This window comes from Grus americana, chromosome 12 (assembly GCF_028858705.1).
Source record: "Grus americana isolate bGruAme1 chromosome 12, bGruAme1.mat, whole genome shotgun sequence".
Lineage (NCBI taxonomy): Eukaryota > Metazoa > Chordata > Aves > Gruiformes > Gruidae > Grus > Grus americana.
The window spans coordinates 14,338,524-14,410,612 of NC_072863.1; the positions used below are offsets into that span (position 1 = coordinate 14,338,524).

General features: G+C 41.7%; 1 protein-coding gene and 1 long non-coding RNA gene across 2 annotated transcripts; both read left to right on the forward strand.

Moving 5' to 3' along the window:
* Positions 1 to 24,076: 24,076 nt before the first annotated feature.
* LOC129211787 (uncharacterized) lies at positions 24,077 to 35,221 on the forward strand. Its single transcript, XR_008578979.1, has 3 exons — positions 24,077 to 24,483; positions 29,818 to 29,896; positions 33,972 to 35,221. It is a non-coding gene; the product is annotated as an uncharacterized LOC129211787 (long non-coding RNA).
* A 32,765-nt stretch (positions 35,222 to 67,986) lies between these two features.
* On the forward strand, positions 67,987 to 69,928 carry LOC129211904 (heat shock transcription factor, Y-linked-like). The gene is made up of 2 exons (XM_054839688.1): positions 67,987 to 68,648; positions 69,317 to 69,928. The coding sequence occupies exons 1-2, from the start codon at positions 68,145 to 68,147 to the stop codon at positions 69,926 to 69,928; spliced, it is 1,116 nt and encodes a 371-aa protein (XP_054695663.1). The 5' UTR covers positions 67,987 to 68,144.
* The last annotated feature ends 2,161 nt before the right edge of the window (positions 69,929 to 72,089 follow it).

The window sequence follows — 72,089 nt, forward strand, 5'->3', positions numbered from 1 at the left end:
AAGCCTCTACCAAAATTAAGCAATTCATCTTTATGTTCTGAATACTGAATATTTGCAATGAACTGTTATGAACAACTGTTACTTACTAGTGCAGTTAGCAGGTCATTTCCACTGATTCACATTCAAGTGTACGCTACATGACTTGCGTACAATTTGCAAACAGAAGAGTATAAATTTGTGCAGTAAGCTTGATTCAGCTTGACCCGACCATGTTACATTTTAGGATCTAACTTAATTGTTCTCCCTTACCACTCTGTGAGAATTGCACATAAGAGGTTAAAGACACTGGTGTCCACTTATCTCTTATACAAACATTGTGGATGGAGATCCGCAAAGTTGGCACGAGAAACAGCTGAAGGAGGGAGTCTTATGGCAGCAAGACGGTCTTGTTTTGGCTAAAGAATGAAGAATAAACAGATAAATAGTTTCTATGCAGAATGTTGAAGGCCACAGTGCCCAGAGTGAAACCTTTTGCTTGATTATCTGTGAAATGAATATAAAAGTTGACACCCCTAAGTATGATAATAAGCTAAAAGAAGTACATGCTAAACATATATGGCTATAGTACTCTACTCTCCACCCAAATCATGTTAAATGTCACCTCAGGGAGGGGAACAGCTAAGGTTAGGGCATAAAGGATACTGAGGAAAATACCCCCGGGGGGGGAGAAGAGATTGAAGACCCGGAAGAGGTAGTCGATGGGCTGCGCTCCTTCTCCTCTACCCAAGACAGGGATGCCTTCTTGGTAAGCATTGCTCCTTCACCTTTTGGTGAAGAATACTGGGATAGCATTTTGCTGGTATTATAATGATATATTAGCACTACTACAGTTAAGCGTATTTATCAAGGGCAATTCTGAACTCTTTACATCTGTCACTTTAATAAGTTACCTATCTGTTTCAGCTTTGCAAAACTGCCTCAAAGTCCTTTAGGGGGCTCTGACAGGCAAGCATTGACTCTGATATGTGGCTACACACATAATCCTGTAGACAAAAACCATTGACCAAGTCTGTGACTAAGACGACCTAGCCACACCTAGGCTCCTGTCTGAGAAGGAGTTTAGAAAGCAAGGGGGTCCTTTCTGAACCTCATGACTCAATGGGAGGGCCTCCCTCAGCCATCAGACCCATACCCTTTTATGCGACACACTCCTTTTCCAATTCTATTCTGGAATACAAATAGAACAAAATAATCATTCAAACTTCTTCGGTCCATCATAAAGTGTCCACATGAAGAAGTTCAAAAACACTAACATTCATATATGGTGTATATCCCATATGCGCACCGTTGTCATAATTGCACCAAACCAATTTGTTGCCACTTTTAGATATACCTGTCTTGGTACTGAAACAACCAAACTTTAGTCTGGGATTTGGCTACTCATAACCTGATGCATATCAATCCCAAACTACCCCGAAGCAATTTTAGCATTTAGGTTTCTCCTGTATGAACATTCACCAGCACATACCACACTACAGGAGATCCAGGCCAAACTGCTCAGAAGATCAAATGTTTCAACATAATAGTTCACATGTTGTCTAATTTGACCTTAAATAAGTGCATTTGGTTTTTCATCACCAAGGAAAACATCAAATGTGGCACAGCTTCCTTCCATACAGTAGGCAATCCAGATTGTCCTGTTTGTAGACCATTGAGATTGTCTGGCTGCACAAGTCCTTCTTGACTACATACATACTGATCACCATCCACACAGCAGTACTCCAATCAAAACGTATTTTATAACACATTTGCACTATGAAAGTAACCAGAGTACCAACAAAGTTTCGATGGAAGCATCTGTAAGATTCAGCTGTAAATCTGATAATTCTTCTGCCAGATAGGCCATTCTTATCATGCAATAAATTGTCACAAAATAAAGTTTTCTTTCAGCAAATGTTGAGATGTTCACAAAAGCTGCCTAGTACAGTTCAAAGTAGGGAAGTTTGACTTTGTGCTTTGTTTTGCCTCTGCTTAAACAAAAGCAATCAAAACTCAGCATAATATATTTGAAAAAGTATTTTCATGCCACAAAAACAAATATGTCCTCTCATCTGATGATAAACTTTGTTACCTTCTGTGTCTTTTTTTTTTTAAGAGCTGAATGACCTAGATTTATTTAAAATTAGAAATTACAACATAAGTTATTCAGGGCTGATATGTGTTGCTCTTGGACAGTTAACAGGAAGGTAGACTTGTTAATAAGGGACCTCTTTTAAGAAGTCAAGCAGAACCATCCCAATTTTCAACTGTTTGACAGCTTATATAACAGTGACTCAAATTAGTCCCAGACTAATAATTACTTGATTCTTTCTATAACAAATTATTTGTAAAAGAATCTTTCATTAAAATGGGAAAAGGTGTGTGTTGGGTTTGCATGGCAAGGTTTTGGTAGCGGGGGAGCTACAGGGGTGGCTTCCGTGAGAAGCTGCTAGAAGCTTCCCCTCTGTCTGACAGAGCCAATGCCAGCTGGCTCCAAGATGGACCCGCCGCTGGCTAAGGCCAAGCCAATCAGCGCCTCTGTGATAACATATTTAAGAAGGAAAAAAAACACTTAGAGAGAGAGAGCTTTTGCAGCCGGAGAGAGGAGTGAGAAGATGTAAGAAACTCTGCAGACACCAAGGTCAGTGCAGATGGAGGGGGAGGAGGTGCTCCAGGCGCCGGAGCAGAGATCCCCCTGCAGCCCGTGGTGAAGACCATGGTGAAGCAGGCTGTCCCCCTGCAACCCATGGAGGAAGGGTGAGGGGGTGTAGAGATTCCACCTGTAGTCCGTGGAGGACCCCACGCCAGAGCAGGTGGAGGCACCTGAAGGAGGCTGTGACCCTGTGGGAAGCCCACACTGGAGCAAGCTCCTGGCAGGACCTGTGGAGGACCCACGCTGGAGCAGTCTGTTCCTGAAGTCTGCACCCTGTGAAAGAGACCCATGCTGGAGCAGTTCATGAAGAACTGTAGCCCATGGGAAGGACTCACGTTGGAGAAGTTTGTGAAGGACTGTCTCTCGTGAGAGGCACCCCATGCTGGAGTAGGGGAAGAGTGTGAGGAGTCCTCCCCCTGAGGATGAAGAAGCGGCAGAAACACCGTGTGATGAACTGACCGTAACCCCCATTCCCCGTCCCCCTGTGCTGCTGGGGGGGGGGAAGGTTGAAGCCGGGAGTGAAGTTGAGCCCGGGAAGATGGGAGGGGTGGGGGGAGGTGTTTTAAGATTTGGTTTTATTTCTCATTCCTCTACTCTGTTTTGCTTAGTGATAAATTAGATTAATTTCCTCTTTAAGTTCAGTCTGGTTTGCTTGTGACAATCATTAGTGAGTCATCTCTCCCTGTCCTTATCTCAACCGACAAGCTTTTCGTTATACTTCTTCTCCCCTGTCTAGTGAACGAGGGGAGTGAGAGAGCGGCTCTGGTGGGCACCTGGCCCCCAGCCAGGGTCAACCCACCACAGGAGGAAAGAAAAATAATTCAACCACCACAAATGATAGGGCTTATAGAAACCCCTATTGTTGTGTTTCTCACCTTCTCAAGTTCTCCAAACACCATTTGCTGTTTCCTCTAGGAAATGATGGACCAGCTGTCCAGTCTTATTTACAAATGCATTGATCACTTCCTCTTCTTTCAGTAATATACCTATTTGAGGTGCAACTGCTAAAGTGTTCAAACTGTTGAGCATCCCAGAATTTCTACTGGACTTTTGCTTGTTTTGACAAGTTTCATCAACCAACGACAGGCTGACCAAATGAAGCGTGCCCCATTTCTTTTTAAGTCTCATATCCCTTTGCACATAATATTTTTTACCCTAGTTTTTCAAATTTAGCATTTAATGTCTCCTTGTAATTTTTACAATTCATAATGGTACTCACCTTCACCAATAGCCTGCAGGGTTAATTGCATAGAAAAATACAAGCTGGAAGATTGATCTGGCCATATTTTCAATAGTGGCAACATTTTTTGTTCAATGGAACAGGTTTAATATTATAAATTTTATTTTACTATGGGCAAATTTTAAGAAAGGCAGCACTGACAAATCTGAGCTTGGCATGGTAGGAAATAGCCGGTATTACAGCTTCTCCCTGTGTCACCTAGGTAGTAATATAGAAGTAGAGTAAGTCTTAGTAAGGATTAAAGTTGGTCTTAGAAACTTAACTGCTGAGGGCTTTGCCACTCACTAGTTCTTCCTAGCTAAGAAAAGCAGTAGTACAAACTAAGCATTCCAAAAAGTGAAATCACTAGTCAAATCCCTCACTTCTCTTCCAAATTAAAAAGCAGCTCAAGACCCTAAAAAACTCACAAGTGTCAGGTGTTATTGCATTTTTTCCTATTCTTGCACTAGCAAGATTTAAAAAAACCAAGAAAACCCAGCACTCAGAAAAAGCAAAAACACGTTAAGAACAAAAAACCCACACATGCACTTCAGTCCTTATATTCTGCTATCATCTAAAATCCTCAGTCATTAGGAATAAATAAAAAAAAAAAATCTCCCTTATAGGTAGGAGACATTTTAAATCTGTAGTAGAAATAGAAGAGAAGACACAGGGATGCAGTTATTGGGTTATATATAAGGAAGACAGGCAGCCCTCCAAAGCTGCACTGTAGTACCTGAGCTGCAAAGCCATCTCCCTCCGACACTGCAAGGGACTCAAGACCTTCATGGCAGCACATAACTCAGCTGTGGCTTGCAACCTACCACTGGCCACAAGAGCTTATACGTTAAAGCAGTATACTGAGAAAGCAGGAAGCAGCGAGCAGAGCCATAGTCTTTTAACACAACCAAAATAGAGATTATTCAGCACATTTGCCACTCTGTACCTAAAGTGAAAAAAAAAATACTATTTCTATCACAGGGGTACACTGATGAGCATCTTTAATAGGATAAAATTCACCAAGCTTCTGCATGCCTGCAGGTGAAGTGTATCCTATACTTATGTGGAGAACTGCCCCTTGAAAATACCTGCAGTCCTCCCAAACCAAGACAATCAGCTGGATTTCCCCCCCTCTGCAGCAGGAGTGGCTGGAGATGGCAAGCTGCATTACACAAACTCATGCCATGTTCCTATGTAACTGAGCTGACTGTGGTGCAGGAGGTAACCCCCGAATATTATTTCTACCAAATTTGAAAAAAAACTTTCCTCCCACTTCCTATTAGTGAAAATAAACTCATTCATTCATGAATGAGTCTTTTCACTTGTGTTGCCCTTACAATTCAATGAATCCAGCTAAAACTAATTCATTTTTAAATGTAAGCTAATACTTGCCCTGTCTCTTCCTAATACTCACCAAATTCTATTAAATATATAAAACCATAATATAACTTTTGTCCTTATCCAATACTGAAACTTACTATATTTACTGACCTAATCTAAAGTTTACTGAAATGAGTAAAAACATACATTACTTTGGCTGAGGTTGTTACTTCAAAATTGCAGAGTAAAGTGCTGTCAGCAATTATACCTACTCAACTCTAAGGAAAAAAGGGAGAATATGGCCCTTGTACTACATTTAAAATATTTATATTGGCCATTTAAATATTTATATATTTGTCACTTTAAAATATTTATATAACTATCTATTCAAGCACTTCATATATTGGAGAGTGAACTTATATAATGTAAATAAATTATGTATTAAATATTTACCATAGGTTAATATTTTATGAAATTTACTGTACACACAGTAGGAACAAAACTGGCAAGGGATGAGGAACTGAAAGAGACTACTTTTGCCCTTTCAGCACAAAACAACAAGCATCACTTACCTCTGCAATGCTTTTAACAGATTTTATAGGCTTGCTAAGAGAGCACCTCTGTTTAGAAATTATGTAATTAAACATCTAGGGATAATTTATCCTTGGGCAGAATTCCACCAAAATTTGTGGAATTAGTCACAAATAAAGTTGATCCTGCAATTTATATGCTAGCAGATCAAAGAAGGAATTGAAAAAAGTTGAGTATTTTGAAATATTAATGATCAAACTTCTAAAACTGCTTTTGACTCCTGTGCCCTCAATATGGGCTTCTAACAGCCTACTCAAAGAGCAAAGCAAAGCTAAATATTCCCTTTGTCCTGCAGATTTTGACACGAACAGAACATCTCAGCACAACAAAAACCCGTACTCCATGTAGCAGACTTGAAAAACAAGGTGTCTTCCCCTATAGCTCTGAAAGGTTTATCATTTTCTCAGCCCATAACTGAACTCCCTGTGTCAAATTCAAAACAGCTACAGTCTATCTGAATCTTTAAAAAAATATGCTGTGAATTAAGAAACAAAATGAAACAAAGCAACAACCCCAAGGGTCTTCTGGTCACTGTTCTCTATGCTCTGAGACACACAGGGATGAGTTCAGGATCTCAGAAGCAACCTCAGATAACTATGAAGGCATCCTATTGCTGGCATAGTCACTGTCCAAATGAGAGTCTTCTAGCAACAACCTATAAGAAATTAATACCAGAAGGATACTGCAGTACCAATACAGTCCTCATTTACATTTTTATGACAAGTTGATATATCGGCAGTATGTTTAAACCAAAGGGCTATATGAGTAGGGGAGTCCTTATGGCATTGAAATTTCCTCAGAGCTTTTTAATTCCTTCATAACTTTTTAATTCTGATTAACAGTCATAATAAACTCTAAATTTACTTACAACCTCCAAGCGTTAGACTTTATTAATCTACATAACATGCCAATTAAGTTAATATGTTTTGATTCTGTCTGGGTCTGAAAGATGTTTTAATCTCATTGGCAAATACGAAAGCAAACCAGCAAGCAAGTCTCCTTGCTCAGTTTTTGAACAACTGACCTTATTTTCCTGCATTCTAATAAATTAACTTCCCAGTAGGAAGCACGTACTTCAAGAACTAGGGATTGTTCTGCCTGCTAGTAAACAGAGCAAGGTTCCTGTCCTTGCACTGATCACATAAGAGAGGCACGGGAGTCAGATTTGCTCCAGAGGCAGAATTTGTCCTCTAGTCCAAGTGAAGTCCCTGTCAGCATCCCAGGCTGTCTCCTCTGCCCCCTCTTCATCCTCCATGCTGCTCTGTCAGTCCCACCTCCTCTGCCTGCCTGATTCCACCTTCTGGGGCAGGAGCCTATACTTTCCTGTCCACTGCAGCACAGCGTTGCCTCATGTCGCTCTTGTGGGTCACTACAATCCATAACCTCCTTCAGCTCCATCACAGTCCTTGTAGCCTCCCAGCAGCAGGTTAGCAATCTTCATTACAGATACAGCCATGGCGCACACAGCCTGACTTTGACCACTAAAAATTAAACGTCATGGCCGGCGGGGTGATATGCATTATATTACAAGCAGTTCACTGACATCTTACTAAGAAATATTCAAAGAGTAGTCTCTGCCTTGAGAGAATTCTTCAATGGCCCTTGTTTAATTCAAGTAGGGGACTAACAGGACACTCAGAGCTCTCAAGCTTACAGAGCCATTAGTTTTGATAGATGGCTGTTATTATACCTGTCCATGTTTAATTGTTTTCTACTCCAGTTACCTATAAGCCAATTAGAAAATGCCTGCTGCTTCTTACTTTCACATAAATGGCACCATCCCGATTACAGGGCTGCCAACAAGGAAGAAAAAAGCTTCTTCCAAAAATATGTATATTCAAGTCAATTGTCCCTCCTGCTGCGACTGCCTCTATGTGAAGAATTGCTAAATATTAAAAAATATGCACTGCTCTCTTCTTAGGCGAGGTGACATGTTGATTCACAGGTGAGTATTTGCTTCACATTTTATTTCTCTCTGAATGTGCCAGACTCATATCTTCAAACACTTTAGGAAGTACTGCTCTGGCCAGGAGCAGCTGGCGTGTGATGGCCAAGGCACTTTGGAAGCAGCTCTTTCAGAACTGACACTTTGCTGAAGGCAAGCTACCACCTACCTGCCACACAGAGAGCATACCATCAGCAGACACTCCAAGAAGGTGACCTGCCATTGATGCACATCCAACTTTGCTCAGACCAGCTTATTGCCTATTCCCCAAGTAATAACAAGGAACTCTATCAGGGTATTCATAGTACACTCCATTGCTCTTTTTATACTGACCTTTCAATAGAAAACAAAGCTTGAAAGAAGAGAGGGAGGGCACTGGTGAAGAGCATATTAACGTAATGCTTCTGGGGACTAGCGTGCATTGTAATTAATAGTACAAAAATACAAAAAAACCCCCCATAAATTTACTATGGAGAAAAAAGGGAACAGAAGTATGATGACCACAGGAAATTCAGCACAAAAAGTCATGAGAATGCTAGCTAACTGACCTTCCTTAATGAAATTATGACTGCAGATGAAATAACATTTCACAAAAATGCTCACCGATTAATTTATCAAGCAAGTCTTTCACTGCAAAATCAATCATGTTTTGAATACATTCTTTTTGCACCAAGTACATTATTCATGAATCAACAGATTACAGAGAGGGCTTGATAGAGAAGTGAAGTCTTAGTTTCACACATTCATTTGAACTTCTGTGTATTTTGTTCAGCCACACATGCAGAAAAGTAGTGGGAATTGGTTTAGCTATATCCTTAATTATGATAAGTGAAAGCAATGGTAGTGCCATATTTCTGATCCCCCACTCGCCAGGTGAAAATTTTCAGGTGATAAGATACTAGTCTAAGGCTCGCACCGAACAGCAGATTACAACGCATTTTTAAAGTTCATCTAAAACTCTCATTTCAGAATAGCTTAGAAAGGTTAAATTGCAGTGAAGCAAACTGATAGTCACTTACCATTTGTGTCAGAGTTGAAGATTTTAATCCGAAATAGCCCTGCTTAATAAAACTGATTGTCCTTCTCCCCATCCCCAAAATAAAACAGAATCTCAATGCTGAACATCAGTTACCAATAAAATGTCATGTTGCTATATGAGCAATGAATGCAAAATGAGATCTGTATAACAGCAACAAAAGTCAGAAGCTTCTTAACCTAGGTACTTCATGAATGATGTTAAAATGCTGTTTTACAAACATAAACAAATAAAAACTAATACTAATAATTGTGACCTCTGCATTGAGAGAATTAATGTACACAAGTACTATGGATAAATTGACACTCAAAAGTTCCTACAGTTATCTCCTTAGACATTGGTTTGGGAAGAAATGTTGAGACTTGAACAAAAGACATCTTCATCTCCACAGAGACAGAAAAAAACCACAAAACATTGCAGAGGTGTGGTGAGAGTTATACTTGCTGACATCCCTCATTTTAAACTCTTTTCTCAACTTCCCTTTTGTTCTTGGCAGAATCATTAAACAGCATTTTGCAGCGAATCATTCACACGGAGTTTTCAGCAAAGCCTGTGAAAGAACACCACCTTGTACGAGACTCAGGACTTAAGCAGGGCAGCTACAGCCATGGTCCATGCAGAAGTCCTGAAAAGCTGGCCAGACTTTATGTTCAAGATGGCAGTCAGTAGAAATATCTTCTAATCATAAAGGCCCTTTCTTTGACAATTTAGAACACGAAACAGAGGAATAGCTCAAGAGGTAGGCAAGGCCAGCAGACTACCAGAAGCAGCAGCTCAGCCTTGTTCCCACTGCCTATTTCACCGGCGCCCTGCCTCCAGGAAGCCAGGCTGGCTGCCAAGGCAGCTGAGGACACTGCTGCCATCACAGCTGGCATGCTTTCACACGCTTGTCTCTCCTACCACTTGTGGCAGCAACAGCAGCAAGCCCAACTCCTCTCCTTTCCCTCTTCCCTTTTTCCGTGCCAGAAGGGTTGACATCCCAACCCCCATTTTTTACTAACAATATTTAATTTTTCACAAAAACCTGGGTAGCTCTGGGACAAGACCAATATAAATTTAAATTTTAAATCTTTGAACAATGCTCACATTTCATCTTCCGTGTCTGTTTACACAAGCATCATACAGTATCAGCTAGTTCACAGTAAAGTCACAAGCTTTGAAATTTTTAGAACTGGTAGGCTTTGCTCTCAGTATGTTTGTTTGGTGAATATTCAGGTGAGCTTGTTTCTCCTTGTATGACTAGTTCCCCAAATGTAAAGTTCACATACTGAATAATTCAATTTCAAGAAAACAATGAATTGACACAGAAAGACACTCTCTCCAGAGACCGATGTAGACATCACCAAGAAAATACAGGGGGAGGGAACCACAGCTAGACCTGCTCATGCTGCTCAATGGGAATCATACACATATGACTCCATGTCAATATGAAATACCACTAAACTTCTTATTCAAAGCAACCTGTGGACCCTTCCCAACATCATCCACATGTCAGTCATTGCATATGCCTCCACCACATTCTTTTTAAGTACTGCACTGATATAACCCCATCATCTGACTCTCTTCTGTGAAATGGGGATAATACAGTGTCCTGGTTTGGGCTAGAATAGTTAATTTTCTTCCTAGTAGCTAGTAGAGTGCTGTGTTTTGGATTTGGGATGAGAACAGTGTTGATAACACACTGTTATTTTGTTTTTTCTAGGCAATGTTTACCAAGTCAAGGACTTTTCAGCTTCTCATACTGCCCTGCCAGCAAGGAGGGAGGGGGTGCACAAGAAGCTGAGAGGGAAAACAGCCAGGACAGGTGACCCAAACTGGCCAAAGGGATATCCCATACCATATGACATCGTGTTCAGTATATAACTGGGGGGAAGCTGTCTAGGGGTCTGATCGCTACTCAGGGACGGGCTGGCATCGGTCAGTGGGTGGTGAGGAATTTCATTGTGTATCACTCATTTTGTGTATTCTTTTGTCATTATAATTATTTTCTCTTCCTTTGCTGTCCTGTTAAATTGGCTCTATCTCAACCCGTGAGTTTTACTTCTTGATTCTCTTTTCCATCCCACTGTGGGGTGGGGGGAAGGAGTGAGCAAGCAGCTGCATGGTACTTGATTGCCAGCTGGGGTCCAACCACAACATAGAGTAACTCTGTGCACAGAAATAATCATAGAATCATAGAATCATTTTGGTTAGAAAAGACCTTTAAGATCATCAAGTCCAACCATTAACTTAGCACTGCCAAGTCCACTATTGAACCATGTCCCAAAGCACCACATCTACGCATCTTTTAAATACCTCCAGGGATGGTGACTCAACCACTTCCCTGGGCAGCCTGTTCCAATGATTGACAACCCTTTCGGTGAAGAATTTTTTCCTAATATCCAAACTAAACCTCCTCTAGAGCAACCTGAGGCCATTTGCTCTTGTCCTATCGCTTGTTACATGGGAGAAGAGACCAACACCCACCTGGCTACAACCTCCTTTCAGGTAGTTGTAAGGAGAGATAAGGTCTCCCCTCAGCCTCCTTTTCTCTAGGCTAAAAAACCCCAGCTCCCCCAGATGCTCATCAGACTTGTTCCCTAGACCCTTCACCAGCTTCATTGCCCCTCTTTGGACATGTTCCAGCACCTCAATGTCTTTCTTGTAGTGAGAGGCCCAAAACTGAACACAGAACTCGAGGTGCAGCCTCACCAGAACCAAGTACAGGGGGATGATCACTTCCCTTGTCCTGCTGGCCACACTATTCCCGATACAAGCCAGGATGATGTTAGCCTTCTTAGCCACCCGGGCACACTGATGGCTCATACTCAGCTGTTGACCAACACCCCCAGGTCCTTTTCCACCAGGCAGCTTTCCAGCCACTCTTCCCCAAGCCTGTAGTGTTGCCTGGGGTCGTTGTGACCCAAGTGCCTGACCCAGCACTGAGCCTTGTTGAACCTCATACAATTGGCCTCGTCCCATTGATCCAGCCTCTCCAGATGACTCTGTAGAATGAAGCATACTACACAAGTCCTGCACTAGGGTCCCCACTCAACAACATACTGTTTCCTCCTATACACTCTTAACACAGTCAGTGAACATATCTGGAGCTTGTCTTGGAAAGCCATTTCTCGGGGCAAGGTTTGCTTGGTCTGGGAAAGGGTTTTAAACTCTAAAATAAATCTCCTTATTTTCTACAAAAGATTAAGTACCTGCCTTTGCACCACAAGTACTTGCCTGCTTATATTCATCCATGTGAACTGCACAATTAGTCACAACCAACTCAAAAATCAGAAATGTCATTTGGTTTTATCCATGGAATAACACTGATATATACAAGGCCAATGCTTTCTACTTGTATTACTAACTTCTTTGAAGTGGAAAGACTAGTACTAAAAAGAATATCACACCTTTGCTCTTTACTGATTGCCACTTAAAAAAACAAACAAAAAAACCCCCCACACCCACCCCAGAAAACCCAGAAAAAGCCACTTATTTATAGAAATGCCTTCAGTATTTTTCTTACTATCTCCTCAACTCTTAAAAACTCATAAATAGAGTCCTCCCAAACCTAGACAGCTTAGTATTCCACACAGTTTCTAGGCACAATCAATCTTTGACTGATACACTAAACTCAAGCTGCTTATGAAGTGATTCAGTTCTGGTTAATGGAAAGGAAGATTATATGATATAAACCAAAATATTTTACAGGGTAGGTGCATGAAATCAATGAGTCACTTAGCTTTTACAGTCAACCTGGTCACAATAGCAGATGCCCTTGTCCTTTTCACATCCCAAGGATCAAAAGTGTGCATTTCTTTACATTTTTCTTCTTTAATCTCCTAACTCACAGTCCTGCCATCCTAGGTTTTTATACTTTCATTTGCCAGTTACAGCAGGGAGATTACGAGTGATGTACGTGTTCAAGATCAATATGCCTGTAAGGAGATGGAATTCATATTGATCTTCAGTCATGCAGCACATATGCCTTACTTGTTATAATCCTTTCGCTATAAACAGACGTACTGCTCCTGCATGCTGGATTTTTTCCTTATTACTGCTTCAGTAGTGCTCTTTCCTACTCCTACATCCTGCTCTCAGATGGCTCCTAGAGCACTATGTAACCTTTGCTCTCAGGCTTTAAAAAATAAAAACTAATGGCAGCAACAACTGGGCCTAGTGTTTCATGGCAGCAAAACAGAATTTTATTGATATCCAAAAGATCTAATCTGATTAATTAGTCCTTCCTAAATTAGAGCAAGGACAACAGCTATTAGTGTAACTTAAGTTCCAGTATCCCCGTACAGGCTGTATTTCACAGCTACATTGAGGAGGCACAAGGCATGGTGGTAAGCATATTCTGACCGTAGTCTGATGCAAAGAGCATAAGAACTATTTGCACACAGAACCATCACAATATTTCCAATAAAATGTTTTATTTTCTGACTATTTGCATTTATTCAGATTGTAATCACATCTTGTATGCATGTTCTCCTCTTCCCAAGAAGTTTATACTTTTTTCACATTTGATCAAACTTTCCAGAGCAGAAGGGACATTTTTTGACAACCTCTACAACCTGCACTCTTCCCAGGAGTTGCTTAGAAGTTAAAGCCACACCGTTGCTATTCTCTGCCCTCCTTTCTCACACCATAGCTGCAAAGCTTCCCAAGCCTTGCTGGGCACATAGTGAGCCACTGGAGAAACACATCAAAATGACAGGCTGAGCTTTGTGCATCATGCAACTGCAGGCATTCATTATGGATGAACACGCATAGTGCTTAAAGAAGCACATAACCCACAAATATGGTCTGTTTGTCTCACAAACAGCAGTATCCAGAGAGACAATAAGGATTTAAAAAAAAAAAAATAATCACACTTTGAAGCTAACCTTTACAATCTAGCAGTCAGACTGCCATTCTGAATACCTAACACACTCCAAAATTCAGAGTAGGAACTTAAAATCTGAATGCCCAACATCCCAACTCCATGAGCCCCAACTGCTGGCTATTTTTGGTGCTGTTTCTGCACTCCTTATCAGTAATGCATTTTAAAATAAACAAAAACCAAAGTAAACACACTCTGACTTTGAAAGGCTCCAGTTTCATTCTGTTGTTGAACAGGAAAATTTTCAGAGCTCATACTCCGTGGGATGGAAAAGTTATTTCCCCACCCATATAATCTAATGCTCTGTTGTATTATAATACTGCCTTAAACCACTATTTTTAGCTGAGCCAAATGTGATGAATACCGAAACAAGTGTATTACCTTACTTGTTTCATCATGTTTGCAGAAAGGTTTATAAAAATTCATGTCAGGGTAAGGATTTAGCATTCTTCGTATGAACATCTGCAAACACATCCCCTACAAGAGCTGACACATCTACTTACACTGATAGCTTTACTTGCAGTCATTCCAATTTTCACAGACTTTCAGTAGCCTGTAAAACTGACCCATAATGAGATTTTTTTGCTACACATCAGATGGGGGCTTTCAGCCTGTGTTAATGAATGTCTACCCATTCATTTATGGTACAAAGACAATTTCAGAGTTTTCTCTTCTTATAAAAATATTAACTCTTTGCCATCTTTGGAATATCCACACACATACACCCTCCCAAACTACGCAGCTTAAAAGCAAAGTAATCCTATGTATGGAAACAACTGACAACACAATACTATATATCTCAAAACAAACATATAGATGGAAAACAAAAGATCCTTAAAGATTATAAACTGAGTTAAATCGTGCAGATTCTGCCACCTGTCTGGGCATAGCTCAAAGGTCAGCCCAGCGCTACTCGGACTTAGCAAGGCAAGTCTGAAACCAAAAAAAGAATGGTTCAATGAAGGAAATAAAACTAAAATTATACTTCCAGTCTTGAACAGCCCAGAAGTCATACCTTTTAAATTCAGTGCCTCCTGCTGTGTTGTATTTATTCTGTAAACATTAAAGAACTTGAAGAATACAAAAGTTCTCTTCCACAGTTTACACCAGTTTTTTTTTTAAAAAAAAAGAATACAAACTCATTATCCACAGAGAGCTATTTAATCATGCCAAGTTTTTTTTCTCTCTTTAAACCTAGTGCATTACTCTCTTAAGCAGAGCTCTCCATTGCCATGGGGCCTGCAGCATTGAACCCACAATGCAGAGATATCTTCACACATTGAAACACACGACAGAAGCTCACCTCTCACCAAGTTACATGGAAAAAGCATGTCTAGTCATGCAACAAAACAAAGACAACTGGCAGAGACTGCAGCCACAGGCCTGACAGCACCGCTGGCCACACGGCAATGCCAACAAGACAAAAACTGTGAGCTATTAATTCCTTATTTGAAAATGTCTAATTTTGACAATCCAAAGCTAGCACTGCATTTCAGTATTTAATCAATTTTCAGCCAGTACATAGTGGGGAACAAAGTATTGCTCTCTTCTCAGAGTAAAAATCTATATATAAAGAAATCTGTTGTATAGTATAATAGGGGCTGAGCTACTTCCTCAGCAGAACTTCAACCACTTCAAAAATATGGAACATTTGCATATGAATATCTTCAATGGCAATTAAGCACCTTTTGAATTTCTATATATAATAGCAGTATTAATGAATTTATACCACTGTAAATGTGAACTGGTAAAAATGAGAAAGATTTAACAGAATAGCTGTGATTTAACAGACTGTGAAAAAGTAGTCCAGGAACTCTCCTGCAGAAATTAAGATAATGAATTACACAAAAAAAAAATTGATCCTATCCCCCTCCCCACTTGATTAACCTGGGATTTCATGTACAGAGGGTACTTACATACACAACAGGAGCAACATCACATCTGTTATATTCAGAAAGCACAGGGTGCAGTAAAGTGGAAGTACATCAGAAAGTAGTTGCCTTGCAACAGCCTGGACAGGCAGAATTTTCAGCATCTACAGCATTTCTCTGAGCAATCTAAGTAATGACATTCAGAATTTCATCCGCCACACAGCTGGATGAGCTATTCTACTAACTGCAAGAGAGTTTAGCACAGGAAACCTACCCAGGATAGGGTCTGTGGACAGTCTCTCATTTCTTTGTATAACGTAGCCAGTAGTTTCTCCATATAGGACTTGACCTTTCATTAAGACTTCTTGCATCACATCATCAGACATCTCAATTTGTAGACATCAAGCACTAAGACTAAAGAAATCTGCTGTACATGCAGCAGAAAAGGCATGCAAGCAAAAACACCGAGCACAGATAGCTTAGCACCTCAATTCTTACAGCAGCCAAGGACTCTAAGTTTTAAAGGAGAAGTGTATCTTAGTCATTATGCTGTTAAAAAATAAGAGTTTAGTATGAAAAAAATACTACAGTAAAAAATTATTGCCCTTTATTTTTAAAATGGATTTCTATTGATTTTCCTAACTCCAATTCAGAACTGTCTTCCATCTTAAAAAGAAAAAGGTAGCAGTTACAAGCTCTCCTAATTTCCGGGTTTCTTGGTTTACTTTTTAGCATGGATGCCAAAAAAAAACCCCAAGACTAAGCAACGTGCTTCCATTTTTAAAGGCAATAATAAAGATGAGTGGCATAAATTAAGATTCTCCCCTTTATAAGAAATGCAAAAAAATGTATTCCCTTCCCAATTTCAGTGCACACATCAGCTCCCTCCACTGACAAAAGCAAGAAGAGGTGGCACTGATGACCTCAAACTTCAGTCACAGTACATCTTTATTGCACTACAGCAGCTAAAGAAAGCACGCACTGCTAAAATAGCCTTTGGAAAAACATCTTAGCATATGGAGTTTGTCTGGCATAGGCTTGACTGAACATCCACTGCAGAAGGTGCGTATAGCAGGAGTACAGTGTGTTCTAGATAACCTTTTGAATAGCAGCTCTAACCCTCATGTAAGCAGCCCAGTGAGAAAGTCACCAACTGTCCCAAAGATATGTGAAGAAGTGGCCTTTTCTTCCCTGTTTCATTTCCTGAATCAAAAGAAGAAAAGGGATAAAAGGAAAATCCAGGTCTTTGTGCTTCATATGTGAAATACAGTTAACCAGCAGATGTGCAGCTCTCACAACCCCTTTGATCTGCTTTCCCTCTTCTCTTCATTGATGATCTCTGAACTGTCCCCATCTGTGATAATAGACAGGTGAGGAAGGCACGCTGGCGCTGAGGGGGGAGAGCCATCAAGCAAAAACGCTGCCAGAGGAAGAGAACAAAAAGAGGTAAGAGATTGTTTGATTTAGATACGTACTTGAAGAGGACCCAAGAGGGTGCTGAAAATAGTTGCAGAATCAGGGAGTGTTTAGAAGTGGGTAGTAAGCTTCAATTTCATCTCAATGAGCTAGCTCAGGAGAAACACGAAAAACATTACTTCCCTCACATAGCACAGCAAATCCACACGATGCATCCACACCTGAGGACCAATTTGTTGCTACTTTTTCAAATGGCATACCATGTCCCCCAACATGTTGGGCCACAGTCCCAGTGTCAGAGATACGGGTGTACACACGGCAAGGTCAGTCAGGCTGCTTTGCTCACCTCATCTTGTGATGAATTACAGAGGATTTGTTCATTGTCTGTAAAATAAATAATCAGCTAAGGAGATAAGGTTTCGCAATTTACGGCCTTGTCGTGGAGGGAGGATTAAGCAAGTAGATAGTGGGGAAGGGGGGTGTCGGGTAAACATCCTTGTTAAAACAAAAGACCCTGTGAAATACCCCACCACAAGACATCCTGTTTCGCGCTTCACTCCCCCCCACCTGAACACGAGCACAACGCATGATCGCCAGAGGAAGTAACGACCCCCTCCTCAGCAATGGACTGCGCAGCCTCAGACGACTTAACAAGTCCCAACAAGCCGGAATTTGAATGCTATAAAACAGAGACTCTGGAAAGGGGAGTTGCGGGCTGTGGCGGAGCGGAGACTCCCCAGCCGCCCAGCGCTGTTTTGCTTGTGCCTGCTTACTTGATTAATAGAATATTTTGCTAGACCAAGATATTTGTATGGTCTCGCTTATAACAAATTTGGTGCCGTGACTCGGATGAAGGCGGACTGACTGGGAATCCCTTCCAGGGGAGGCGCCCCGCCGATTTCGGCGGCCACGGAACGGGAAATCCCGCTCAAGCCCTTCACCGACGAACCCAAAATTAGGCACAAGCAAATAAAGCCAGCAAAACCCCAAGAAATCTTTGTGCACGAAGACCGAATGAAGACTCAGGATTGAGTAAGTATAGGCCGGTGATCCATTCGGTTGGGGTTGGTGATCCTGGAGCACAACGAACGAGACGTCCAATCGCGGACGAAGCGAGTGCGGACCCCTCTGTAGTGCGGTTCCCACATCCCGCGAGGGACTGGGCCACGAAAAGGGGGAGTGCGTGAGTGTGTGTGTGTGGTGCTTCGGAAGATGGGGCAGAAGAAAAGTAAGCCTTCTGACTCCATGGGAGGGGGACGTAGCGGTGCAGCAATACCCTCTATTCCCCCCGATAGTCCGTTAGGTTTAATGATTAAGCATTGGGATAAATCCCCTTCTAGGCGGGGAAAGAGTAAAGTTAAAATGATTCATTACTGTATTGAAGTATAGGGTAATAAGCCCATAAAAGGGGACAGTGTTTTCTGGCCCCCACTTGGTTCCTTTGAGGATTGGGTATGTCAGGCTCTTAACACCTATGTAAATTCTAAAGAACCTTTTAGTTTGGAGGAAAGCGAGTATGCGCATCTCTGGATAAATTCAGATATAAGGATGCATTTATATCCACTAAAAGAAAAAGGAGGGCGGGATAAGAAGAAGAGAGACTTAGAAGTCCTAACATCGCCCCCGCCCTATGTACCACCGCCCGCGCCAATGGCCCCTGTCCTTAATGGACTTTCCGAACCAACAATGTCAGGAGAATCAGAGTCAGATCATGAGGTACAAGGGCCAATAACTAGAAGTAGGGCAAGAAATCAAAAATCTGACCTAGGAGAAGGATTGTATCCGTTGCGAGAAATAGCAATGGGAGGACCCCAGCCAGGGATGGGATATGTAGCTGTCCCCCTTAATTCGGGGGATGTTAGAGATTTTAAGAAAGAAATGGGAAACTTGTTGGAAGACCCACTGGGAGTAGCAGAACGGGTAGATCAATTCCTGGGTCCAAATATATATACCTGGGAGGAATTACAGTCCATCCTGGGAATCCTCTTTACATCAGAAGAAAGAGGAATGATTCGGCGCGCTGGTATGCGAATTTGGGACCAGCAGCACCAGCAAGGTCCGGCTGCAGATATTAAATGGCCAATGCAGTCGCCAAATTGGAATAATCAGGATCCCGTACACTGGGGTCACATGCAAGATCTGAGAATTATTATAACTCAAGGGATACGGGAATCAGTCCCCAGAGGACAAAATATAAACAAAGCCTTTAACGAACAGCAAAAGAAAGATGAAACCCCAACGGAATGGTTAGAGAGGCTAAGGAAAAGTTTGCAACTATATAGCGGTTTGGATCCAGGAACCCCGGCAGGGGAAGCGTTACTTAAAACTCAATTTGTGGTAATTACCCAAGTCTTACAGGCTGTAAGGGAACCAAAAGACATTGCTGTGGTACAAGCCCTCAAATTAGGGGAAACAATTTGGCAGAGCAGGAAGCGAAACGGGCAGCACTCGTGTGAATATGAGGTGACAAAAAGGGCTGATTGCCCGAACTGTGGAAAGGGGGAGGATTTAAACAAATTTCCGTGCTATGATTGCTGGAGTGAATGGGGAGTTGATGGGATTGAATGCAATTGTTCTGAGGAAGAGAGCCCGCCTTATAAAAACTGCTACAAGTGCGGGCCGGCTAACTCCCTGTGGTCAAGTGAACCCATTCCCCCCCCCTGCTCTGTTTCACTACCGCAGAAAAGGACAAGATGATACAAATGGGGATTCGAGAACATGATAAAGGAAAGTGGGTACTGCCTGATGGACGGGAAATATTACCAAAATCAGTAGCTATGAGGGTGCTACGGAGATTTCATGAACAGACGCACTGGGGAACTCAGGCGTTGGTGGATCAGTTCGCCATAAATTATATGTGTGTAGGAATTTATAATATAACAAAAAGGATTATAAATGATTGCATAACTTGTCGAAGGGTAAATGCTCAACACATGAGAAAAAGGGTCCCGGGAGGACGAGAATTGGCTCATCGGCCTTTTGCAAAGATTCAATTGGACTTTACCGAACTCCCAAAAACAGGACGACATAAATACTTATTGGTCATTGTAGACCACCTCACAAATTTTGTTGAAGCATTCCCTACGGCAAGGGCTACAGCTCAAACCGTAGTAAAGATATTACTAGAAAACATCATACCCAGATACGGGGTAATAGAAACAATTGATTCCGATCGAGGCCCACATTTTGTGTCAAGAGTGTCCTGAGACACTATGAAGGCTCTGGGAATTAAGTGGGAATATCACACTCCCTGACATCCTCAAAGCTCGGGGAAAGTAGAACGAATGAATAGGGAAATTAAGAGGCAACTTACTAAGCTTATGTTAGAAACAAAGACTTCTTGGATAAAATGCTTACCACTAGCCTTGCTAAATATATGTACTAAACCCAGGACAGATCTGGGAATCTCACCCTTTGAAATGCTATATGGCATGCCTTATGATTTAGAGGTACCTCTCGATCACCCTCGCTTGCAGGATGATCAAATCAAGCCTTACTTAATACAGCTAATGAACCGGAGAAGGGAGTTACAGAGGAAGGGCTTAATTGCGCAGCGCCCTCCATTAGACATGGCAATACATAACATACAGCCAGGTGATAAAGTTTTAGTCAAAACATGGAAGGAGGCTTCATTAACACCACAATGGGAAGGCCCCTATGTTGTTTTACTCACTACAGAAATGGCAATACGGACTGCAGAAAAAGGATGGACACATGCCAGCTGTGTGAAAGGACCCATTCGTGATGAGAAGTGGGAGGTTGCTCCAGGTGCTGGAGATCTAAAGCTCACTCTACGACGAGCCCGATAGGTATTTTTGTGTACTGTGGGTGGAAGCAGAGACCCTAATAATAAAAGACCCCTGAAGAACACTACTGCTGCTGAGAAGAACCCAAACCTCGTAGTTGGCTGCAACCCAACTGACAAGCGAGGCAGAGGAGTGAATAGTGGGGAGAGAAGAAAATGGGTCTCGGCCGTCCCTTACAGTACATAGGGATCCTTGTAATGCTCGCAACTTGTGCGGCAACGCAACATCACCCGCATCAACCCTTCAAATGGAGCCTGATACGATTGTACAAGACCACCATCATACAAGAAATCACCACGGCTGGTGCCCCTAGTTTTAAGACTGACCTCTGTAATATAACAACTGTGCACCCATGTAATAATCAATCAGATTTCTACTTCTGTCCAGCTTCTAATCCGGGAAAAGGGTACTGTAATTTCCCAGCTCATTACTATTGTGCTTATTGGGGTTGTGAGACTATTGCTTCAGGATGGGATCTAGGGGCAGGTAAAGATAAATACCTTACTGTACAATTTGGTCCAAAGGGCTGTAAGATATATAGGGTGCAGCGAGGGATTAGAGGTGCTCCTTTAGTTGGTGGGAGCTGCACATTCCTATGGATGAATGTAACTAATCCAGATGACCCCGGGTGGATCATGGGAAAAACATGGGGAGTAAGATATTACGAGAGTGGGGCCGACAGGGGAGGACTCATTTTAATTAAGAAAGAAAGGCCACCCGAAACACCCCGACTTGTCGGACCCAACACAAGATTATTGAAAAAGAATCTAGAGATCCAGAGTACACCGGGCCCCGTGCAATTTACCAAAAGTGTGAGTGTAAGTGTAACTGAAGAAACACTTTCCTCAACTTTGTTCCCTAGCATTACTAAAAATAACATAGCTGCACCCGTGAGTGGGATGTGGAAAGTCATAAATGCTAGCTTTCAGGTACTGAACCAAACTAATCCCGATATATAACTGAAGGATGCTGGCTGTGTGTAAGTGTTAAGCCTCCGTATTACGAAGCTATAGGAGATATGGGAAGGCCTGAATACTCAAATGAGACAAATCCTTCCAAGTGCAACTGGGGTCAGGAGATTGGAATAACTTTAACTCAGGTTACAGGAAAAGGCAGATGTATAGACACAGTTCCAAGAGGGAAAAGTGATTTATGCAACACCACTGAGAGCGGGAATCAATTACATAAATGATTAATTCCTGCAAATAACACCAGATGGGTGTGTTCATCTCTGGGAGTCACTCCGTGCCTATCTTTAAAATTGTTTAATACCTCTCATGATTTTTGTGTACAGGTGGTCATTTTACCAAGGATTTTGTATCATACTGAATAGTACATGTACACTCATCACACGGTAGCTGAATACCATCTAGTAAGGAGGGAGCCTATTACGGCTGTCACCTTAGCCACTCTAATGGTTCTCGGGGTTGCAGGAGCAGGGACTGGAATTGCCTCTCTGGTAAAACAAAGTCAAGAATTTACCTCTCTACGCATTGCCGTGGATGAGGATTTGGCCCGTATTGAACAATCTATATCGGCCTTAGAAAAATCTGTTAAGTCCCTATCCGAAGTAGTACTCCAAAACCGTAGGGGATTGGATTTAATTTTCCTACAACAAGGAGGACTGTGTGCAGCCCTACGAGAGGAATGTTGTGTATATGCTGACCACACTGGGGTGGTGAGAGATACAATGACTAAATTGCGGGAAAGGTTAGAAAAACGCAAGAGGGAAAATGAGGCTCGTCAGAATTGGTATGAATCCTGGTTTAATTACTCACCTTGGTTAACTACTTTGTTATCAACTATGACTGGACCGCTGTTGTTACTAATCATTGCATTAACTTTTGGACCATGTATATTTAATCGAGTGATCACGATTGTAAAAAGTCATTTAGAAGCTGCTCATCTCATGCTTGTTCGTGCAAAATATGAATCTCTAGAACAAGAAGATGATATAGAGACCTTGATGCTAAGTAAACAAATGCTCCAAAAATTCAATGAACAAAATAAGAAAAAGAAAAAGGAGGGATTGTGATGAATTACAGAGGATTTGTTAATTGTCTGTAAAATAAATAATCAGCTAAGGAGATAAGGTTTCGCAATTTACGGCCTTGTCGTGGAGGGAGGATTAAGCAAGTAGATAGTGGGGAAGGGGGGTGTCGGGTAAACATCCTTGTTAAAACAAAAGACCCTGTGAAATACCCCACCACAAGACATCCTGTTTCGCGCTTCACTCCCCCCCCACCTGAACACGAGCACAACGCATGATCGCCAGAGGAAGTAACGACCCCCTCCTCAGCAATGGACTGCGCAGCCTCAGACGACTTAACAAGTCCCAACAAGCCGGAATTTGAATGCTATAAAACAGAGACTCTGGAAAGGGGAGTTGCGGGCTGTGGCGGAGCGGAGACTCCCCAGCCGCCCAGCGCTGTTTTGCTTGTGCCTGCTTACTTGATTAATAAAATATTTTGCTAGACCAAGATATTTGTATGGTCTCGCTTATAACAATCTCATGCACAGCGAGTCAAGGGACCTGAACTCACTGCACGTGCAATGAAGCATACAGGGAAAAAGAGAAGGTGGTCTCTGTATTGTTTTGTTTAAAAAAAAAAGGAAAAAATCCATAGGCTTTAGCCTTTGGCACAGGGCAGCGAGGCAGCTTGCCTCTGTATCTCAGGTACAGCTTTAGAGCTCTGAACAACTCACCAGCTCAGTGTCTCACCAGCAATAATGTAACACATAAAGGAAGGAGGAAAGACTGCAGCTTTTTTGGTTTGAGTTTTTAAGACTAACTGATGTCATGGGGGGAAAAAAAACAGGGAAGCTTCTGGGTATGGAAGCCCCTCAGTTGTACTCACCTCACCTGAGGAGAGGAGCGGGGCTGGGCTACCCAGGGGACAGGTACAAGGGGACATCCTCACACAAACAGGGGAATCAGGACAGACAGTGACCCCAAAAGGTGGGTGTTTACAAAGCGTTGCCAGAGACAGGCTGGGGGCTACATGAGGCTCTGCCACACTTCTGTAGCCACTCAGGGGAGGAAGCTACAGAAATCGCTGCTAGCACACAAACCCAGGCAAAGGTAACAGGTAAGTAAACCAGACGAGGTGAAACACTGGCATGGTGCTGGTGCCACACGCTTTCCTCACAGAAGAAATGAGGAGCCCACCAGTAGGTACCTCTGACCCACCTGCACACTCCAATGCCTCATCCCTGACGTGAGGCACTCACCAGGACAAGCTTCTCGCCTCTCTCTCCTCCCTCCCACTCCCCACAGCCCCTTCTCAGCCCAGCCCCATCCGGGAAAGCCAAAGCCCCGCCCGCCGCTGCCCCCATCCCCACCTGCGGCTGGAGCAGCCATCCCCGCCCCCAGGCTCCCGGGGCCTGGCGAGGCGGGAGCAGCGGCGGACAGCGGCAGGGAAGGAAAGCGACCATGGCCGCCCCGCTGATTTATAGCCCCTCGCACCCCCTCCTGTGGCAGGAATGAGGCAAAGCAAGGGGCAGCGGGGCAGCGCGGCAGCGCCCTTCGGCAAGGTGAAACGCTTCAGGAGGGAGTTCGCGGCCTCGGTGGTGGTGGCGGCGGCGGCGGCGGCGGCGGCGGCGGCGGCGGCGGCGGCGGCGGCGGCGGGGCTGGGGCAAAAGGGCCGGGACAAGGGGGCAAGAGGGCCCTTTTGCGCCCCGAGCCGCCCCGCGGGCCGAGCGGCAGAGGGTCAGGCCCAGCACACCGTACCCATCCGCCTCTGTTTTGTAAGGTTTCTCTGAGGAAATGGAGCTGAAACTATGGTGAGCGAAAAGCACTGCAGCTCCTTTATGGTACCTGGTGCCTCCTGTGGCCTTCAGCCCTGGGACGTCCCAGGTTTGAAGGAGCACGGGTGTCACTCCAAAGACCGGGTGAGGCTGACAGCCCACACACGTCACGGTTACGGTTATGGGCTCACGGTTCGGAAGGTCTGGGTTTTGTAGCAGTCTCATCAGATCCCTGGAAAAAATAAGCGAGCATCGGAAACTTAAAAGCAAAAATGAATCAAAATCTGGGATTGAAACACATTCCTCTGTTGGGCAGTCGGCACTGTCCTGGGTGCGGGGCTGAGGTGGCGTGGCCAGTGATGAAGGAAGCAACACAGCATTACCAAAGCCCAAAAGCATTAAAGCACTGAGACAGTTTACAGCATAAAGCCTGAGATATATGCTCTTATATCAACAAAATGCATTTGTTACGTAAAATCATTTTCCCTTCTCTTTAAACAGAGTGGGGGAAGGGAGGCTTAAAATATAAGTCAAATGGCTTAAAACATAGCTCATACTTCCAGTGCTCATTACCAGAATTATACATTTCGTGTCTGGCTGTACAGTACGATAGATGGAATTTTTTTCCTACTTCCTGCAAAACAACATTTGCTTATTCAACTGCCTTTTAGCAATGGGTATAATCATAATCCCAAGTGACATATGCAGTGAGAGCAACTGACTACTTTCTCTCTCTCCAGCACTTTATTTCTAGAGATGCTGTGTTTAATTAGCTCCACAGTAGTCAGAGGAGCAAACAGGTCACCTCTATGTCAAATCTCTGGTAGTCATCTTCCTCACTGCCACCCCCATCCCCTTTGTTTATTTTACTGTTTTGCTTTTGTTTTGCATGCTACAAGTAAGGTCATTAGTGTCAGATAGCTTTTTTTGTGTGTGTTATGGTCCTGAATATCTGCACTTTTGGTAAGGGAGTGAAATAAACTGTGAACTCCAGCATACAGCATCTGTATTAGGGAGGAAATATTTCATACAAATTCTATATTCAAACTGAATGTCACCACAATTTTCTGAACAGATGATGTCATGAGTGTTGCAAACCACTGAGAGTTAGGAACAAATATTAATTTTATTTTTGTCTGGTTTCCAAATCAATAGGGTTACCCAAAGCCTTCTCCTATAGCAACTCTTCTTTTTCTCTTTCTTCAGATAGACAATGGTTTTGCCACATCCTGTGAGAATCTGTCATTGGACTAGCATTCCAGCAGTGCCATGAGACTACACCAAAATCTAGAGTGTTTAAAATAGACGTGCCACAAACGTTGAGTCACAAGAAAGCATATACAAGGGTCAATTACATGCAGAATACTGTTCTTTGATACTTTGTCTGAAACAGAGTGAGCTGGCAGGCAGAGGACAGGAACATCCAGGATGCATTTCCAAATTGAAGCTGCACGTAAGCCACAGAACTGCTTACTTCTGCAGGAAGCAGTTTGCAATCACTGACATTGTGGCAAGGCCCAAGTGACTCAAGTCCAATCTGGAATATGACCAGGGTCATGCCTCTTTGCCTGTGTTTCTACTGCCCAGTTTTCTAATTTAGATAGCAATCCTTTTGGCAATCCTCTTGTACAGTGGGGATCCACCTGCAAAGCTGTTACTGTTTCGAAATCAACTGTTTCTCTTGAAAGAAAAGTAATGTTTTATAACACCTGCAAGTCACCAATGTCTTTTTCAGTTTCAGTATTCTCTGATCATTACAGACCATAAGCATATCCCACATATTACAGTTTTGCATGTTATGTCTGTAATTTCACTACCACTATATTACATAGAAGTTAAGTTTGGTAAGTAGTTATAAAAACAGCTGAGAAAGGTATGCAAATATTTCCTATTTTTATATACTTTTTAAAGTGGGTTTGGAGGTTTGACAGTCTTGGAAATAAACAACCTACCTCAGCTGCTGGTATAGACACATCTCCACTGACGCAAGGCAGCCACGCTAATTTATGCAAGCTCTCTGGCCCACATACCTCTATTTATCCATTGGACAGTAACTGCATAGGCCATATCAAATGTGAACTGCTCCTGCAGTGCCTAAATATGCCTCGTTTAGTAGGTTATATATGAAACCTTTCCACAAAATGTAGGGAAAATTCCCTCTCAGATGATGCTATGGCCTTTTTATATGCTGTTCAGTGAACCATCTCCTGCAGAATTTCCTGTACTTGGGTTTTTTTGTTTTCCTATCAAGAAGAGTCAGTCTTTCTGCATTGTGTTAACTTATCATTTGACTCCTTGTTTCCCATCTCTTTGAAGCTGTGTTTGTTCAACTGTCATAAAACTCACATCTGTATTTTTCACTATTAAATATAATAAAAGTTATTTGTCTCCATTGTATGGCAATAAGAACTATCATGTTTCCTCCTGTGAAGGCTGAATGTTACAACATGGTTGGGGTGCTTCTTGCCTGAAAGAGAGCTAATGCATGGTGCATCTGATAAAAGCTGTATGGGACTGCTGGTATGTGTACCCAAGTACCAGGGCTATAATCAGTACCCAAGGATGATCAGTAGCCAAGGACTCCGGCCTCTTCCAACATACTGACATTTGTATGTAAGATAAATTAAGACCTCAGGAACCCAGGGACTTCTCTAAGGTTCAGGATTCAAGGAAAGTAGAAGGTTTTAAAAGGGTTTAAGTGAGATAATGAACTTCTTGTGCAGTATCAATCCTATAAAAATACACAATGATGTATTTGAACCATTATTGTTTGTGGGTTTGTTGGGGTTTTTTTCACATCCTTCCAGTTTACATAGGCTGATGACATAGGCTGATGCAATACGCACATGAAATGTACTGGCAAGTAGCTGGAAACATCCCTTTATGATGATCCACAATAGGTACAAAAAATTATTCCAGCTCAGGCTCAGATAGCCTTGATGCAGGCAAAACTCTAGAAAATCATTCTTCCAGCTGTGGTGGTCCCTGCTTTGTTAAGCAGAAGGACAGTAACTGTGCACAGTCACCATATTAAACTACACCAGGAAAGAAGGTTTGAAATACCATCTCTTTGAGTGTTTTGGCACCCACCAAAAAGAATTAACAAGATTCACACAGCAGCCTTGGAGGTTTAATGGATAGTCCAAGTGAAATTGAGGCTGCAACTTTAGACTATTGTTAATAGCCAAACCATTTAATTTAAAATTATTTATGCATATAGTGTAAGAAGACAGTCAATGCAATAGGGATGTACTCATCTAAAAAAGACCATCAAAACAGGAGGCTCAGAGAGTGCAAGTGACATGAACAAAGAATTATTTGAAAAACTTGCAGCTGTTCTGCTTCATTCTTAGTTGAAAGTAATTGTACCAGTAAGTACCAAGGAGGGAAAGGCCAAGCTCAACACATTCACATTTACAGACATCTTGCCAATCTTTCTTAATGCCAGCAGTTGAAGTGGTGACATTTTTTAAATATAAAATGCATATTGTTTACAAGCTTGGTGGGGTCAAACAGTTTCAGCAGTTTTTCAATGCTTCTCAGCTCAAGCTCCAGCTACAACAAGAAATGTTATTCAGTATTTAAATGTCGCTATTACTAACATTTTAGAGATACTGTTTTACATTATGTGTATTTAACCCTGTACTCTGCAAATGATTCACCACTTGGCAGGCCCATTTATAACAAGTATAAAAAAAGTATATGTTTTTTATTCTGTTTTTTCCTATTCTATTTAGAAACAGTCCATTAGGAAACATGTTTTTTTCTTTAAAGAGTGAAATTACAAGTAAGGCATGAATTGTATTAGAATGAATATCCAAGGTTCTCTTTCTTAGTGTGGTTTGCCTGTGAATCAAGCTACAGCTTTTGTCAAAATCTGTGGAGTCATACTTCCCAAAGTGATGGCCAAAACAAGTAGGTTTAAAGTTAAGCAAGATAAATTTATGTATTTGCGTTTAAGTCACTTGAGAGCTGAAGATTTATTTCAGAGGAGGAACAGGAACTGTAGAATTAGTTCTACAGTGCAAGCTGTCCTTCCAGCCCAACTGAAATAAATATTTTCTTAAAATATTTATTTTTTCTGAATTTCAGGTACAAGGTATGTTTTGTACATGGGAGCAAAAGCTAAGCAATTTGCAGTCATTTGTCACTGTTAGTTGTTTTCAGAGGACTAACATGGTGCAGCAGCCAAAGTGTTAAACCAGGACGCAGTGCTGTCTTCCTGGCCCTTTCACAATGATTTGGAAGCACAGATACCTCTCACATCTACCAGAATTCCCCAGGGTAGTGTGGTGAAGTTTGGTCTAGAAAGAGGGACAAGTAATTGGGCAGAGGTTGCAAAACCACTTCAGGATAGAGGGCTCTCTCCCTCTGCCCCAACCCGCATCAACCTAGTTAATGCAAATATCAAACAGAAAGGAGCTGTGTAGCGGGAAGAAAATAAGCATATGTTTTGGTCAACAATTTATAGAAGTTTCACATTACATCTAGTCAAGGTCTGGATGTCCCCTTCTGTCACGTTCATGTGAAATTATTTACTCCTTAGCCTAGAAAGGCACTTCTCTCATAACCTAAAGCTCTGGCAATTGCCCCTGATTGTTCAAAACTAGCTTTAAATTACAGTTTAATGAACTGTCCATGATGCAGGAAAGGGCAGAAAAGAATTATCAACATGCTGAACTGTTGCGTGATATGTAACTCTCTGTAGGGCACAGGAGTAGAAATGAATGGAGACGAAGAAGAGAGCAGTGATCTGCCAAGCACTCCTTCCCTGTTAGGAAATGGCATCAGGGCTTCTTTCACTGCGTGTCTACGCAGTGCCTCACATAAAAAAGGCACTGGCCTGAGGCTGGGACTCTCAGCAGTGCTGAAATTTAAAAAAAAAAAACCACGAGTTTTTAATTATTTCATAGAACCATCTCTTACAATCAGAGATGAAAGATAATAATGATTTCATAGAATCATCTCTTACAATCACATATGTTTCACATATAGCTCCAGCTGAGATCCCGATCAGGGAGCTGAGCAGTGTTTCTCCTCTTACAGAGTCTTGTAATTGGAAACCACTGTGATCATGTGGCCTGACTTCCAGAACAAAAAATATCTGCTACTCATTCCCACATCAATGGCATCTACCCATAACTTCAGATCTTAAGTTAAACAATAATATTTTTCCAGTGAATGACTGACCTCAGCATATCAGGATAGGAGAGAAAACTAGTCAAGAAGGCTATGATGTTACTTTCCAAGACATAGATAATACAAGCATCTGAGATCTTAAGCATGTGTATTAATGTACTTTACCAAATGGAAAACAGAAGAGACGATGCTTTAAAAAATATATTTCATTCTTTTTTCCTTCTCTTTTAGACTGACTCATCTCAGCCCATTTGAACAGAAAAAAAAGACCAACAAAGCTTTATGAGGCAAGGATCCCTGCAGAGACAAGGTGATTATGAAAAAAGTCAAGTGAAAAAAACAGACTCAAAAGAGATTACAGTAATTACTTCAACTAAATTGTCCAAATCATATTAAGGTCTGATCCTACAATTTCTCACCCGCTTTACATCACCTTGCAGGCATGCATAAGATAGTGGATCGAGGTATTCAGAAGATTTCTTCTCTTATCCCCATGGTAAATATCTGGAAATGGTAGTGAGAGAACAGAGAGCATCAGTATCATAACTAAACTTCTATATGTATAGGATAAAACCTGTAGTTAAATTTTTGCATTTTAATTAATTGTACTTATTCATAAATACTGTTTGTATATACATTTATTTGCTATTTATAAAATAGCAAACAAATGCTGTTTTCTTCCTTTCTTTTTAGTAAGATACCTATGAACAAGTTACTTTTGACATGCACGTTATAGCAGATGGCAAGTATGATTACCCCTACGCTTCTAACAGTTATAGAAAGGAAAAAAAGTCATATGTACATCAAACTGTGTTTTACTTTAATATAAAGATAATTAAAAAAATTAGTAAAATTAATGTTACCCCTTTTGAGTAATGGAAACTATTATCTTCCATCCAGTGATGAATGCAGAGCTATTGGGTTCTGCGTCATTAAAATTAATATAAAAGAAATGCATTGAATTCCTTCCTATAGAACAAAATTACCATTAAACAAAATAACACTACATCTGAAATTGGGGCATCCCAGAAAGTGCAAGTAGCTGCCTTGAAACTCATTATTAAAGAAAAATAGAAATGCATAAGATTGCCCATAAGTTCTGTAAAGATCATGTTTTTTTTAAAAAAATAGCCTGCTAATACAGCTTTTTAATATCTAGGGCTACTTGAGGCATTTGAATGATCTTTCTACTCAGCATTTTATTAATGTAAAAGCTCTTGGAGGGATAAAAACGTTCTGAAGTGGGGTGCTATTTTCATAAAATACAAGTCTGGCTGATAGGTCTAGACGAATCTTTTCTCATATTCTATATAAAACATACCACGGAATTTCACTAAAGGATTCTTGAATTAACATGAGGTTGATATTGTTCACTGCAATACAGTACTTTTTTTTTTTTAAGAAAGAGATGAAATAGGCTGAAATTTAAGCAATTAAGGCTTTTCCTTTTTGTTTGTTTTTTAAAGAGGAATGACCACTTTCTCTTCCTTAAGTTTTTAACACATCATAGGCATTATGAATATTTTTCTTAGAAACTTAATTCTCATCTTGTTTACAAGATGAACCATAGGTAATTTCACTTAAATACTTGGATTTCCTCCAGGGATATCAAATTCATTTCCAGTTATCATTATTGTAGGTCCCCAATATCTTGCAACACGTGAGACTGGATCCAAAACAATAACCATGTTCACCAGTCCTGGGACCAGAGCTGATATGTCGATACAAAGCTGTGCTATTCTATGTAAATTTGCCAGTTTGGGCTGCCACGAAGTTCTTCATGCATACCCTTTTGTGGGAAACGTGTTCTGTATGAACCTTTCCCAAGAACTGGAGTTAACGCATAAACCAGACATTTGCCAGTGATTGGCTGTACTCTGCTGGTGTGGATGCCAAAATTAGATCTGGCACGACATCTGCGGCGACGGAAGTTTGTCTTTCACTTCATGAGCTTCTCTACTCTCAGCCACGTTGAGAAGACTAGTACGTATTTTACAGAGAAACCCAGTCAGGACATACTAACACTCTTGCATCTGGCTATAAAGGTGAATAGGAAGCATTGGTGGTGGAAGTGGAAAATAGCCCAGAGCAGGCTTCTGGTACCCAGAGACATGGGAATACTGCTCCAGGTACCAAAATGAATCTACCAGAAAATTTTATTGACACTTATAAATCTCCAGCAGTGCAGTGTAATTTGGTTCAGTGTGTTTCTTTTCCCAAACAACAAAAGGAAAGTTTGGTAGAAACAGTCTATGACACAATTAACATTTCAGAAGACTGGTAACATTAAAGGGCTTTGTATTTTTATTGGCTCAACAAACAAAAGATTCCCTTTGAGTTTCATGGGAGCTCTGGGTTATCAGTCCAAAGCTGAGTTAAATTAGGAGTGACTGGGAGCTGTTACCATCTGTTGAGTGCGTGGTGGCTTGTGCTACATGAGTTAATATATTTTAGGAGACAGATGGGCAGAAATGTGCAGGCCTTAGTCATTCAGCACCCTTGTTAGCGATCTGAATAGAGAGATCAGGAACATGGAAGACATAGGAGTGAATTTCTCTTTAATTCCATGACAAAGTCCCCTGCATCGTGCTTTTGGCCTTTTTCAAGGATGTTTCTACAATTGCTTCCTCTGTTATATATATTGTGTGGGTAAGAAAAGCATCGTTCTTTCCAGGTGCTGTCAATCTTGGTCCTTTCTCTTGCTCTAAAATAATATTTGAAAAAAACCAAACCAACCAACCAACCAAACAAACAAAAAAAAAACCCCACATATTTCTGTTCATGCCTTCAGGTGTTAAAACCCACACAATTTTTCATGGACTGAATGTCACAGCAGTTAAGTAATGATGATGTGAAAGAACACTGCCATATCAACTATGATTTAACACTCTCTCTCTTTTCCCTCTTTCCTCCTACCCAACACAGCTTTCCAGGTCTAAAATCACTGATTCTCCTACAATGAAAAAAACCAAACCCACCTTTACTGACAAGGAAACTATTGTTTCATAGACAACTGCACTGAAAATTAATATATTTCTTGTAAAGACTGCTTCATTGTAAGGAACATTATCTATCTCACTTCACGCTCAGAAGAATCCCTTTCCTACAGTAGATAGTCTAATGAAAAGGAAATGTTTTGAGCAAGAAAAGAGGAAAAGGGAATAGAGCACTGCACGGGGATTAAGGAGGCACCAATGCAGTTTTGTAGTTAACCTCAGCCTTTGTGTGCTCCTTCCCTCTCTGTGCATCAGTTTCCCCATCTACAATTGGCAATCATTAATCCACACAAGCCATCATCAAATTCCCAGAGCCAATGCCATATCTTCTGTGTTTCCATACATCTCTTTCTTATCAGTTACTTGTATTTCATCACGCCTCAAATTAGTAAGATCCTTTTGGAGCAAGGAGATTACCTTTTAATCTTCAAAACATTTACTACATTTTCAGAAATACATATCTCTATATACAGTTTCATAAAAAATTCTACATCAGAGAAATGTCAAGATTGTGAAATCAGTCACTCAACATTACGAAATGCCAACATAAAGACCTCATATGCCCTTTGCATACCCATATTTTTTAACCAAGTCCAGCTTTCCTGGATCCTGTGTCTGTACTTTAATAAAGACCAGAAAATGTGGTCTCTTCCTGAAATCCTTCTTCATTTGTCATCCTGAGAGTGTGCACAGTAGGTGTACCAAATTTCACATGGAAATTGGCTCTGTATATCTGACCAACACAACTCTCAGTGCAGTGCAATCAGAAGAAAAATATGCCACATAACCAGTGTACTAGACCTTAGAACTGGAGGTACAGAACCTTATAATGTATCTAAAATAAAAGATTTTTTTCATTGTCATTTTGAGATTAATATAACTTAGTGAATGACCAGCATAAATAATACATAAAACATCTTTTATCTTACCAATTCAGAAGGTAATACAAAATAATCTGCAAATTTTAAAACTGACAGAAGACCCTGGGCTAATTGTATTGAAGTCCCTCTGAAGACTCTTCTGCTTTCAGGGAGGTGGGCAGCAGAAAGCAGAAGATTAGGACAGAGTGCAGGGGTTGGTTTAAAAGCTTTACAGTGAATACTGATGTTGACTCTGGTGCGGCTCTCATGCTGCACACATTCAAGAAAGTACAACATGAAATAGCACTCATGCAGGTGACAGATGAATGAACTAATGCCCCATCGTGGTGCTCAGAGCTCATGAACTCACCATCTTTCATCTGAAAGCTAAAACAAAAGCACAGACTGGTTATGCTCTTTAACCTCGATAGTACTTGTCTCTAAAGGAAAGCTTTAGCCCATAAAGCTCAAGCCAGATTCCTCTCTAAGTAATTATATTCTGCCTACAGTAATTATGTTCCCTTTGCAGTTTCACATGGAACTAATGTCCACCCACTTGCTACGCTGAACTATTTTATTGCTGTGCAATTGCTGTGAGTAGCTGAAGAGTTGCTGGAGTGGGAGAGGTAACCTGGGGCCAGAGACAGCTGCCGTGCACGGTGTCTGCATGGTGGCAAACCATTCCCTGCCACCTGACCCAGCGTCTGTACCATGGCAGGGCACGCTGCTGAAGGAAGGGTTATAGTACCTGAGCCCACAATAAGGCTTCCTTCGAGATAATTCAATTTATCAATATCTCACTAAGCGCTGTGGGATCTTACAGAAAGAAAGGTGCTATGTACAAAGTGTAATGAGGTCAGTAGTTTTCAAATGCAGCATCAGATTCCTTTGTTGTACAGAGCAGTAAGACACACAGCACTACTGTGCAGAAAGCTTGGAAACACACCAAAATAGCAGTGCCTTCTCTATTCCTAATGTGGGCTTCCATTCTCATTAAAGGCTTAGACCAGCAGCAATTCAAGTTAATGGATGTTTTTCCATGGACTTCAGCAGTTATCAGAGCAACCTTAAGCACTGTCATTCTGCCTCATGAATTTAGTATAGTCTGAAAAAGGCTCAGCTGAAGCATCACGTCAACGTGAAATTCAGAAAGCGCATTAAACATAAGCCCTAAAAGGATGTTACCATTCTGCTTCAGCTGTGGAAACTGAGTGACTGGACAGTCTAAGAACGGGTTAATAGAACTGTGTGTGCAACAAGCAACACTTCTGTCTTCCACAGAGAAAAAATAGCATCTGTTCTGCAGACATTTCCTGAGCAAGAAGGTTTTTAAATTTCATAAAGAAGGTGAAGAAATCTTTCACTCAGAAAATGATCAGGTACCTGTAATAAGGACTCCCTAAATATCACTTTCTAAAATGCAGCAATGACTGGCCTGTTGCAAAGTAATCTATGAGCTCCTTCCAGTACTTCTCTGAACAGCATTTGGACACAAATCATGTAGAGGATCTGTGTTTTAAGGACACACTGAATGCATCGACTCACTAGTATATCTAACTCAATAACTCCGTCCTCCTCCTTTTCATGTTCCTCAACAGATTATGTCAATTCTCTCACAGATTTCTATCTTGCTTTTACAACTCTGATTGTTGCTTAGAGTCCTGTCTACCTAACTACTAGTTACTCATAAAAATGCTCTGTGCTATCTTTCACTAAGCACTGGAATTTTTTGGTTTATCCTTGAAAAACACTATAGGACTTTGCCTGAAATTGCATAAATAAATATATACAACAACATTTAATTTAATCATTAGCTGTCTGTAACTGATTTTCTACAATTAAAATATTTCCTTTCTCTGTTCGTTATGTCCAGTCAGGTATATCTGACCAATATTCTGGTTTGTTCCTGTTTTTTCAGTGCTTGCTGCAAGCTAAGGCTGTTTTGGGTAGTCAGTATGTAAATAGCCTGACCAAACCCAGTGGGGACCAAGTATTCCGACATAACCCCATGGTTTAGCACCTCCTTGGTCTGAGTGCTCTTCCTGTATGTATTCAATACATCAACAAAGGTTTTCATTTAGCTTTTGTTCCAAGATATTTTTGCTGCTAATGAATACAGGTGTACATCTGTCTATTGTGTTGATGGGATCTAAGAATAAAATATATTTTTAGTAGTACAAGATAACAAGAGACAGAAATCAGCCAAAACTGAATAAGAAGCTGAGTAGTAGATATGAGTGAAAAAAAAAAGAGATTAAAAAAGGAGAATGACATGAATCAGATCTATTTGTTATTTCAGCAGCTGTCTCCAATTTACCAGCATGAATAATAAAATCAATTGCAAAAACTAAAGTCAAGAATTTTGATTAAATAGTACCTATCACAACTTACTGAATATTATTCTATTAGAATTAATAGCCATTATAAAGTCCCTCTATAGACCTTGCCCATTTTGGCTACATAGGAGCAGAGGAATTGAAAGATAATGCTTATATAATGATAATGCATTATATCAATACATAGGTGAATACATCTAAATAAACCATGTCCAGTCTTCTAAAGGAAGAAAATATCTTTTTTTTGGTGCACAGTAGGGTCCATCTTAGCAAAGTTCATATATGAAGCACTTCCATGTTACCTGGAGTCCCCACGCCAGGTTAACAACCTTCCCTGCCTCTTCCCCCACAGCCCCTCCTCAGCAGCTGGGACCGTCCTCTCGCTGGTACCTGTTCATCGCTCTGTGTGGCTGAATGTGCGCCGAGTGCTTCAGAAGTGAAATGATCTCATTGAAAACAAACCAGATACTTGGAGAAAGTGTTGAAAAAACATTCCACAGATCCTCTTTAGTGCACAGCCACACGGCCAGGTGAGTCAGTCCGGTTGAGGAGGTGGTAGGAAATAAGCAAGAATTTCTTTAGCCAGCTCTGCCCTGAATGATTCACAACATGGAGGTGCAGGCAGGGCCTTTCCTAAACCTTCACAGATCCCCCCTGCCCACTGTGTGCTGTAATGCCCATCATGCATTTGTCACGGGGCTACATCCTGATGAAACTCCAGCATCAGATCAAACAGGGAAACGAGAGCCAAACCATGATAAAGGAGAGCAGGTATGATTTGACAAGTTATTTTCTTTCTGCAGGGAAAGAATGGTATTGTTTGAGAAATGTAAATCATAACAAATTAACACAAATCCTCCTTTGGTCTGCTTTTCAAACTGAGGGTTTTGACACGTAAACAAGTCGTTGCAGAGGAACAACACAACACAAGTGAGGTGCCAAGCAGCAACTCTCCATTTATTGTGCAGCAATGGACACTAATTAATTCTTCCCTCATTTTTCTCCTTTTGAATTTCTTCATCTAGATCACCAGCTGGCTTCTTCCCCTTTTCCTCTTTCTGGTCCCGCTTCCTTTTCAAGGCTGTTAATATTCAGAGTAGCTGATCTGCTCTTCTGTCTTGCAGTGGGACTTCAGTATTGGCTGCTGAGCCACGTTACTGCTGGCCTTTTAAATTACATGCTGCTCTGGGGCTGTGGGGAAAAATTCGCACCTCCCATGGTTAATTTTCACAGTAGTTAAGAGCCTGTATTAAATTGGTCCATTTGCTGCTTTAAGTTTTGCGTATGCCTTCAGCTAGCACTGCTTATAGATTCTTGTGATGTGACAGTAACAGGCAGGGAGGTGATCTGGTTTTCTACTTCTTTAAATGGTTTTAGATGAAGCGTTTTGTCCACAGGCACCAATGGTATGGGATGTATAGGAGCCTCCTCATTTCCCAGCTCTTTATCTCCAGGCTCTGTGGCCTGAGCCGCAAAGATGAGTCTCGGTGCCCATGAGCTGATGGACACTCATCAGCTAATAGAATTTGAAGACAGAATATACATGGATTCCTGAAATACATTGTGAATATAATCTCCATATAAGCCTCTTACAGCTTTCAACATCTGTTCTGTTGACTGACATTTTCCCCGATGCTGTGTGTTTCACAAATAAATCCCTGAGTAGGTTATTAATGTAGAAGTGTAGGTGATGTCTTTTAATGCTGATTGTGTACTTTAAAAGAGTGCTTATATGAAGGAATGTTATTCTGTATTTTAAGACCACTTGTTGGTCAAGAATATTTTGTGGATTTCTCTTACCTGAAAACACTAGCCCATCCCTTTTATTGTTCATTTCCTGACCTCAGTCATTTTTGCTACTATAAAGTGCTTCCAGGAAAAATCCTGACCTCACTGAACACATGGAAAAATTATATTGACTCCAGCATGGCCAGGGTTTCAGGCTGGAGCTCTGGATTACTTGTGACATAACTGTTTTGCAGTCAGTAATTGGATAAGCATCCACATCGGATAGGCATTAGCCACAGTTTGCAATCCATATTAATTCTTAGAAAAGAGACACGATGTCAATAAAAAAATAATGTCCAAAGAAGAGATTCTTTTAAAGCAGCTATTTTGCATCTGGTTTCTGCTTCTCCATTTCTGCCAGCAGGTAGGACATTTTTCCCAGTGTCTGTTCTTCCCTTTTCTACTTCTGACAGGGATGGCATGTTACCAAAAGTGTCTTTCCACATAGCTACATATTAAAGAACTTAACATATTTTTTATGTTTAAAGCTATGAGAAAAAAAGGATTGTTTATTTTATGTATTAAAGTCATAAAACTTTTTACTGAAGGTTTTATTATAAGAAAGGTTTCCCAGATGAAGTCCGTCAGCTCTGGTAACAGAATAAGCAAGATGAAGTAAACACCTTAAATAACAGATTTTTTTTTTGTGCCCTTTCCCAAAGTGTTAGCCTTCTGGTTCAGTCATTGGACTTTTGTGCTTCACACCAGTTTAGCTATTTCCCAGCTCTGTGAATGCTACGGCACATGTGCCTACAGGACTTAACACAAATTTGTGTCTGCCCGTCTTTGAGCAGCAGCAGTTTGAAGAGATGTAAGATAATTTTATCAAAAAAATGGATCTAGCATTTCTTTACGCACAGGTTTACAGCAAGCAGCACCTGCAGCCCAAATCACAAAGGACTGAATAAATCTGGTCTTAGGTAAGCTTTGGCCTTTCCTGGGACAGCTGGGGACAGGCTGGCTGGTTTGAGCAGAGCATTCCTACCAGGCAGGCTGGGACAGGCCGGCTGCCTCGGCTGCTCTTTCTCCTTCCCACCAGGATAAACATGAAAACTGAGTAACAGGCACGGAAAGGAAGAGAGATTTGCCTCTTTTCCATAACAGCTCAAGCATTTTGATACACTCCCTCATGCTTTTACAATAAACAGTAGCCTTTTCCTAGATGTTTCGTCAAATTCCCAATATTTTTATTCCCATCTCTCTGGCATTGTCCATTTACGACAGCAGGAGTTTAGGGTTGTGCCCAATTTCTGTTGAGCAGCTTTATAAAGGATTGAGGTGCTCTAAAATTTTTCTGCCAGCCCTGGTGCATGACTCAGCATAGCACAAGACAACTCACATCCTTAGCTACCATTGCTGTCCTTAGAGATAAAAGCAAACACTACCAGTAGGAGACGTTTTATCCCTCACAGCATCAGCAATGCATTTATGCAGGAATTATATACAGGCTGTATCAAGTATTCACAAAACTGGAGATTATAACAGAATCTTTAGGGTCACAAACGTGAGCTTTTCCTCACAGCTAGGGAGCTACAAAATAACCTTCCAAAATAAGTGCGTAAATGTTAACAGTTTGACCATAACCCCGTATTTTCAGATGCTGAAGCTTGGAATACAACATCAAATATTATGAGCTTCATGATAAAAATGCAAGACTTGGCAACACTGGAATTGTGGCTGCCCATTAAATTGTAGCATTTTATAATCAGGCATCTGGCATTCTTAAACGTCCCACCCCTAGGCACTGAACACTTAAACCCCAGAGGCATCCCACAGACATGAAAGGGACTCTGGCCAGGCGTGGTAGCACCCATCACCTTACCTGAGTGTGGTAATGCTGAGGAAGGAGGTTAAATTAACTAGCTTGGACAGAGGCTGTGCCAGCGCTGCCACTGCATGGACTAGCCAGCATATGTCAAATCAAGACAATATTGGTCACTGAGCCACAAGGCCAGCTGCTCTGCATTCAGCACATCATCTATTTTACAAGGATTAACAGCCCAGGATTACTAGAATGGCTGTTTATGGGTATATAGTCGCTAAATTACAGCTCAAATCAAATTGCTGTTAACATTTGGCTTCCTAGTTCATGTGTTTGTCAAAAGGCATCTTCATTAGATAATCTAAAAGCAAAACCAGAATCTACGGAAATGAGGAATTTGCTGGAAAATCCAGAGAAATTTTGAGAGATAAGGAGACTGAATGAAAAAAAAACAAGTTTTAGTAACAGAAACTGTGCTTTATGTGTGTTTAAAAAGCTGCAAATGCCTATCCCAAGAAGCCTTTTTATTTGCTTTTGATTCTTTGGTAATTTTCACAACAGAGTAATGTAAGATTTGAAACTGTGCATGCATGTGCATATAGCAGATCAGATGCTCAGTTGGTACAAATCCCTGATATCAGTGGAGCTCTGCTGATAGAGCTAAACGTCTGCTCTAATATGTCTCCAGAGCGTTCATGTGAGGAGGCTGCTTTTCACTATTTGACCACAAATGCCTACAGTTGCCTGCTGATGGCCTCCCAGTGCAGGAGCCATTGAGGTACCTCTGTGCATCTGCTCAAGCCCCTTCTGTTAACCCTTTCATTAGTGCGACGATGGTCAGACTATTACAGCATTCAAGGCAAGAATTCAGTGGGATTTTAACTGGTTTAAGCACTTACTGACATAAAGAGGGGTAAAATAATGTTGTGTGCTCTCTGAGTTCAGGTCATTGGTAACCATTTGGGGTTTAAGAAGAATCTTTTCCTCCAAAACAGTTTGTTCTGTACGATATTTTATCATGAGGTTTCCCTGACATACACAGTGGTGGCCACCTCTGAAGGAAGGATAACAAACTCACTAGACCTGCAAGTATGATCTAATATGACAATTCTGACATTTCTATCAAATATTGAGTGGTGCAGAGCATGAAATCTGTAAAGTTACCTCTCTTTTGGTCATTTATTCTTACTAATGGATCCTGGGGAAAATGAATACTTTAGCTCCTGTTTATAATAGATAAATGTTCTACAATAATGCCTCTCACTAAGAAAACATAATTTTAACTATGTAAGTGATTAAAAATAACTAGAGAAATATTGTGACAGATGGTGCCGCTCATGCTGCCTTAACATTTGGGATGTTCTATTTAATGTTTCGTTCATTCTCCTGATTCAGAACAGAAAATCCAATTAAATTAAGCATGTTGTAACATTTCTGACATTTTTTTCTTGTTTTGTTCCTTCTTTTGCTGATGAAACCAGTGTGAATTTAATGCCCAGTTTAGATGAGGAATAGGAGGCCAGGGAAGCAATGTACTATGAGCAGACATAATGAAGGTTTTTCTGCCACACTCTGAAATACTGCAGAGGGGGCAGCATGTACTTCAGGCTCTGCATTTTTTTCAGTCCTCTACCTCTTGAGGAAATGCAGTGACTTGTGTTAAATTTGTGCTGATTTTTCTTAGGAAATATGGCTAAGATTTCCTGGGGGGAAAATTGCTACACAACACTGAATTTACGTAATATATCCCTGTGGTTTTCCCCATTTTGGAGGTCTTATGTCTGCCTCTTTGGAAAGTGCAGGGGAGATGATAGCCCATTCCCAAATTTCTGTTCAAGCTGAGTTAAGCACAGAGAAGTCAGACAAAAAGGAAGACCCAGGTGTACCAGCAGTAGACACGTATTGACCATGTCTGTCACAGGATTCTAGTAGACATGAGGTTTAATTACTTCCATCAACCTTAAAATATTTGTGGTGGGTTGACCCTGGCTGGAGGCCAGGTGCCCACCAGAGCCACTGTCTCACTCCCCTCATTCACCAGACAGGGGAGAAAAGGCATAACAAAATGCTTGCAGGTCGAGATAAGGACAGGGAGAGATCACTCACTAATTATCGTCACGAGCAAAACAGACCAAACTTAGAGAGGGAATTCATCTAATTTATTACTAGGCAAAACAGAGTAGAGGAATGAGAAAATAAAATCAATTCTTAAAACACTTCCCCCCACCCCTCCCATCTTCCCGGGCTCAACTTCACTCCCGGCTTCAACCTTCCCCCCCTCAGCGGCACAGGGGGACAGGGAGTGGGGGTTACAGTCAGTTCATCTCACGGTGTTTCTGCCGCTTCTTCATCCTCAGGGGGAGGACTCCTCTCATCGTTCCCCTGCTCCAGCATGGAGTCCCTCTCACGGGGTGCAGACCTTCAGGAGCAAACTGCTCCAGTGTGGGGTCCCCCACAGGGTCACAAGTCCTGCCAGCAAACCTGCCCTGGCGTGGGCTCCCCTCTGCACGGGTCCACCGGTCTGGCCTGGAACTTGCTCCAGCGTGGGCTTCCCACAGGCCACAGCCTCCTTCAGGTGCCTCCACCTGCTCCGGTGTGGGGTCCTCCACGGGCTGCAGGTGGAATCACTACACCCCCTCATCCTTCCTCCATGGGCTGCAGGGGGACAGCCTGCTTCACCATGGCCTTCACCACGGGCTGCAGGGGGATCTCTGCTCCGGCACCTGGAGCTCCTCCTCCCCCTCCATCTGCACTGACCTTGGTGTCTGCAGAGTTTCTTACATCTTCTCACTCCTCTCTCCGGCTGCAAAAGCTCTCTCTCTAAGTGTTTTTCTTCTTCTTAAATATGTTATCACAGAGGCGCTGATTGGCTTGGCCTTGGCCAGCGGCGGGCCCGTCTTAGAGCCGGCTGGCATTGGCTCTGTCAGACACAGGGGGAGCTTCTAGCAGCTTCTCACAGAAGCCACCCCTGTAGCCCCTCCCGCTACCAAAACCTTGCCACACAAACCCAACACAATATTGCCTTTTCCCTTTCCTCTTTTCAACCCAATTTTAAGTTTCTGTTGGAAAAAGGAGAACATGTCACAAAGCTCCATTTCAGTGTGCTATAGCTCCCATTGTTGATGGGTCTAGACACGGAGTCTTGCCCTCTCAGAAACATCTCCGTTCACAGGAGTGAGACTGCACCAGAGAAGCACTGAAGGTTGGAGGGACACAGTGGCCACCACTGGTCTGCCTTTGGTCACTGCTCAGGTGTGAGCCGGGGGTCAGCAACCCAAAGTAGCTGTTACAGCTTTTTGGAGAAACTCATCCTCTGTCTTTTTACCAAATTGATTCCTATTTCAGGCTGTTTTAACTATTCCAGGACTGTATCGGAGTCAAGCTCTAGCAGTTCCTAGGTCTCTTTTAGATACCTTCATTTTAGATTACATTTGAGATCTGCAAACGTGCTCAAGATAACCAGGGCCAATCTGTCAGGGGTTTTTAAAGAAAACTCTGGTCCTGCTCTTTCTCAGTATGAAGAATGTTCTTTCCTATACATTTTGTATAAGTTATTTCCTATAGGTTTTGGAAAGGGGATGGGTAGGAGGAATCTCAGTTCTTCCCACCCAGACTCGCAGGCTAGCCCCAGACAAGTCGACAGGTGGGAACCCTATATAAGGGTTCTTATATATGGCATTTTACTTCCCATGTCGGCTCTACCAAACCGGCTTTTCCATGGGCATGATCATGTAATTCCTTCTCGTGCCATTGAACTCTCACTCCTTTGAACTATTCCCAGAGGTGTCTAGAGTGCTGCTAAAGGGAGTTAAGTTAATGCTTTCTCTAGCTGGTGCCTTAATGCTGCTAAGTGGAAACCACCTCTCTGCTGAAAGGGAAATTTCTCACTGTGACTCAGTCTGGTTGTGTAAAGCAATTGCTTGCTGCCTGCACCGTTTTCATATGCAGAAATTAAGAAAAATCTACACAGACAACACAGCAAGGGTCTGTAATTAGTGCCATCCCCGAGAGGCCCATGAACTGTCAATGCACAACTTCTCTCTCATATTCGAGCCCTCCAGGACAGCTTGAGGAAACAGGCAATTAAAGGCTCTGTGACCCAGCTGCAGTTTTCATTGTGTGACTATCAGAAACTCACCCCGAGGCAACAGCTGCAATTTCCAGAAAAGTTTGCCACTGTAAAGTAACATCTGAAGAGACTTTGAATCATTTCAATCATTTTTAAATGTTTTGCCTCTACCACTCCCAGAGGAGAATGAAATTTCATTTTGTTGCTTGAAGAAGAGAAAAAATATGCAATAAATCATTTCCACAGGGAAGAAATAATCCTACATCTATAACTTCAGCTTTGGTCCCTAAATGTGACCAGCTCACTTTTAAAGAAAATAGTACTCATCATGAGTGAGTCTCTTCTGATTGCTATTAAAATAAATACAACTGAAGGCTTGGTAACCATATGAAAACTAAATTCAAATGGCATTGTAACTGGGCCATTTTCTCCTTTTATGCTTTTGCTAGGTGCATTTATGTATGTATTCCTTAATAAACTGATAGCAGCACACCTCAGAAAACTCCTTTCTCACAACTTGCAACAACCCAAAGAAAAGGAGGGGAGCTACGTTTAAAAAAGATTCAGTTAAGTGTTTTCTTTTGCTATTGCTATTGCAGAAATTTTTTATTCTCCAAACTTCCAAGATGTTTGTGTGACATCTCCATGCAGCAGATCCTGGTTTATTCTATCAAATCAAATGAAAAGGTGACCTGCAGAAATCTAAAAATATATGGTTTCCTTCATATAAATATGAAATTATTTCAGGTGGGTACGAGCTGCTTTCATCCCTCTATCCCTCTATGCATTTTTAATGTTTGCATTTTTCTTCTCTAGATTGCATTTGGAGGAAGAGGTAACTTCAAGATTATACAGCTGATTTGCTTGTGGGTTTATCTGTTTGTTGCATGGGTGCCTTTCCCAGTGGTTTGGCAGGACTGGGTTTCTATGGCTAATGATTTTTTTATAATGTCCACAAAGGAAGAGTGATGCATGAGCAGAGAGTCATAAAAGAAGAGACAGGCACAAAAGATCATGGGGCTATAGGGTATCTCATAAAAGTCTAGGGAAGTAAGAAATCCTGTCTTCCTGCAGGGAAACTGTGTAGAATCATAGAATCATAGACTCTTTCGGCTGCCAGGGCACACTGTTTACTCATATTCAATTTGCCATCGACCCAAACCCCCAAGGTTTGCAAGGGGAAGACAGGAAACAATCTCTGCCCTGAACTAGGGAGGACTCCTCACCACTGTACCTGCAGACATCCCAAATTCCTCTCTCCCATGCAGGCAGAGCTGTAGCCAGAAGAGCTTCTGCTGCTCTACTCCGCATGTGAATTTTCAATTAATACCACATCAGAGAGAATCCTCAGCTGGGTGGGAAAGCTGAAGCCCCTGCTGATCTGTGCTGCTCCTCTGAGCCCTGGCTGTCCATGGCTGTCCCTTAATCTCTGCAGCAAGGGCAGGCGCTCCATCCCGTGGTTCAGACAGCACCTGAGGCACAGAGGAAGGCAGCTGGCAAACTCGCAGTAGCCCCTATTGTCCCACAGGCTTTTCAGTCTGCTATGCTATTGATCATAGCCGAAAATATTTTCTCACTGCATTTGTGTGTTCTTTCCTTATCCCCTTCCGTAGCTCTGGCTTCAGAAGCAACGATAGTGTGACTGGTACCCTAACACCTCTTCTTTGAATAATTACCTTTCTGGGAAGTGTGTGTTTAGGGGAACAGCCATGTCTCACTCAGCCACTCACATTTTCCTGAATAAGAGCTTCAGTCTGAGAGACTATTTTGCATAAGCAGAATTAATCAGCTTGGTGCTGCTCCTGTGGTCATGGGAAGCTAAGCGCTGGCATGGATTTCATGCGATGTACAGAAACTTCACTATGAAAAAACAATAAGAAAGAGCATGTGGCTAAAACTTCAAAGTAGCAAATGTTAGACAGCAAATCAGCAGTAGTACCTTCCACTAACTACTATGCATTCTGTCAATCATTATTTTCTCCAAGCAAAAAAAGCAGACCATTTCTTGTCTGAGTCTCTTTTGCTTTTAGGATACTATTATATTTTTCAGCCATATTTCCCAATTGTTATATTTGCCAAACAGATCAGCATCAATGATGTCAACCCCCCCACACATGAAGGAGCTCTAGAATTCTGCAAAATGACAACAGATTTTCTGGCAACGAAAAGTAATCACGTATGGGGGACTGGCAGGAAGGGGTGTTTTCACTGACGATCCAGTCAGGAACATATCCCTCCTTCCTTTTAATGGTATTTCCTTTATAGTTGCTGAGATGTTTTGAAACATAAAGCTTAATTATTACAGATACTTATGCATTGCACACCTCTACGACAAACAATTGTCAAAGCCGTCAGCATCTGCTGCCAATTTATTTGAAATAAAAACATCAGGTGAAATAGACCTTCACATATCTGAGTAATTGTCTCTTTGAAAAGGGTTCTTCAAAAAATAGATGTCAGATTCTTAGTGAATCTCATTGTTTACTCTGGGCTACAACATCTGAAGTTAGATTTTGTATCTGACTGCTGTCACAGTGACTGAAGTCAAAACATCCTGTTCTATCTTTTGTTTATGTACTGCAATCAGCTCCACAAACCTGTTCAACTTGAAACGCAGCTAAAACCTGCTTTATGTATGTGCTCCCTGGCATACTTTTCTTGCTCAGAGATGGACTATACCAGTAATCTTAACTGATGGAAAGAAAGCTAGCATTAGGTTTGCAAACAAGTGCTCAAAAGCAGGAGGAAATACTTCCTTATAATACAAAAATTCTTAGACAATTTGCCAACTAGTACTTCAACCGTTATGATGGTGGTTCTGCAAGAAGGCATCTCAAATTGCACTCAGAGCTCGTGTTTGGGAAAAAAATCAGCATGCAGTCAGTTAGGGAGGAAAACCGCGTTTCAGTAGCACCTCTGCTCTGATGCCTTCTCTGGCATGCACAGGGCATGGTGAGAGCTTTTTGAGAGGGGAGCGAGGAGGCTCGGCCTCCCTGGGTAACTGGAGCAAGGATTAGAGCTGAAGTGTGCTGCAGTGTCCTGCACAGCGGTCCCAGACTGCACCCTGACACTTCTCACACACTCCCTGTGTGGGTGCTCGGGCATTCCCAAGGGGAACATTTGCCTGGAGATCTGGTGCTTTCCTGTGGCTGGTGCTGGCCTCTCCCTGTTCCTTTCTGAGGACCTTGGAGCTACTCTTCAGAGGCACCTAAGTCTTACCATTGACTCTGGAAACCAAGAAGAAATTTGTTGACTACATCTACATGAGACAAATTCACTGTTCATTTAATATAAAATTAAGTTGCCCATTATAATTTGAGCTGCTTACTTTTAACACAGGAAGGAGCTGGGAGAGCAGTCTGCAGTTAAAAAGCAGGAGAACTGTCAAATGAAGCAGAGGTTTCCATGCTGATAACTATGTTCCCTCAAGCTGCGCCCAGAGCGCTCCCACTTGGCAGAGGCACTAAGAGGATTTGATCCTGCTAGGTGCCAGTCAGAAAGGGAATGAGGAGTATGGCCAGCCAGATCCTGTCCTTGGACCCACCAAAGGGATGTTCGTTCATCTTATTTTTCTCTCCCACACTTTCTCTCTCACCTGCAGGTGACTGATGTTCTCATCCCCACTTCAAGTAAGAGTATTAGTAAACTAGTAGATTGAGAGCAGCCCTGAGGAGAAGGACTTGGAGGTGTTGGTGGACGAGAAGCTCAACATGAGCCAGCAAAGTGCACTTGCAGCCCAGAAAGCCAACCGTGTCCTGGGCTGCATCAAAAGAAGCGTGACCAGCAGACTGAGGGAGGGGATCCTCCCCCTCTACTCCTCTCTCATGAGACCCCATCTGGAGTACTGCATCCATCTCTGGGGCCTCCAACATAAAGCATATGGTGCTGTTGGAGTGAGTCCAGAGGAGGCCATGAAGATGATCAGAGGGCTGGAGCACCTCTCCTGTGAGGACAGACTGAGACAGTTGGGGTTGTTCAGCCTGGAGAAGAGAAGGCTCCAGGGAGACCTTACAGCAGCCTTCCAGTACCTGAAAGGGCCTACAGGAAAGCTAGAGAGGGACTGTTTACAAGGACATGGAGTGATAGGACAAGAGGTAAGAGCTTTAAACTAAAAGAGGGTAGATATACAGGGAAAAAAATTTCTTCACTGTGAGGGTGGTGAGGCACTGGAACGGGTTGCCACAGAAGCTGTGGATGCCCCCTTTCTGGAAGTGTTGAAGGCCAGGTTGGATGAGGCTTTGGGCAACCTGGTCTGGTGGAGGGTGTCCCTGCCCATGGCACGGGGTTGGAACTAGATGATGTATGAGGTTCCTTCCAACCCAAACCATTCTATGATTCTATGGTGTCACCCTGCAGATTGGTTTTCAAGTGTACGGGATGTAAATGAATGATTTATTTGAAAGGGGGGAAAAACACGCATGTTCTTTTCCATCTAATTGCTTGTCACTACTAGAACTAAAATGCTGTTTCCGTGGTGGAGCCTGCAGTGCCTCTGTAGCTATCTGCAAGCACAGCTGCCACATCTGCAGGTATGTACGAGATATTGCTTACTCTTCTTTTGAAGTCTTCGGACTCCCAGCTGTTATAAAGACTGATATTCATGGCTGTTTATTTGGACAACAGTTTATGGATAGACGTCCAAACACATGGCAGCCGTGTACTTGCTACATAGCTTCCGCCTCTACCTTATTGTAACAGCAAGAGGCTCTGCAAGTGGGGACCGTTTTATTAACTCCAGTTCCTGCATCTTAGGAAGTCTTATCTATCTAATACAAATTGAGGGGATAGGGAGGGACAGGCAAAGGTTATGTAAAGACAGTTGAGATAAATGATGACCTGGGAAAGTTATAAACCCAGGCAAGTGTGTAAAAGGAGTATTTGTGTACAAGAGTGAACATCTGATTTGAAAGTGGCATGCAAATTCCTGACAAGAAAATAATACTAGCCTGTAAAATGCTCTTCCCAAGGAAATTAGAGGCCTTATTATTTGGGCAAGGATTACTCACTGTTTTCCTTAAAAAGAACAAGATTAGAACCAGTACTCTGCTATAAAAGTTTATTCTTGTTGGAGAGCACAAGTTCCATTGGGAAATGCTGTCTTTCATAACGTTTGTAATTTGGGGATGATGTAGGTCTTCACTATGCCACAACAAGTAAGACTTCAGAGGGCAGAGTGAAATTTGTATGTAATATTGGTATATAGATGCTTCTCATCTCAGTCTTTGTTCCCGGTTTAACATTCGTATGAAAGCCCACTGTTAACTCATTTAGCATTTTGGCCTTATAAAGAATCTATGTTACTTGTTAAAATGCTACTACATTTTCTTTCAAGCCTGATCATTTTCTGGTTTATTGTGCTCAGCCTCCTGTGATGAGTCTGTCCTCTTTAGCACAGTGTGCAACCAGCAATTTTAATGTATAAAGATCACTTCGGCTGACTTACGCTTTGAATGAATAAAAGCTTTGTTCTTGTGTCTGGGAACTCTTTTAAAAGCTTATGTGCATGTCTAAATGTTTCCAGTATCATAGCATTTTGGTTTTATGTTCCATGCAACAATTTGAATTGGAGTAGACTTTATGTTCAATTTTAAAATTATAGTGTTGGAGGATAATAACACCGACATTATCATTTCATTATCCAGCTTAATTTCTCAAAAATAATTATTTCAAATTTTTCTAACAAGTGAGTTCTTTGAGGTCTCACATTGAGTATCCTTACGCTGAGTAGGTATGTTAGTCAAATTTAACAAAAAGGAAGCCATTAACAAAACTGAACAAGGGACAGTGTGTTAAGCTAAAGCTACATCCAGATAGTACTCCTGATATTTCAAAAGCCATTTCCACCACATGACTTAGTTCCTGCTTCACAGAGTAGATGACAACTGATGACATTAAGTGTAAAGCCTGAAAAGATGGCCCCTGGCTCGCACAGCTGTTCATCCAGCAGATGCTAGTCATGGATGTAGAACGAGAGAAGAACAGGCCAAAATTTTCAGCTGCTCCAAAGGAGTCTGTGCTGCAAGTCCTCAAGAGTTCACAAGATGTCTCTGCAGCAAGATTACTGCCATAATGTAGGAAACACAGAAATCCACAATATAGCTAATCATCTGGATTAACAGACAAGCTATTTATTCTATTCTAGGCTTTAAAAAATAAAATGTCTTCTCATCTCCACGTGGCTCCTTGATTCCTATTAACAAGTAAAAATGTTAATTATTTAGAGTGTCTAGATATCATGTTGCAAATCTAACACTATGAGATCAGCATATCTTGAATAAAATTGCTTCAGAGTTCACAGAAGACTGCTGAGAGCTAGAAGACCCTCAGACAGAGAAGATGGCTGCAAAGAGGAAAACCCTCCATTTTCTTCTTGCCCACTGTGCATAGGACAAAAAATAATGGACTTAAACTGTTATAGAGAAGATTTAAGTTGAAGATAAGGAAAATGTTGTAATGGTAAGACTATTAAGAATGAGATTAGACTTTAAGGTTGTAGCCTTACCATCATTTCAGCTTTTTAAGAACAGCTTAGAATGACAAATTATTCTTGACAATTCTTTAGGTATAGTTCATTCTGCCTAAAGGAGAAGAGATGGACTCAATGACTTCTCAAGGTCCCTTCTAGAGTTATTTGGTATGATCTTATGATATCACAGCTGCAGATCTCTAGAGTTTCTTTCAAATTCAGAAAATATCTATATTTTCATCAGAAAAGAGACCAGTATGTAAGGTTTTGGGGGGAAAGGCTTTATCAGCTATATACAGCAACTAGAACCAGAAAGTTCTTGCAGAAATTTCACTTCTGTTGTATTGAGAGCATAAATAATTATGTGAAATATGAGGAAAGGAATAGAGAGAATTCGATTACATACATTCCATTCCACTACAAAGCACACATGATTTTGGACAGGGTAGCAAATGCTCTGAAAATTGTCAGGTCCTGAAGGAATATATGGAATGAGACCAAGATATTCGATAATGAGACATTCTTGCAAATATCTGATTAGTTTCCAGCACCACATCTTTCAAGCTGAGAGCTGATTCCTGCTGAATGAGTTTATTTCAGTTTAAGAGTAATGCATTTAACCTTTCAACTGTTAAATCACTATGGAAAAATAAAAAGGTCCTATATGTACATTTTCTTTTTCTCTTAACTGCCTGGAAATTTTAGTTTAGTTCCTGGACTACAATTTATAGGGTATAATCAGCTATAAAAGTTCCCAAGTAAAAACAATTTCAAGAGATACTGTGGTTAAATCAAAAGCTTTTAAACAAGGAGTTTAAGTGCATATAATTTAATCCTTTCTATTTCAGACACTGTACTATCAAGACTTAGTCATTTTTCAGAACCTGCAACATCTCTAATTTCAAAATTTCTAGTGCATTTCTAGTCCAGACCTATTTTGAATTTCCACTTACTGAGTCTTTTCCAAATAAAACAACTTTTGACAGAATAGCATTTAGAACACCATTCCTTTTTGCAGTAAATATTTCAAATATTTATTTTCTCTTTGCATTTAGATGGAGAAAAATTATTTCCTCACACATTTCTCTTTTTCTTCTTTTGATAGTTAGGAAAGTAATAGCACCAGCTGGCTTTTAAAAAAATCACGTCATTAGAATTTTCAGGAAAATCACTTTTGAACTTTTTTTGTAAAGTACTGTTTCCCTCTTCTACTGGTTTTATTTATTCTGATAGCATTTTCAGTAGTCATTTTCACTTCTTAAAAGAAGTACGCACACTTACGCTGGTGTGTGGGGGAGGGAAAATATCACCTCTTGAATGTTTCTGTTACAATTTGGAGAATCAATCAAAAAAACTCATCAGGTTGACTAAAAGTCCGGGGGCCACGGTAGATCTGCTCATCTGACAGCTCCGGAGTTTTCCCCACCCACCACCCACCAGCTTTGGACAAAGAAAAAAGGCTCTTGAAACACCTCTAAATGGAACTTGAGGAAATCACTTCTCAAAAATAAGTTATTTCATATTGGAAAATGACAGAATTTGTGGCTGTCAGGCAGGTGATATAAAATCCACTATCATCAAAGAGATTCTTTCCTTGGCTGGAATGATGTGAATGAGACCCGAAGTCTGCAAGCAAAGTGCCACATGCAGGCTCCTCTAACAGATAGGTTTGGGCAGAGCATTTCTGAAACAAAAACAGACCCTTAGATTTTACAGTCCATATTTTGATCTTTATCAGACAGTTGCTAGTGAATAATCATTTCTGGTGTTAAATGGATGTTTCTGAAAACATGCCTCTACACACTACCTTGGACAAGGAAACACTGTCTTGAATAACGTGCTGCTACCCAGCTTTGGGCCACTGGATAATACTCAAATATCATTCAGAACACCAAATCTTCTTTTAAGGCTTGTATCAAAACTCACGTCATCATGAACTCCAACACAGCTCATTAAAAAAAGTTGAATTGTTACAATTTGCACTGTATGAATCTCTGCTGGACGCTTCATAAAGTAAAAGAATGGGCACTATCTGGGTTTCTATCTGGGAACATTATGGTGAGGGAACATGTTCTTATTTCAACTCAGTATAAAGCTGTCACCCCACACTAGCTATCGCTGTAGACAGTGTGCTAGAAATTGGCAAAGCACAGATCAGGGAGAGAGAGTGCATTTTTTGTGGAAGGGTTATTGCTGACAACACAAGAACAATAAATTAGAGTCAGGAATAAAAGATGACATTAAGGCCCCCATGGCACCATCTTAAAAGAATTTAATATTCTGAGATATTTCACTTTCTACTGTATCTACATGCCATTTATAATCCAGACAAAGCAATATCCAGAAAACAAATGAGGTGTAATTTTCATGCTAATTATGCTAGATGCATTTATCCCTTTGTCATATTTATTTTTATATTGTGCCTTTAAAATATAAAGAGACAATAATATTAAAACACACAAATTAAATTTTAACATTGTTTTGCCTTCTGCATTCCTTCTGTTTTACATAATAATTCCCAGCTGATATTTCATCCTGTCTTCTCACTTCTGTTCCCAGATGACAGAGTTATTTATTCTCTTGGCCAAACCCTGGGGGTTTCTTTTCAATCCTTGCTCAACAAAACCTTGAATGAAATGTGCGGGTGTTCTGAGCAAGGACAGGAAGAGAAATTAGAAGGTCTAATATTGGTTTTGCTTGTGATTGTGTAAATCAGGGGCAATATAAATGAAGTGAAGGAATTCACCAGTTTTACAGTGATATATGTGACAGTAAATAATTGGATTGATTGGTAGAATTCATACAATATCATGTGACAGTGACCAATCCTTTTTCATTGCTGCCTTTTTCTGAGGCAAATTATATTATAGATTTAACCCACCAACCAGTTCTTGAGTCAGAATATATTTACAGCCATTTTAATAACAAGTTTCATAAAGGGACCCAACTTGAAAATGTTGTAATTTATTTATCGATGTTCTTTAATATTTCAGGCAGTTCAGATGATCATTTTGATTTATTTATGTGTTTGAGGATTTATTAAATATGCCCATCATCCTTTCTGGGTGAGTCTACAAAACTGACATCACAAGGAACTTAAGCTGAACTGATGTATCTCACTACCAAATCTTCTCTCCCAATCTGTCCCACTAATACACCCACCACGTAGTGCCCCTTTGCAGTCACCACGTTCAGACCCTGTCTGGGAGCAGGGAAAGCAAATTTCATACGTGAGAGCTTTTCATCAAGCTCTCACCTAGGACTCAGAAAACTACCAACTCTTGAATTGCATTTCCCAAAGGATCTATCTAGCAGTGGAGAAAAGGAGAATGGGGAAATTCCTAGTCTAGCTGGAACGTTATATCATCTTGGGCCTAACAGGCTAATAAAAACACAGGGAATTGATCCACATCCACAATGATGCTGAAAAAGTGCTAGGTCTCAGCCAGAGACCTGGCTTATATCCTGCTTATATCTAAGAATAATCCTTGGCTTCATCTCATAAAGGACAAAAATAATGCAAGAGTCTATGTCAGTATATTTGCTGTTTATCCCATAATCTTTTTTCTCAAAAAGTGGTATCAAATCCTGAAGCTACCAATTTCCCTGTTGAGATGGACTGGCTCTGCATCTGCTGTGACAACTGCAGGTTTTGCTACTATTTTCCTAAATATGGTTCTTTAGAGACGTGTGCTGAAAAATCAGCAGTCATAGAAATTAGGCTAATTAGACTAGATTAAAATTACACTCCCAGAATTATTGCTGAGCCAAAGTTTGATGCAAATTTCTATTTCTGTTTTTTATATGCCCCATCTCAGCATCATGCCAATTTTCACATCTGTTCATGTTAAGACAGCAGGACTATTAACTCATCCTTCACTTGTTCTGAAAATAGCCTACTTGAGACACAGCCTAATCCACAGCAGAACCAGAGTGAGCCGTGATGAGGAACCCCACACAATGTCAAAGGTCCAGATGAGCAAAGCCAAATGAACATAGCCCATGACACATCCCATATTATAGTTATCCTCATGTTTCATAGCAGTTTGAAATAGTACATAAGACAGCTGGCAGGGATGATATTGGGACTTGCTCATCTAACCAGTGAGCTACAAACAGATGTTGTGCATGAAATAGGAACCACTGCCATTGACACATCTCACATGCCAGACGGTGGGGCAAAGTGACTCAACCTGACATGAAGAGGAAATTGTGTGTGACATGTCCTTCATTTCAATGAGTAATATGTCACTTCTGGCCCAACTTTTCATCTGAAACATCAAATGCTATTTGACAGGACATACATGTGATTTCTGGGGTGGTGAAAGTCTGCTTATCTATATATATACACCAAGTATAATGAGAGGCACAGTGACTGTGCAGCAGGAAAACAGGATTTCTGCACTTAAATGTATTATTGGAATCCCTTATCAGGATTTTAGATTATTTTTGTTTTTATTATGCTATGTTGGAATAACATTTCTTATAAATACTATCCACAAGCATCAACAATCATATTTGAGAGGGGTAACTGCCAATGTTTAGTTCTTTCTTACAAATCATCAGTTTGCTTCCAACAGCGCTGTTTCTAACTGATTGGACTGCAAACATTGTTCTACATTCATGAGCGCGTAAGAGATAATGAGAAACTGTGTGAGAAGTGAGGAGAGACAGTGAATTGTGCAGGTATATGGCTGTGACAACACAAGATTTGGAAGTCTTCACTGGTCCTTGGTCAGATGCTTCTGAACAATGGTACTTGCTCATGTATCTGGTTACACAGTGATGGCTTTCTGTTCCAAACTCAGGACTCCAAAACTGAGAGGAAGTTGGCAAAGTTATAATGATGTGAATGAGAATAGATTCCCCATGTAATCATGCATAGGTATAGATGGGTCCATCCTTTCACTCCTAACCTGTGAGTCTGTAATATCCTTTGATAAGATGTGCACAGCACTGTGAAACAGGCTGATAACCACTGAGCAAGTGTCATGGTTTAACCCACCACGCAGCTAAAACAACCACACAGCTGTTTGCTCACTCCTCTCCCCAGTGGGATGGGGAAGAGAATCAAAGAGGAAAAGGTAAAACTTATGGTTGAGATAAAGACAGTTTAGTAGGACAGAAAAGGAAAAATAATAATAATAATAATAGAATATACAAAACAAGTGATGCACAGCACAATTGCTTACCACCCAGAACCGATGCTCAGCTAGTTCCTGAGCCATGCCATCTGCCAGCCAACTCTGGGACGGTATGGAATATCCCTTTGGCCAGTTTGGGTCAGCTGTCCTGACTGTGTCCCCTCCCAGATTCTTGGTTGCCCCCCAGCCTCCTCGCTGGCAGGGCAGTATGAGCTAAAAAGTCCTTGACTGCTTGGCAGCAACTAAAAACATCAGTGTGTTATCAACATTATTCTCATCCTAAATCCAAACACAGGACCATACCCGCTGCTGGGAAGAAACCTGGTCTAGTGGAGGGTGTCCCTGCCCGCAGCAGGGGGGTTGGAACTAGATGATCTTTAAGGTCCCTTCCAACCCAAACCATTCTATGATTCTATGATTCTAAAATTAACTATCCCAGCTGAAACCAGGACAGCAAGATAAGGAGCTCAGTGCACAAGAATGTAGCAGGACTGTATACAGCTCTTTGCAGACAGCATTTAGCTTAGTGTTAGATGTTTTGGAAGAGATTCACTTGTGAACAATTCCAGGTGAAAACAAATATTATTTTTTTCAAATTGTAGGCAATGTTCTAACCTCACACAAATAATTTAATCCTAGTGACCTTGCTTGCAGGATAGATTTCTTCATCCTATTAAGATCATTAGAGACAGTAAAGAAAGAGGAATTGCCCCAGAACCTCTACCCAGAACAGCCCTGGGTCTGAAATACAGACACTCATCATACTTGATCATGTGCTGAAATTCAAATAATTAGGAGCCCACAGGTGGGCTCAGTATCCTTCTGTAGTTTAGACAAAGCTTTGTGAGCTTTGCTAGACTTTATGTGAATGAAAAAAGCTCTTAAAAAGGTGCACGTCCTCCTAGCTTCTCAAATTAGAGGTTAGGAGAGAACAGAATGATTTCATTTGGTAAGGATGAACATCTTGGCCAAGAGTAAGTTGCAAAATACCCACCCACCTCCTTGTTGCTCACTTATGGATATAAAAGACCTGTAATAAACAGAGAAATCTGGGAAAGGAGGTCTCATGGCAGTGTAGCACCTCAAATAGTTTGTACTCAATAATTAACATTTTTTCCTTGATGCCTTGAATTATCAGATATTCCTAAAGCATATGCAGTAGAGAGCAAAGCAGATTTACAATGCTAACAGGAATTTTATTAGTGGCAACATTTGGCAGTATGCATGTAGGCAGAAGGCCAATGGGTACCAAAAATTGGGTGAGGTTTTTTTGTTGAATTAGTCATGCTCTAATGTTCATCAAGGTTTTATTGCTGATATTCAAGTTTGCAAGTCCTGATCCAGCTGCCAGGATTCAGGGCTTTAGTTCAGGTATCAGAAAGTGATGGGTATTAATGGGTATTGACGGGTATTGACTGCAGTAAACGTAAGTGTTGACTCTGAAGAGACCTTATAGCTCTGCCAACACATTCAGAGCTTGCACTAACTCCTGAGTTTCAATGTTCTGCTTTTCTGTAGTTTACACCCAGCCCCAGCTGTTGCACCTCTCCATGGGCAAGTGTTCCCAAAGCTCCACAGCTGCTCTAACCATGCTCCCATTGCAAGCTCCATCTGAGAAGAGGTATATTGCTCCAGGACAGATGACCCAGTTGTGTGGGCCAACCCTAGTGTTGGTTGCTAGGATCTCTGCTACTGATGATTCCCAAATCATATGGCTTTTGTGGCCACAGCGAAAAATAGCAGGGAAACTGGAAACAACAGAATTTTCAGTCAGAAAGTGCAAGATCCCAGAAACAGTATAATATTTTCAAATCACCAGGTGTCAGTGTTTCAGAAAAAAAAAATCTTTGAAGGTTTTCTGATTCATGGGGAACTGAAAACATTAACATTGCAATCTGAAACCAAATCTAATCCTAAAAAATTTAAATACCCAGTGAGTCAGAAATCAAACCCATCAGACAGCTCTCCAGTTTTAACTTGCTCGCCAGTTACAGGATTTGCACGTGTGAATAGTCATGTTACTGCCTCCATATCATTCAGAAATAAATACGTCATGACCATGCAGACAACTCAGACAACTCTCCTTTGCTTTCTGCCTGTTATTTATTTACAAAATAAATATTTGAAATAATGAGATGTGGTGTCCTATGAGCATACACTTTATCATGCACTTGATCGCAGCTTCTTGGACACCAACATCAATATTTGTTTTGAAACATTTTTATGCAATGGGGTCATTTAACAGCTGTTTGTGTTGATTCTCTGGTGTCTAATAATAATAATCATACTGCAGATTTTCTCTTTGTTTCATCAGTTGTGTGGCCCATCTTCTCTATTTAGTTCTCTATTTTGACAAAACCTGTGGCAATATATTCTATGGACCTTTATCCCTCTGCCAAATTTAGCTGAAATTTGCTCATAAGTTAAAAAAATTACAGAGAGGGAGAGGAAACACAAACAGATACACAGATGGCCCAATTGCTTAAGTCTTCTTTCCTCCTGAAGATAAGTTTTAGAACTGCTGATATACCAGACTAATGTCGACCAATATGCCATGGGAATGGGTCTAAGTGCTTGAAGCACGATAATGTATTCCTCTAAAGTCTTACAAGTGGAGTCAATGTTCCAGAGCACTTTCCCAAATAGGAAAGTAGTCTGTGAAATATGTTAAGAACATGTGCCCCTTGAAATTCAACTGTAGCTTTTAAAAAGAGATAGTCTAGAAAAATGAAGGGTAAATACAGTAAGAAGTACAGAACAGGAACCATTTGCCAACTGGAAATAGCACAAAGGGAGCATCAGCCTATGCCAGTCTGCCTGGGTCACTGCTTCCTGCAGTGAAATACAGCAGCTATTTACATCTGTCACCATTTATAGAACATATTAAACTACAAAACAGTCTTGAGGTAATGTATAATGATTTCCCTCCCCTGATAAAATTGGCTTTGAACAGCTGTCATATAGTTATTAAAACATCCTATAAGCAACAGATTAGAAATTACCCATGCACAGAGATAATTCTGCAAGTTGAGAAATTATTTTATCTTTCTGAATTGGCAATGAAATGTTAACAAAAACTTCTCAGCAACGTAACAGAGCACTGGTTTTGGCTGGGATGGAGTTAATTTTCTTCATAGCAGCTTGTAGAGTGCTATATTTTGTACTTGTGACCAAACCAGTGTTGATAACACACCAATGTTTTGGCTATCGCTGAAGACCATCAAAGCCTTTTCTATTTCTCATGTTGCCCTGTGCAAGTAAGCTGGGCGTGTGCAAGAAAATGGGAGGGCACACAGCCAGGACAGCTGACCCCAACTGACCAGAAGGATATTCCAAACCATATGATGTCGTGCTCAGCAATAAAAGATGGAGGAAGAAGGAAGGGGGAACATTTAGAGTTACAGTGTTTGTCTTCCCAGGTTACATGTGATGGAGCCCTGCTTTTCTGGAAAAGGCTAAACTGCCTGCTGGTGGGAAGTGGCAAATGAATTCCTTGTTTTGCTTTGCTTGTGTGTGCAGCTTTTCCTTTACCTATTAAGCTGTTTTATTCTTGACCCACAAGTTTTCTCACTTTTTTCCTTCCAATCCTCTCCCCCATCCCGGTGCAGGGGAGTGAGCGAGCAGCTGCATGGGGCTGAGCTGCGTGCCGGGTGGGTTAACGCACAACAAGCAGGTTTTACTCCATTAATCTTGCTGAATTGACCCAACAGCTGTCTGTTTTCAGCTGTCTTAGAAAGAATTGTTTGATTATATTGAACAAATAAATGAAAGAGCTGGAATATGTAATCAAGGTATGCCATGAAGTAGTCCTTGAAAGAAGCTGGCCTGTTTCACTGAATTCCTGCTACATGTTAAGTCAGATCCATGGAAGATTCATAAACCATGCTTCATGATGCCTTCAGTAGCTGGTGGGTGATGCTTCTATTTTGCTTATACTAATGAAATACCCCACAATGTTAATAAATGCATCCAGTTAATAGAATACACAAAGAGATGTCTTCAAGACAGATAAGTGAAAAGGTTACTCTGCCTGCGTTTGATTGCCCAGCAGTAAGTACTGCTCATTAGGGGAAGAGGTGCAGTATAGTATATTAAGAAAGCAATATATATGCTCTGATGAAAAAGATCAGAGGCAGACTTGATGAAAATCACTTTAAACAGTCAAGGGCTCATGTCATGCTGGGTTCCCAAATCCTACTGAATGATCTAGACATCAAACAAAAGTGAGGACATGAATTGTCTTTTGAATTTCTTTTTTATAATGTGACCTGCTTTATTAAATCTGCATTGGACATGACTGCAACCCTTTAGGCTGTGGAAGTGGACGAGTGTTTGGCTGGTGAGTCCCACAGCTGCTCTGTGCATCTGCTGCTGCTTGCAGGCTGAGTAGCAGAATTGAAGGCAACTCAGGGAACAAGAGAGTCATGGATTTGGGAGAAGAAAGGGTCTCAGGAACTTGAGCAGAAAGACTTGGGCTTTGCTCCCTCATCATTGGGACATCTCTGCATGTTAGGTCTTCTAAGAAACAGTCCTGGAGACCTTTCCTGAACAGCAGGCAACCTGGCTCCTTCTAGGATTTTTTGAGCTGTAATTCTTTCTTTCTTGGCCTCATTTCAGTAAGAATGGAGGCTTTCACTCAAAATATCACCCTGTGGCAAAGATCCTCTCCTGGATGTGGGAGCTGCCACTGCAGAAACCCTTAACCCAAGGAATACCTGATATAGAGGCCTCCCACTGAATGAATACGTATTCAAACGAAAGGAAGACAAAATCATTGTCTATACATAAAGTTCAGCCTTTGAGCTCTGCTGCAGCTCTAAATAGACATGGAAGCTAAATACAGGCTTTTCCATACATCTCTCCCTCTGACACTTCAATCGCCTGAGATCTGCTCCATCTGCTGTGAAACCCTGTGGAGAACAACCCCCACGCCCAGGTCTCTATTCAGCTAAATTAGCACTGTGAACTCCCTGGTGGAGCACAGCACCGAATGCGGGAAGGGCAGTGCTAAAAGGCATAAATACCGAAGTTTGGAGATCCAGTACACAGCGAAATACCACAGGCCCAGTAGTGAAATGTGGCAGAAGCCAGGCTGGAATCTGGTTGGTCCTATTAGACTTCCTTCCAGATCCTTTTCAAGTACTCCAGGCAACCACCTTCGCTGTATGTGTTTATTTCATAGCCATTTATCATTTGGGTTTTCCATCTTTCATCCAATCACAAATACTTCCTAAATAAGATAGAAAATTTTCAGATTGCAATTAGATGGAAAAAAAAAAAAAAAAAGCTGGAAGTAAAACTTGGCTGGATTGTCCCCAGACTCACAGCAGAGAGACAGCATAAAGACCTCAGTGATTCAGTATCCTTCCTGTCAGCAGTCTGGGGAAACACTCAAGAGCAGCTCCTGTTATAGTAGTTATAATAGTTTCAAGCTTATCTTTGGACAGAAGCCTTCTTTATAATTTTTGCCTTCTCTTTTTATTTGTACTTGCCAAAATGCCTGTGATATTGTTACCAAGACTTTACAGTGCTCCCTAAGGGCAGAAGCTAATACAGCCATAGTCATTTTATGCTGGGTGAACGGCCAATTGTTCACACTAGAGGGTTTTTTAACCCTCACTAATAACAGCCAAAAGCATTTAAAAGAGAAAAAAGCACTTGAAAGCTTGTCATTTTCTGCCAAACACTTTACACAGAAAAATAGGTTTTGTTAATACCAGTTTTCCCAAGTGTCTCAATTACCTGAAAACACTGCTTAGTTTAAATGCTACAAGCAAATGTAGGAGAGAAACAAACAGTGAAAGCTGCCAAATCTAAAATTGAGAAATCTTATTATAACTTATGGATAGCTCACCCAGTCCCTAATGCTTGAGCCTCGGGAAGGAACATCTGGATGCCATGAACACTTGTGCTGCACTCGTTGGTGACAGTTACCTGTTCCCAGCTTGATCACAGCCCTGAAAGCACTCACTGCAGGGGTCTGTTCAGATAAGTAATGTTGGGCATCACATTATGTAAGTGTTTGTGTAAACAAACAGAAGCTGGTGCTTCACAAGTACTTTAATTTGGCAAGTCAGATACTGGGAAAAGGGAAACCTTCGTTTCCCTTTCAGCATGGGTGATTCTCATCACATCCGATTACCTGTGGGGACTACCCACCAATTCGGACCTGGTTCCTCTAGCACTATTTTTTGCAAAGGTTCAGATCAAGGCTTGGACTCTATTCTCTGCCCCATCAATCCGTAACAGAGCCATCATTGACCCCTGTGATGACGGCACACGCTGCCACAACGAATCACTACCTCCTTGATGAATTCTTTAACAGCTACGCACAGCAGCAAGGACAAAGCTTGTCGAGGGTTAACATGTTAAGCCGTGGCAGCAGCGCACTCACACACATGCATACACACACACACCCCCCCGCAGGTTTAACAGCATGGGGGGCCATGGTGGCTACTTTGGCAGGAAGCGCATGCACTGCCGGGCACGTACACAGAGAGCCCCCAGCAACGTCCCCAGGTACTGGAGCCCACCAGAGACCACCTCAGCCAGTAAGTCCACCCAGGACACCCCTCAACCAAAGGGAGCCATATGCAACCATGACCAATAGATGACCACAGTTCAGATCCAACCCAGGGTGTAAATGGACACCCCCTTCGAGCAGTTCTACTCGGAGCAGCGGGTCTCTGGCTGGCAGCCCTCCCTTTGCATCGGGACACCATCCAAAGTAACTTCCTGGGATTGGGTGTCGTCACCTTATAGGTGAGTGGAATGCGCATTTTGTGTCAGCGGTCTAAGCTTAGATTCAGTCACACACTGTGTAGTATTAGTTCCCAATTGATATCCTGAACCTGTAAATACATTGTGTCTGCCAAAGTGTTTGTAAGATAATTTCCCTGTTCAGTTTGACCATTCTACCTATTTTCTGACCCCATTAAACATTTTTTAGAAAATATTTTGTCAGTCTTACACTTCCATGATATCAGTTTATTTTGGTTTTACTTCACGTATGAGGTCCGAGATATAGGATCAGTAATCAGAGATGAGACTTGCCTCCAGTACTTTAGTTACAGGCATACTTCTGTAATAGAAGTCAGTCCGATACCATAAGTGTAATGAAAGCAGAATATGCCTCCCAGAGGGACTTCTTGTGTAGGCAACAAGAATAACTCCCTGCAACAGCCAAATCTTGCTTACTTTTTGACTTGTGTAATTCCATTTAATTAATAAAGGAAATAGGATTAGTGCCTTGGTATTACAAAACAGACCTTGTATTACGTTGACATAAGCCTGTAACAGCAGCCACAAATCATCTGCCAGTTAGCAGGTGTTCTCGTGGATCTCTCATCACAAAACTGGCATACCTCAGAGAAGGATGAAGCTAATGATCAGCATAGTATGCATTTATGAGAAACAAAACCTACTGCTTTTCTTTTTAACTAAGAAGATATTTTCATTATTCATTTTAAATATTAGAGTCTGAATCAGTTCATTTCTAGTTAAAAATTCACTCTAACTCACGGCCTAAGCAGGGTGATTTTCTCAGACTGAAAAAACCAGCAGAGCTCTGGAGCCTTCTGTGGGGAGGATTCCACAGCCTTTGAAGATCCAAAGTTTGTCGCTTAGATACAGGTTGTTAATCTAAGCCTTCAGGCTATAGGATGAAACAGCCTGGCAACCTAATTTTCTGTGGTTCTGTGATGGGCTTGTTTTAACCACACTGGTGCCCAGCCATTGCAGTTCTAAGGAGTAAGACAAGGCCAACCTGCTTTCCAGATCTGAAGATCAAGTGCCTGTTCACAGGTTAGGGGGTGGGGTGTCAACTGTAAATATCCCCACTTGGGTTTACTCTTTGGGATTTATAGCAATTCCGCATTTTCATTCATTCAGCTGAGTTAATTCAACCTTAATGTGCCTCATTATTAGCTTTTATTGCAGTAGAGGTATGAAAGCATGGGATAGAAAAGCTCACATTTTAGGCAAGTACAGTTTGTCCGACATGCTGAAATTTGCTTTCCCTTTCCTGGTTTTGACAAATGTATGTCAGGTCTAGTCTCTGGATGGCATTTGGCCCTTGCACAGAGGTTGCTGTACTAGTTACATACTAATACAGAACATGTAGTACATGCAGTACTGTGTTTATGCTGTTATGAAATATAAAGCAAAACCACCTACATATGTTACACGTAAAAGTAAAACTATCAATCACGGGCAGGTCTCCTGATGAATATTTACAGAGACCAATTTGGCTTTCTAAAGTTTTTTACATTAGTAATAACAGGGTCAATAACATTTCTATGTATATTCAGTATAAGAAAAACACTCTTCTAAGAAGAGGACCAACAAAACCTTGTGTGGGCTGCTGAAAGCCTGTGTAAAACCTAGTTTCAGGAATTCAGAATTAGGAGGAGTGGGTGGTATATTGAGCCTCTGTGAAGGGTGAGTGTAGCTGTAGGGATGTCTGTGCAACACTGAGAGCATTTGTTGCAGCCTGTGCAGGCATACTTGAGCATCATGTCATCTCCCTCGATGCGTACCTATGACAATGAAGTCATGGAAACAGTGGCTTCAGTACCAGCTAGATGAGGCAGATGGGCACTGTCTACTTATTCTGGCAGCTATATCACATGATAAAAGCTGTGCTGCTGGGTCTTGGCTGCTTGGTTCTCACCAGACTAGCTGGATTGACACATACACGGGAGGTAATCACCTCTTTGGTTGCGGTATAACTTTGGGTGACATGCCATGCCTTTGTCCTGGACATGGGATATTCTATGGCTCTACACAGCCACAGGCAGGGGAATCAGCTCCTTTTCAGTGCCATGACAAGAAAGCAAGAACTGAGGCACTGGCCTGTATCCCCCTCACTCTTGAATCAGATCACCTACTCATGGGGGGAGCTTGTGTCACATGGTCCAACATAGTCTGCATAATATTAAACAATTTTTGTAATCTAGATACCCTCTTGCAGCTGTATTCTCAGAGAAGACAAAGAATGTACAAAGAATATAGTCACTCTGAGTTCTCACTAGCTCTTATAACGCAAAGGGCCAAGTGTTCTGCTTGTTCTGCTTGTTCAGCTTGGATGTAAGGAAAAATGCAGAATGCTGGCATTTAAGTCTCATGGAACTGAAGATCGTCATGCAGCTCAAAGCCTGGTGATTTGCTCCAGAAGAAATACATCTTGTATTCTTCTACCCAGTATAGGGGAGAAATGGAGAACTGGGGTAATTAATACACTATTTCATAGGGACCTATCATTATTCTTCAGGTTCTTAGAGTCTACACTGCTGAGCAATAGCCTCCTACTTCATGCAAGCTTATTGTGGAGGAAGCAATAGTGGTGGTCATCACTCTCTCTTGCATCCTTCATGCCAAGCGCTAAAGTCATACAGAAAATTAGCACAGGTTAATCCTCCCCCCATCCTCTTTTACACAACAAAATTGTTGTTGTGAATCATACATCAGTATATGATGGGATCATACATCAATTTATGAATTGATGAATTATAGGATAGAATTGCCCACAATAACAAGGGACTGGATTTGGTAACTGAATAAGCCTTTTCCACTCTTTGCTTACTTTCCTGCTCAATGATTTAGCCCACGCACTGTCTGGTCTGAATTCCATGGGATTTCTCCACATACTCAGTTTACGTGAGAAGCTGTATATACTGAATGAAAGGTTCATTAAACATTGGAACTTCCTGGCCTTTTCTTTGCCTTCACCCTTTCCCTTTGATAGCTGAATGTACTGCTTTACTTAAGAAAACCAAAGTGCCCTGGCAGGAGGGAGGCATAACACAAGCACGTGCTCTGAATACGGAGAGTTGTGAGTGTGGCTCTGGCAGCACATCTCATTCCCGACCCTCAGCACCTCTGCCACGGGCACGTCTGCAGGGCTCATCAGGGCAGACTTAGCATGCATAGCAAACACCCTGTACAATGGTGCAACTATGCAAAAAATATCTACTGAGGGGAAAATTGTAGAGCAGTAAGCTCCTTCTCTGCTTAATTGGAATGTGAGGACGTGGGTCTTACAAAAGAAAATGCTAATAGTCTGTGTCACTCTGCTCTTTCCTCCTTCCTCTCTCTTAAACCTGATGATACCTGTTTATACGTGTTCAGTGAACCCAGCAGTCTCGCACATTCTGGTTTAGATTTATTTCTTGGCTGAGGTGAGCAATGTGAATAAAGCTCTGTATGTAGATCTAGGGGAATCTGAAGGTTGGTTTAAACTTGAAGCTAGGTTACATGGATAAAATAACAATGTAAAAATCTCGTGTTCTGTCTGGTTTAGAGTGGAGTGCTCTCGTATCCACTGAAGCATTTTGCTTTAGTGCTTTCAAATAAAGAAATTCTGCATCATACACTGGGAATTTATGACTATGCACACACATACGCACACACAGAGAGTATTTCAACCAATAATAAAAGCTTCTTATTACTAAAAGAGCTATCGAAAGTCACAAAGCTAAATGGGATATTCAGATCAGCATCAACTAAGGCTTTCTGTTTCCCCCCTTCCCCAGCACCTCCTTCACACTGTGCTTAACAATGTGATATTTTCATGCAAGTTTTACTATAGTTGTAACAGGACCGAAAATAACTAAAAAACCCTTGGATCCTCATCATTTACTGTGATATCATAATAGTGATTTTTTACATGCAATTCTTAATCTATTGTATTTTAGGAATGGTTCCTTGATACTGTTAAAGCACCTCCGTAAATTTAATGGATTCACTGTGAATTATTAAGCTTGAACATTATAAGTACTTTTTATAAAGATTACTTCTCGTTGGTGCTTTAATAATTTTAAAATACAGTGACAAATATAAAGCTGAACTTAATATCTCATGTCATCTCTTCATAAAATAGTGCTTTTGCCTAACAGCATTAACACTGTCCAAGATGAGTTTGTTCCGCCAACCCACCTGCAAGAGCTAAGCTGATCTAATTGTTCTGGTGTGTCAGAATGTTTTACATTAATGTTCAGGAGTTTTGCTACCCATGTATTTTGTTCTGTTGCAACTTTTTGGCACATCCTCTCACTTTAAGTGGGGTAATAAGCTTTTAACACTAACACCGAAGGAATATAAACTGTGTTTTTCAAAGCTTGTGTTCTGGGCCATATCTACAAGCTGGGGTGCAGCACGATACAATTTGCATTTCTCTGCACATCAGGGGCTGCTGCACAGGAGAAAGGATTTAGTCCCAGATAGGAGGAGGCTTGGAGATGCTGCTCGGATCCTGCAGGCATTGTCACCAGCAGAATGGTGACACCATTCCGTGGTTTCATCCTGCTGAGCAGTCTTGCATTGGCTGGTCCTGACATTTCCAAAAGACAGGAGCTTGCCATCCTCTTCCTTCTCTGCCTGCACTAGGAATCCAGCTGCACAAGATCTTCTGTGCAAATTAAATAGTATTGCTGCTGGAACCACCACAAAAAGGGAATTAATGAAACTTCTATTCCAAGTTTCCTTTAAAAGGCTCATAAAATGTCAGGGTTTTAGTGAAATTACAGAAAGACATAACATGTCTTTTCACCCATTCTCAACCACTGTCAAAATCACTAGAGTGCAGGAGATGTTTTCTGATTTGGTGCACATGTGTGTGAACTCTCTCAGTGTGGGTTACAGGTTATCATGTTAAGCAGTAACATGCCCATGTCCACTTAGAGTGCTGTAATCACCACATCTGGTTAGAGAGCAGAACCTTTATCTTTTCTGCCTCGTTTTTTAAACGTCTGGCTCTGTTTTCTTGTATTATGAGTACTGAACACCAAGATTTTTTTCATGTGAATCAAAAAAATTGTTTGGATTAGACAAAAGGAATGCGTTTCATTTTGGGTCAGTTCACTGATCAGAAAATTACTTCTAATTTTTCATTTAAATCACCAAACCAAAATGAAGTATTCACACAGTTCTTGTAAGTACCTCAGTGATGTGCTAGAAGGCTTACTTAAATAGTATTTGTGAAGCAACTAGAGAACTACAGAAATGATGACTAAGATGCATTTATAGCCACTTCTCCTTTTTCTACATCCCACTTCATTGATAGAGGTATGTCTGTCTTCTCACTTCCCTGGCACTAAACTATGCACCGAAGAACACTAAGGCAACTGTCTCCTTGGGCTTCCTTGTATCCAGCTCTGGTTATTAAGGCTGATGTAATGCAAAAAAAGTGCAACACAAACCAAATAAAAAATGATATTATAAACCAGCTTAAATGTCACAAATTCAGCATCCATTTGTGCCTTTGCCTGTTCATCTCAAAAGCCTGAGCCCCAGACCTTTGGATATGAAAAATTTGTCTACATAGGTTCAGTTTTTAACCTGAACTAACAAACTTGCAAACCTTCCCACTTTCAGTAAAGCTGAAGGTCCCTGGGCATTGGCCAGTGTTTCAGTAAGGTTTCAGTAAGGTTCACAGGTGGAAATAAACTTCCTACAAAAATGTGCTGGATAAAATCAACAATTTTTAAAATGCTAATCCAGAGGTGGGAATGCATTTGTACTGGACCAGGTGTTGAAGACTTCTGTGTTTGTAAGAGGGTCTCCAGCAGAGGACACTCTGATGGTTCCTGGTTGAATTTCTCTCCGCATTGTGCCACTTCTTGTCCACAAAGATACGTGGTGGTCTCATGTGTGAACCTTCCTAATGGTTTGGTTGCACAATTGTCTGTAAAGTATTTATATGAACTTTTTAGCAGTGTTTAAAAGTCTTGCCCTGTATAGTGTAAGTATTATCTTAAACTATTTTTTAAAGCCTGATTGAATCTCCTTGTCCCTTCCTGTGGACAGGGTACTGGCTGAAACCCAACACAGCACTGTCCTATCACTACACTTAAAATTTCATTATGGTTTTATTTACTTTTAGGCTCTCGAGACATAAAATATGTAAATGAAAAGAAAAGGCTTGCTGCTGCTGCTTCATGTTGCTAGGAAACAGACACTGCTCTGTGATGTCATGGCAGCACAGCATGAGCGTCATAGTGATGCTTGAGAATGTTCCCTTGGGATTCTCAGTCAGTCGGTCACTTCCTTTCAGCTGGCTGGCTGTCAGGACAGCCTGGCAGCTAAGGGAGGTGGATTCAACTGAAAAAATTACTCAAACTGAGAAAAAAATAATTTAAAATGGAGCTTTCCTCATCGGAAACTTCATGTGATTCTGTTCTGGCCAATGGAGTTGAGTCGTCAGCCTTGACTTCTCTCTGTCCGCCATGTGACAAAATTGCAGCTAGTGATGCTGCCTTTGGACCTCCAACAGAAGAAGGGTCTTTACAGTCTTCAACTAAGCAACCGGGGTCAAAAAGAGAGCATCTGAAGTCATCTGAGGAGGGCTGTAGCAAAGGCCATGCCTCTATATGCCTCAGTTTTCTGAAGAAGCTCTGGGACGTTGTTGACAATGACCTGTTTGAGTCCATTTGGTGGGGTGACAACGGAAAGTCTATAGTGATTCATGAAGAATTGTTTGAAGAGGAAGTACTGGCAAGGAAAGGACGTCTGAAAATTTTTGAAAGTGAGAGCATGAGAAGCTTCACTCATGAACTCCATCTGCACGGATTCACCCGAAAGCTGTGGGATTTTCCGAAATCGGGTTCGCGCAAGGACTTGCTGGCAGAAGAAAGACTTAGGGAGGTATGTTGGATCCTCTGCGTGCAAACTAACTCTCGGAATATTCTAGTGGGACAGATTTCTGTTCCAATGAAACAAGCCTTTACCACATAGGAGATGAGGATGGTAATAAATGTTTTGATTGTCATTTGTCTCTCGGCTCATGTTCAGGAGTTCTTGAGGTGACATTTCTGAGTAGTAGAAATGCTGATTAAAAAAATATATGTTGGTTACTTCCAATTAGAACACATAAAATGAAAAGATACTCTCATTGTATCAGAATTTTATTTTTGTTGTTTGCTATGTGTCTTGCTGTACCAAATGCGCAGTTTTCTTGTGGCATTTGCTGAAGGCTGAGAAGGTACGTGTCAGCATCATATCATTACCTTGCATGTTCATTCCATGCTAAAGTTGCTGAAAAAGTAATGGTATTTGGGTTTCTAAGTAAGTTTGTATGCTTTTGAAAATCCTTTGCTTCTCTGCTACCGGCAGCAAACACACGAGGCTGGTGACTACTTAACAGGACTGATGGCACCTTTTTATTCAGCCGACACTTCAGGTTTAGAATGCCCCTGATAGTCCTTTTTAGCATCCACATTTCTCTTTTGCAATTACAGTTCTTAATTGTCGTGTCTTTGTGGTTTCTAGTCACAAGGTGGTGGCAACTAACTCTTTTCCTTTGCATTTTTTAGTTTCACTTCTACTACAACCCACATTTTAGAAGACATTTTCCCTATCAGCTAATGAAATACAAACAAAGCTTTGGTCTAAAAAATCAAGTACCAGCAAGATTTGCGCGGGACATGGCTTTGTACGCATGCCTACAGAAAAGAAAAGCAGATGCTGAGCTTGCGTGGGAAGACAGTTCCGAGGAGAAGAGCGGTCCATTCCCAGCGGGTCCAAGGCAGAAGAGGCGCACCTTTGCACCCAGGAAGACTGCGCATGTCAAGGCAGCTGCCCGAGTCAGACGCACCTCTACATCTGCACGCACCGCCCCTCAGACAAATTCAGGCCCTGCGGCAGCAGTAGACAGGGAGAAGCTCCATCCTCTGCCCCCCTCCCTTTTGCCGCAGCACAGCAGCCCCGGCCCGGCTGGCGCCCAGGGTGCTGCTTCTGCTGCCGCTGCCCCAGGTCCGGCCGTGCCCAGCAGCCCCTTCCTACCAGGGCTGGCAGCAGCTGCTGCTGTGTCTGTGCTAAGGCCTCCTCAGGGCCCATCCCCACCATACCAACAGCGCCCAACTTGCACAGGCCCAGAGGGCGACCGTGCAGGCAATGGCCTTGGACCCCAGCCCGGGGCCTGCTAGGTACCTTCCGCAGCCCTTTTAGTCTATGCCCTTGCAGAGTCCAAGGGAACAGAGTCTCCTAAGTGTTCCAATAAACTATCTGAATACAAAGCCTCCGCCAGTTGTGCTGTCCTATTTTTACAGTGGAATCCTGCAGGCCTTAACAAGAGAGCACAGCAACAGGCCAAAATCAAGGGAGACTAATTCCTTTTCCTTGAAGAGAAGGTGTGGGCTTGCTGACTGGCAAACAGAAATGTAAAAGGATTTAGAATTTACTGTATCGTGCCAAGTGTCTGGAAAAAGTCACTGCAGTTCCAGAGTCCTTTGCTGGCAAGCAATCCTTGAAATAAAATATTGAGCACTGAAACAATTTCCTTCATTTTCCTAATGAATTCAGGAGTGAAACTACTGAGGTCAGTAATGGGCTTAGGTTCCAACTGATCTGAGAGAGGAATCAAACTCTTAGGTTTTGTTCTTTGGACATATTGGGAAAAGATACCCTTTTGGAAGTAGGAGGTGACATAGAGTTTCACTGAGAAATAAATAGCATTATTCCTCCATTTCATGTGGGAAATGGGTTCAAGATGATTGTGTGAGTTGTATACGCTGCAATCGCTCATCAATTCTGCTTCACAGCGGTGGTCTGTAATGCCAAATTTGAAGACATCACTTCCCCAAAATATCTTTTTGCATCTGTTGGCTTTAGGATGGCCTGGCCTCACCCTTGCATCTAGCTTCTTCCTAGAAACACCTCATTAACACCTCTTTAATGTTTTTATCATGATCTGGATGCAGGAGTCAGATGTACATTAAGTAAGTTTGCCAATGATACTAAACTAGGAGGAGCTGTGGAGTTCCTCGAAGGTAGAAAAGCCTTACAGAGAGATCTGGACAATCACTAACCGTATGAAATTTAACAAGAGCAAGTGCCGGATTCTGCACCTGGGATGGAGTAATCCTGGTTTACACACAAACTGGGGATGAGAGGTTTGAGAGCAACCCTGCAGAAAGATATCTGGGGGTCTGGGTTGATGGCAAGTTGAATATGAGTCAACAGTATAGCCTGGCAGCCAAAAGGGTCAAGAGTGTCCTGTGGTGCGTCAAGGACAGCATAGCTACCTGGTCAAGGGAGGTGATTATCCCACTCTGCACTACACTGTGTGCAGTTTTGGGTGCCTCAATAACAAAGGACATCAAACTATTAGAGTGTGCCCAGAGGAGGGTGACAAAGATGGTAAAAGGTCTCGAGGGCCAGACTTCTGAGGAGCAGCTGAGGTCACTTGGTTTGTTCAGCTTGGAGAAGAGAAGGCTGAGGTTCACACCTCATCCCAGTCTACAGCTTCCTCAAGGGGGCAGTGGAGGTGGAACTGCTGATCTCTCTCTCTCGTGACCAGCAATAGGACATGAGGAAATGGAAGGGGAAGTTCAGATTGGACATCAGGAAAAGGTTCTTGACTGAGCGGGTGGTCAATCACTGGAACAGGCTCCCCAAGGAAGTGGTCACGGCACCAAGCCTGCCAGAGTTCAAGGAGCATCTAGACAATGCTCTCAGTCATATGGTTTACTTTTAGGTAGTCCTGCAAGGAGCAGGGAGTTGGACTCAATGATTCTTACAGGTTCCTTCCAACTCGAGATATTCTGTGATTCTATGACATGACCTTGAATCAAGAAGTGTGACATATATGTCAGTTTTACAGACAATTTAAAGACCAGAGGGTAAGTACAGAATTGTTCATTAAGTCCACAGTGATGCAGACTCCAACCACAGTGTGGTAGTGCCTGTGCCACAGCCATGGGGGCACTAAAATACCTTAATGGCTGTGCCCAGCCTCACCTGCGGTTTCCACCCACACCCTGCCCATGGTCCAGGAACCCTGTTTAAGCTCAGCTCTGGGCCTGCAGTCCCAGCTGGAGCTCTGCTGGAAGAGGGCTAGTCTCCAGTACAGCTGGGTCTAGCTCCCCCAGCTTCAGACTTGCTCCTGACCTGCAGGCTGACTTTGTAGTGTGACCTCAGACCTGCTTGACCATCAGGGACTTGTCTGATGATCTGGACTCTGGTCTGACCCTGGCCGTGCTCTCAGGTACTGTGGGGTGGGTGCTGGTGAGGTCCCTGCCTTGCCAGCCCTGTTCTCCCCCAGCTCCCCATCCTGCATGAGCAGCCAGCCCTTGCTTTGCCCTGATA

What these genes read in the sequence shown, in the direction of transcription:
- LOC129211904 (XM_054839688.1), top strand. Translation starts at nt 68,145, where the DNA reads ATGGAGCTTTCCTCATCGGAAACTTCATGTGATTCTGTTCTGGCCAAT. An exon ending in CAGAAGAAAGACTTAGGGAG is followed by an intron (nt 68,649 to 69,316) that starts GTATGTTGGATC and finishes TGCATTTTTTAG; the next exon opens with TTTCACTTCTACTACAACCC.